We start from the raw sequence: 72,089 nt of genomic DNA, 5'->3' as shown, positions 1-72,089 counted from the left end.
ACAGAACACACCATGACTAGCAAGGGGCTAGAGAATATTCCAGCTCAGCCACGCTGAGATCCTAAGTGATTATGCTTTGATCACCAATGCTGCTGTTTTTCTTGCTTTATTTCCATATATATATATATATATATATATATATATTTTTTTTTTTTTTTTTTGGTCTTTTTGCCTTTTCTAGGGCTGCTCCTGCAGCATATGGAGGTTCCCAGGCTAGGGGTCCAATCGGAGCTGTAGCCACCTGCCTACACCACAGCCACAGCCACGCGGGATCCGAGCTGCGTTTGCGACCTACACCACAGCTCATGGCAACGCCAGACCCTTAACCCACTGAGCGAGGCCAGGGATGGAACCCACAACCACATGGTTCCTAGTCGGAATCGTTAACCACTGCCCCATGATGGGAACTCCTATTTCCTTTTTTTTTGTTGTTTGTTTTTTTTTGTTTGTTTGTTTCTTCTCTCTCACTCACCTCCTGCCACTAGAACATAAGCTCCTTGAGAGAAGGGACTTTGTTGCTTTGTTTGCCACGGTTGTGTTACACGTGTTACAGTCTTGCAAATGGCAGGTGTTCAGGAAATATTTGTTGAAGGAACCAATGCCCAAGGTGGTACCTGGTTGGCCTCCCTTATTGCTCATCCCCGCTGGGACTTTGTTGCTCTATCACCACCTAGTGGGCACTTTTGTGTACTGCGGGGAGGGGGAGGAAAAGGCTCAGTAAGTTTGACTCTGCCCCAGGCAGAAGAGGGTAGAGAAGCGCCCCTTCTGGTGGCCCTGTTATCTGTGTTCTTATCTGCTGGTACGCAGAACTTCTTGGAGGAGAGCCTTCCTCGAGGAGGCGGCATTTGAGCTGAAAGCAATAAGATGTGGAGTGGTGGGCATGAGAGGGAGGAAAGGCATTTCTGGAAGAAGACACAGCATGAGCAAAAGCCTGGGGGCTGGAACGCATGGGCATGCGCCAAAGGGAAGAGAAGTAGAAGCGGCTCCGACACAGTGGAAGGTGAGGCCAGATAATGACACAGGACAAGGGGAAGAGGCCTCAAGGAAAGGGAACCTGCACTTGGGGAGGGTTTGATCCATACCAGGCCCTTCGCATACACGAAAAGCCCAGTGAGGTCAGTTTTAGGACCTCCATTTTACAGATGAGGAAACTGAGGCACAGATCGTAGAAGTGACTTGCTCAAGGTCACACAGCTGGTAAAGGGCAGAGCTGGATTTGAACTGAGATCATCTGATTCTCTCCTCCCTGCAGGGAGCGTCGGCCCCTAGGTTGTGCTTGGAGGGGGTGCATGTTGGTGGGACATCTGCAGGAAGCTAGGAGCTGGGGTTCAAGGCCCCCAGAGACCTGAGCACTTGGCTCCTCTGCACTGTCTCAGGGCCTGACAGGGACAGAGTGACACCTCAGCATTTGACAACACCCAGGCCTCAGTCTGATCCCGAGGGGCGGGACTCTGGAGTATAAGTTACATCTCAGGGGTGTCAAAGCTCCAGGCAAGAGAGCTGGGCTTCCACATTCCCTGTATCCATCAGTCAGCACCATCCAAGGAGATCTGGGCTGGGTGCAGCTTCCTGGAGGAGGAAGCAGGCCCTGCCTTGTGAAGTGAAGCAGGACATGCAGGCTCTGCTGAGGAAAAGGGCTCCGGCAGGACCTGAGGGGGCGCTCAGGCACGTTGCTGGAAGGCCAAGGTGACCATGTTTTCGTGGGTGAGACCAAAGCCCATCCCCAACTTAGGACAGGCCAAGGAGAGGCGTGGAGGTCGGTGGTGGTGTGGGGAGGGGGGATAGTATGGCTCAGCGCCCTGCAGGCTGCAGGTGAAATGCATTCAACTGTTTCAGCAAAAGTCCCATAAACCACCTCCGGAAATCCCTCTCTTACTTGCCCCTGTTTGGGGCCAAAACCCTGACCTGTGACAAGGAGGGACAGATAGCTTAGGTGAGAGGTAGAACTGTCTCACTGAGCCAAAACCCTTCTGAAATGAGTCACTGGCCTGACCCGGGCCCCAAGAGGCTGCGCCAACAACAGCTCGGAGTCCCAGGTGAGGTGGACCTCAGGCCTGGGCCCACAGGGCAGAGCCACAGTTGACTAGGGGCAGCCCAGGGTGGAGGATTTGTATTAGTGGGAATTCCGGTCCCTTCACTAGACCCCACTTCCCTTCTCTCCATCCGTCCAGAGAGGCCCCACCTGGACCTCCTGGCCTCCAGCCTCCCCTCCTCTAATCCAGTCTCCTGGATTTGCCAAAGTGTCCCCGCTAAAAAGCAAATCTGGTCCTGTCCCTTCCCTGCCTGCCACCTTCCATGGCTCCCTTGTGCCCTCAGGAGAAAGATCAAAGCCCCAGGGTTCCCCCAAGTCCTCTCGCCAGGATGGTGATGCTTAGCCCACAGGGGTGGAGAGCAGCAAACTTCAGGCAGAAGTCACATGTCCCCGCAGCTTCCCAGAGCCCACAGGCCAGGGCAGGGCAGGCAGCAGCGGGCTGTCCGGGAAGAGGGTTGAGCAGCCCCAGGACCGCCCCAGGGCCTCCTTCTCCAGCTTTGCCTCTGTAATTAATTTATGGAAAGCATCTAAATTGGGAGTCAACACAGACCTGCAAATCTCATCTAATCCCTGCCTCCACTTGGAGGGAGCAGCGCCCTGGGGGTGGAGCTTTGCTTACAGTGATTACATTTGGTTTTATTTCTGGGAAAAAAAAATGAAAATGAAACATTTAAGGTCTAATTTCCCCAATCACCTGCAAAATGAGGAGGCTCCCAGTGGTTTGTTCAAGCCACCAGGAGCCTTGCCATCCTGCAACCCCAGGAGAGCCTTGGTGGGCTGTCTAGCTCATCAGAAATTCCTCATGGTTCTACCTTTGAGCACAACCAGGATCCGACTCTTCTCTCCCTCAGTTTCCCTCCAGCCTGGCCTAAGCCATGGCCACCGCTGCAATGGCCCCTTGGCCATCTCCCTGTCTCTGCTTTGCCTGCTCCAGTCTCTGCTCACAGGCAGCCAGAGCCAAGTCACTCTTCTAAGAGGCTCTCCAGGGGCTCCCTGTCCCTCGCTGCCCTCAAGATGCCCTCCGACCTCACTCCTTCCCTTTGCCTGCATCCCTGGGATCCTTGGTGTCAGATACTCTGCCTGCTGAGCTGGAGCCCCTGGGGCTCCTGCACCTGCTGTTCTGCCTGCCTGGAACATTCTGCACCCTCATATGCTCCAGATTGCACTCAAAAGTCCACCCTGCACAGCTTCCCTGATGTAACCCAAGCCTCATTCATTTCCTCTTCCTTCACCCTGCTCTATTTATCCCTTTACCGTTCGCCGCCAGGCAAAAATATCCTTATTTTTTGGCTTATTGTCTAGTTTCCCTCTCTTCTCCCCCAGAATATCAGCTCTGAGAGCAAGGGATTTGCTCTGACATCTTTCCAGTACCAAGAACAGTGCCTGGCACATGGCAGATGCTCAATAAATATTTATCAAAGAAATGAATGAAACACATCTGCCCTTTGACAGAGGGAGTGGGCCGAGTCCCCCAGAGGTTCTGGGGGCATCCTCTCTGGGTGCGTGGAGTCGGCCTAACTGGACCTCCTGCAGGACGTCTTCTGTCCAGGTTCTAAATGGAAATTCTGGCTGCAGGTGGCAACTCTGATCACTCAATAGGACTGATTTTCCTTTGGTGCAAACAGCACCTCTTCCAGGGAACTCTCCCAGAACCCTTCTCAACCCTCAAGGAAAGTCTGTCCTACCCCCTCCTGGCCTGACACTTTCTCCCCTGTGGTCTGCTTTGGGTGTCAGTGTCAGGCTGAGGTCCCTGGAGGGCACCTGAGTCATATCCAGAGAACACCTGGAGGACCCGCTTCAGCTCACGCTTTACAGGTCCTCTCGGGGGGCCTCAGTCACGCCTTCTTACTCAAGCCTCACAACAACCCTCAGAGGTCATCATTACTATTCCCATGTTACAGATGAGGAAACTGCGGTCAGAGGCCACAGAAGTGACTTACCCATGTGCCACAGCTGGTGTCACAAGGTGGAGTGTAGCCGGGCTCCTTGGCCCCGAGGCCAGACCCGTTGAGTTCAGCGCGGTGCTCAGAAAAGTGTTTGGGGAATGAAGGGGAGGGCAAGCCTGCGATCTGGGGCTCCTGAGTGAGTGATGAAGACGCTGTAAACACAGCATGCAGCAAACTTTCCTTTGGTGCAAACAACACCTCTTCCAGGGAACTCTCCCAGAACCCTTCTCAACCCTCAAGGAAAGTCTGTCCTACCCTCTCCTGGCCTGACACTTTCTCCTTCTGTGGTCTGCTTTGGGTGTAGCAACCTGCTGCTCGGCTGGTCCCTGTGGCCCCGAGATGGAGACCCTTCTGGAGATCTGTGCAAAAAAAGAAAAGGCAGTAACTCTTCCAGAGGACTAGGGGGCTCCACCTGGCAGGTGGAAAGAAGTTGCATAACTGCCCATCCTGGTCCTCGGCCTCTCCCTGGGCAACGACAAGGCCCAGAAGGGTTGACTGATAAGCCAGTAATTAGGGACACAGCCTGGACTCTTGGCGTCAGTTCGATCTTGTTCTCAGATCCTACCTGCTACGTCTGTAATACCCACATCCCAGAACCTGCACCTCAGTTTTCTCGTTTGTAAAGTGGGAAAATTGGACCCATCTCATAGGATCAAAGATCGAATGAGAGAACATAGCCAAGTGCCTGGCACAGTGCCTGGCAGAAGGCAAATTCTTTTTTTAAATTAAAAAAATTTTAACTTTGCTTTTTAGGGCCACATGGGCAGCATATGGGAGGTCCCAGGCTAAGGGGTGGAATTGGAGCTATAGCTGCAGGCCTACACCACAGCCACAGCAACTTGGGATCCAAGCCGAATCTGCGACCTACACCACAGCTCACAGCAACGCCAGATCCTTAACCTACTGAGCGAGGCCAGGGATCGAACCTGCATCCCCATGGATCGTTAACTGCTGAGCCACGAAGGGAACTTCCTATTTTTTTTTTTTAATTGGAGCTGCAGCTGCTGGCCTACGCCACAGCCACAGCCACAGCAGCACCAGATCTGAGCCACATCTATGACCTACATCGCAGCTTGCAGCTACACAAGATCCTTAACCCACTGAGCAAGGCCAAGGACTGAACCCAAATCCTCATGGATACTAGTTGGGTTCATAACCTGCTGAGCCACAACAGGAACTCCCAGAAAGGAAATTCTTAACGATCAGATCATATAGTTATTAGGTGGTTCCAAGATGCCCAAATGGCACTGCCTCCTCCTTCCCCATCTTACAAATGGCTCTCACAGGCCTGCAGCTGCAAGCTTGGCAGTTGGAAAAAGATCTATTTGTTTAAGGAAAAACAAAAACAATTAAAATAATAGTGCTCCATGGTGGAGATGATATGGCAAAACTAACACAGCCCAGCAGCATTTTGTGAGCATTTTAAATATGCAAGGTAAACATTTTATGAATGTTAAATATTAATAAAGTCTCATTTTGTCTGAATTCTCCCACCTTTTAAAATGTATGTCAAGGGGAGTTCCCGTCATGGCTCCGCGGAAACAAATCTGACTAGCATCCATGAGGACATAGGTTCAATCCCTGGCTTCGCTCAGTGGGTTAAGGATCCGGTGTTGCCATGAGCTGTGGGGTAGGTCACAGACGTAGCTCGGACTATCTGCCTTCGTCTCTTGTCTGGATAGTCTCAAATTCAGGGAATTTTGAATGTTGCGCAGCAGGACCAAAGCCTTCCTAGAACAGGATACAGCAGTGCTACCCACACCAGGACCAACCACTTGGAAAGGGCACTTTGAAAGAGCCCATTGAGGCCCATTTGACTGGTTATTTACTCTGGAATTTATCCTAGTGAAATAATTCCCCAAAAGCAAAGCAAAAACTTAAGCATATATAAATGTTAACTACAATGCAGTTTATAGTTGAGGAAAATGGTAAGCACATTCAATCAACAACACTTAGAATTACTTAGCAATTTATACTTGAGCCCTTGATGGCTCTTTGGCCAATAAAAATGACCATTTTGAAGATGACGTAATGATATGGATGAGGTTTGTGTTCAAAGGTTTCATATCCAAAAGAAAATGCAGGAGTTCCCGTCGTGGCGCAGTGGTTAACGAATCTGACTAGGAACCATGAGGTTGCAGGTTCGGTCCCTGGCCTTGCTCAGTGGGTTAACGATCCGGCGTTGCCGTGACCTGTGGTGTAGGTTGCAGACGCGGCTCGGATCCTGTGTTGCTGTGGCTCTGGCGTAGGCCGGTGGCTACAGCTCCGATTCGACCCCTAGCCTGGGAACCTCCATATGCCGCAGGAGCGGCCCAAGAAATAGCAAAAAGACAAAAAAAAAAGTAAAATAAAATAAATAAACTTAAAAAAAAAAAAAGAAAAGAAAATGCAAAACTGCATTGAGACTCGGGTCTCTGTTGTCAGGCCAATTTTCTTTCCTTGCTGTCAGGTCCTCAAAACAGCCTTCTGAGGGAGACAAAACAGGGTGCTGAGGTATTCTCCCCTTATCTAGGGGAGGAAAGAGAGATCACAGGGACTCCGATTCTCAACTGGGACAGCTCCTAATGCACAACCCAGGGCTGCCTCAAAGGAGCGCATCCCTGACTGGGGGGGCCCTGCAGCAAAAACCCCCATTCCCGAGTCTGAGTCCATACAACGCAAGACGAAGCCCAGTTCTCATGCACCCTCCCATCTTGGCCAGGAGGGGTGGCCCTGCGCTGCTTCTTCCTCCTTCTCAGATTGGGACGTCCCCCCTTGGGAGGTTTGGAAGAACCCCAGTCCTCGTAGCCATCTAGCCCTAAGCGGGGCTTAGAGGAAGCCCCTTCTGCAGCACATTTGACCCATGAGATCATATGGGAAAAACCTTAGAAACTCTACTATGTGCTGCAGGTGCTGTTGTTCCTATTAGCAGAAAAAAGTTGTGAGTTTTTTCCATCATGCAAACATAGTTGGTAATACAACAAACACTGCCCTCTCCATTGCTACCTTAGGCAATAAAACCGTACAGGCACATCTGAGGCTCCTGGGTACCCCTTCCTGATCCCACCCTCCATCTCTGTCACAAAGGTAACCCAAGCTCAAAAGGGGTATTTATCTATAAATGTTAAGTAGTATTGTTTTGCATGCTTTTAAACTTCCAATACATGGTTTCATTCTGCCTTGTACTCATTCATCAAATTCACCGGACAAATACTTATTGAGCGCCTATTGTGTATGAGGCACCCCTTTAAACCCTGGGAACACTGGTGAACAAAACAGACCACCTCAGAGTTCCCACTGTGGCTCTGGGGGTTAGGAACCCAACTAGTATCCATGAGGATGCGGGTTTGATCCCTGGCCTCTCTCAGTGGGTTAAGGATCTGGTGTTGCTACAAGCTGTACCAAAGGGTGCAGATGTGGCTCAGATCCGGTGTTGCTGTGGCTGTCATGTAGGCCAGCCGCTGCAGCTCCAATTCGACCCCTAGCCTGGGAACTTCCATATGCTGCAGCTGTGGCCCTAAAAAGACAAAAACAAAACCAACAAGCTCACTCTTCTTGTGGTGTATACATTCCCGTGGGGTGAGCCAAACGATAAGTAAAATTTATGAACTGTAGATAAGTTATATAACATGTTAGAATGTGAGAGATGCAAGGGGGAAAAATAAAGTCAGAGAGGCAGGGTAAAATCCTGCAGTTTTAAGTAGGATCCTATCCTTACATATCTTGCTTATTTACTCAATATTATTTTTTGCTTTTTTATGAATGTACCATCTTTATTCATTTTTCTTGTCAAGGAACATTCAAGATTTCTTTCTTCCTTTCTTTCTTTTTTTTTTTTTTTGTCTTATAAACAATACTGCCATAAGCATTCTTGTAAATAGTTCTCTGTGCATATTCAGAAGAAATTTTCACATGTACTCTAGTATAGATTTTTTTTTTTCTTTTTTTGTCTTTTGTCTTTTTAGGGCCACACCAGCAGCATATGGAGGTTCCCAGGCTAGGGGTCGAATCAGAGATGTGGCTGCGGGCCTACACCACAGCCACAGCAATGTAGGATCCGAGCCTCATCTTCGACCTACACCACAGGTCATGGCAATGCCGCATCCTTAGCCCACAGAGCAAGGCCAGGGATCAAACCTGAAACCTCATGGTTCCTAGTCGGATTCATTAACCACTGAGCCACTACGGGAACTCCTCTAGTATAGATTTGCTTGGTCTAGGGCATGTTCAACTTAACCTAGTCAGATGGCTCCCCAAGGTAGTTGTAGTAATGATCCCACAAGCAGCATATGGGGGTGGGGGGGACGGTCCAGTCACTACCTCTTCTCCCACACTTGGTGGGTAGATTTTTTTTTTTAATACCTGCAAATCTGACAAGTATAAGATACTCTATCTTTGTTTAACTCTGAATTTCCCAGATAACTACAAAGATTAAGCATATTTACATAAACTTACTCATTTGAGTTTTTTCCTTAATGAGTAGTAATTTCAGTGACTGATGCTAATTGATTTTATACCCAGTCATCTTGCTAATAATTGGTCTATAGGTTCCTTTGGGTTTTCTAAACAATCCTATCATCTGCAAATAATGATAGTATACCTCTTTCTTTTCAAATGTATGCCATTGTGTTTATTTTCTTTAATTAATTTAAAAAACATCTGCCACTAAATGTATTATTTCAGAAAAATAAATCCAGGAGTTTCTGCTGTGGCACAACAGGATCAGCAGTGTCTCTGCAGCACCAGGACGCAGGTTCCATCCCCGGCCCGGCACAGTGGGTTAAAGCATCTGGCGTTACTGCACCTGTGGTATGGGTCACAGCTTCGGATCGGATCTGATCCCCGGCCTGGGAACTTCATATGCCAAGAGGCAGCCAAAAAAGAAAAGAAAAAAAAATTCAAAAGTACAATGCTGAACAAAAAAATGTCATAGTGGGCATCCTTATCTTTCCCTGATTTTAAAGGAAATGTTTCTATTGCTTACACAAGGAATGTTTCTCTTACATGTTTTATAGATATTACTTATCAGGTTAAGGAAATTCCATTTTATGTCCAATCTGCTCAGGGGATTATCATCAGTCTATACTTTTATCAAATACCTTTTGCATCTACTTAGATGATCCTATGTTTGTTTTTTTTTGTCTATTAACATGGTAAATTACCTTTATAGATTTTCTAATATTAAGCCATCTTTGTATTCTTGGGATAAACCCAACATGGTTATGGTACACTATCTTTTTTGTACACAATTGAGTATTTAAATGATACATTACTTAGGATTATTACATCTAAATGTGTGAGTGAAATGGGCCTGCAATTTGCTTTCTCATGCTATATGTCTTTAATTTTGGTATTAAGATTATATTGGCCTCAAAAAATGAACTTGGGACTACTTATTTTTCTATTCCTGGAAGAATTCATACAAAATTGGGATTATCTGTTCTTAAAATGTTGGTAGAATTCACCTATAAAACCATTTGGGCCTTCAGTTTTCTTTGTGGGAATGTTTTCAATTATTGCTTCAAATTCTTTAATAGTTTTAGGACTATTTAGGACTATTTTTTTTTTTCAGTTTAAATCTATCTATTTCTATGAAGACTTCAAATTTGTTGGCAAAAAGTTGTTAGCAGCATTCTCCTATATTTTTTTCTCAGTAATCTTTTTTTTTTTTTTTTTTTTTTTTTTTTTTTTGCTTTTTAGGGCCACACCTGGCTAGGTGTCTAATTGGAGCTACAGCTGCTGGCCTACACCACAGCCATGGCAATGCTGGATCCTTAACCCACTGAGGGAGGCCAGGGATCAAAACTGCAACCTCATGGTTCCTGGTCTGATTCATTTCCGCTGGGAACACCTTTCTCAGTAATCTTTTACTTGCAAATACAGCCACATGAAAAGATAAAAATCTCTAGACAGTTGGCTCTCTTTATCTCATCTTTTAAACCTCCATTTTAACTACAGTCATGTTACTCTTTTCATATATAATATCATTTATTTGTATATTTTCTTTTTTTTCTTTGATCAATCTTCCCAGAGATTTTTCTATGTTCTTTTTTTCAAAGAATCAACTTTTAGTTTTATTGGTCTTCATCACAGCATTTTTGCTTTCCATTTCATTGATTTCCATTTTTTAAAATCTCTTTCCTTATATTACTTTGGGGTTTATTATATATTTTTAAAACTTCTTACATTGGACACCAAGGTCATTTATTTGCTGGGAGGGTGTCTGCCCCCCCCTGCCCCCCCCCCCCCCCCCGCCCCCGAGCTGAACTGAGCGGAACGAAAGCTGCTTTGAGAGAACTGCAGGATGAGGGGATAAATGTGGAAGCCCAGGACCCAGTGCAGGGAGAAAGAATCTAATAGACACCCTCCACAGGAAGCAGGACTCCAGACCTAACCTTGGTGCAATGCTGCTTTCTCTCCAAACCGCAGTAAACTAAAAAAGAAAAAATGCACAGGATGGAGAATGATGGAGGAGCCATCAGCATTTTGGAAGTTGGAAAGTAGGTGGATTTAACAAGGCCAAGAAAGCCAGATCCCAAAGTGGAAAAAGAAGGCTGATTTATACTTATACTGCAGAACCATGAAGAGGTCCCAACCCGGACTCACCAAGTATCTCAGGACGGGAGTTAATATGGGGTGGTGTGTTCAGAGAAAAGATCCTACAAGGTTGCAGAGAAAAAGTGGGTTTATACAAAGGATTATGGCTCAGAACGGCACTGATTTTTAAACAGCATCGGTAGAAGCCAGAACACAATGGAGTAACAAGTTCAAAATTCTGAGAGTTTGTGGTTAAATTGATGATAAAAATGAGCAAACTGAGCCAATGATGAAACAAGTCAAATATTCATTTCAGGGAAAAAAGTTTTGTACAGGAAAAAAAAATGAGAGTATTATACGTAGCTCATTTGACAGCAGATCTGCAGTCGGAATAAGGCAAAAAATGAATATTGATCTAATAAGAATGATAAATAACTATACTGGAAAGCTGATGACCAGGGGTGTGTGGGGGTGTGTGGGTGGGTGGAATGTGTGTATGTGTTTGGTGGGGAGCAGGTTGGTGAGCGTTAAATCCTCTTTCTATATGAGAAATTATTAGATAATGCGCAAACCGGAACATTCAAAAGTAACAATATAAGCATGGTATTTAGATAAAAATATGGCCCTTGCTCAGTGGGTTAACAATCCGGTGTTGCTGTGAGCTGTGGTGTAGGTTGCAGACTCGGCTCAGATCCCACGTTGCTGTGGCTCTGGCGTAGGCCGGTGGCTACAGCTCCAATTCGACCCCTAGCCTGGGACCCTCCATATGCCGTGGGAGCGGCCCAAAGAAATAGCAAAAAAAGACAAAAAAAAAAAAAAGATTGGACTCTGCATCTCTGGAACTGAGGAAGAAGGGTAGGGTGGGTGGGTAGGGGAGAGGGAGGGGCTTCAGGGAATTTCTGCTTTCCATAAGAAACCGTGGAAATTTTGCAACTTTTAAAAGTATACATGTACGTTTAAATTTGATAAAAGTAAAAAATCTAAATTTAAAAAATTTCAGAAGTGGGATTGCTGGGTCAGTGGGCACGCATGTTTTTAAGAGCTTAACCACAGGGCTGAATAATAATAATAATAATAATAAATAACCCATTTTACCCTCTTCCAGAAATGAAATAGTCTCTAATTTCCAGTTCTTGCAAACACCATTATCAATTTTCAGATCTCTGCCAGTTTGATGATGCAAAAAAAAAAAAAAAAAAGGTATCCTATTGTGGTTTTAATTTGCATTTCTTTGACTACCAAATAGTTTTACGTAGTTCATATATTTAACCATTTTTAGTTCTTTTTTGATTCATTTCCTGTTACGGGTCTTTGTCCATTTTTATCTTGGAGTCTTCATTTTTTTCACTGATGATTTGTAAGAGGTTTTAAAATAGCCTACTGATTCTTGATCTATCACAGATGTTACAAATATTTCCACTAGCCATGGGTCCTTCTGCTTTTAATTTTCTTTTTTGATGTGAGTGATTTTTCTTTTCCTTTTTTTTTTTCCTCATTTGTATGTAGCTAAGTCTATCTTATATGCTTTTTGCCTTGGGATCATGCCTGGAAAGACTTTGCTCATCCTTGGGCTTTTACAAATAGAGCATTTCTTATCATTTCGATGCAGTATTTCATTGAATCTAAGTTTTTCACAGTTTAAATCTCTGAAATTGAGATGTGTGTATAATCACTGTCCCACATCAAAACGTGCAGAAAGTGAAATAACAGTGGAACACACCCTTGAAGGAATGTTACATCATCACCTGTCTCCTTTCTCCTGGACACAAAGCTGGATGGCCCCTTTGCAGTTCTGTGTGGCCCTATGGACTGGCCTTTGGATGGTGTGTGGAAATGATATAAGCGATTTTCCTGCTGGGCCCCTGAACCTCCCCTACCACCCTTCCCTCTCTTTCTCTGTCTGCTGTCAAAGGCTCTAGCAGAGGTTCTAGGTGATGGCAGAACCAGAAGGCAGGAGTTTAGGTCCATGAAAGACTTAATTGGAAATGCTTGCTGATCAGGGTTGCTCATTGTTCTTATGTGAATAAGGAATAAACTGTTATTGTGTTAAGCTATGGAGATGCGGGATTTTGTTTGTTATAGCAACTAGCTTTGCTGATACCCGATGCTCTCGTCGATATAAATCTCTCTAGGCTAGAATTGAAAGTTTTATCACTGAGTGTGATGTTGGCTCCTGATTTTAGATAAATGCGCTTTTAAAGACATATCAGATCTTGGTACTGGAGTTCTTTTAAGTACTAGAAATTTAAAAACTTTCCCCTAAGCTCTGGAAAAAGTTAAATAGCATAGAAATTAATTGTTATGTGAAACATTGACAAGGTTCACCCTGATAACTGCCTATATCGTTTTGCAACAGTAGGGTTGGAACAAGTTTTAGTTTCTTTTTCTTCTTCACATTAACTTTCTAAAGGCTTATTTTTTTAGAGCGATTTTAAGTTTTCAACAAAGTTGAGAGGAAGGTACAGAGATGTCCCATATACCCCTTGCCCCCGCATACGCACAGCCTCCTCCATCAACAGCATCCCCACCAGTATGGTATAGTTTCAACCAAAGATGAACCTACATTGACATATCATTGTCACTCCAAGTCCATAATAAAGCTTAGGGTTCATCTTGGCGTTGTATATTCTGTGGGTTTGGACAAATGCACAATGACATGTATCCATCATTACATTATCATACCATATCATACCAATGATATCCATGCATATCATTCCCTGCTCTAAAAATCCTCTGTGCTCTACCTATTTATCTTTCTACCACCTCTGACCCCTGCCAGCCACTGATCTTTTTCTGTCTCCATTGTTTTGCCTTTTCCAGAATGTCTTATAAGTTGGAATCATACAAGATATAGCCTTCTCAAATTGGCTTTTTTCCCTTAGTAATATTCATTTAAGATTCCTTCATGTCTTTTCATGGCTTGATAACGCTTTTGTAAAACAATTTTTAAAATTTACTTTAAGGCTGCACCTGCGGCATATGGAAGTTCCCAGGCCAGGGACTGAATTGGAGTCACAGCTGCGACCTACCCGTGGATGTGGCAACACTGGATCCTTTTACCCTACTGCCTTGGGCCAGGAGATCAAACCCACTCCTCTACAGTGACCTGAATTGCTGCAGTCGGATTCTTAACCCACTGTGCCAGGGTGGGAACTCTTTTTTTTTTTTTTTTTTTTTTTTTTAAGTGCTGAAATATATTCCATTGTCTTGGATGTACCACAAACTACTAATCCATTCATCTACCAAAGGACATCTTGGTTGCTTCCAAGTTTTGGCAATTATGAATAAAGCTGCTCCAAATGTCTGTGTGTAGGTTTTTGTATGGATTAAGTTTTCAACTCCGTTGGGTAAATAACAAGGTGCACAATTGCTAGATCCTGTTCTGAGAGTATGTTTAGTTTTCTAAGAAGCCACAACACTGGTGAACTTCCAAAATATTTGCACCATTTTGCATTCCCATCAGCAATGTATGAGAGCCCCGTGCTCCACACCCTTCCCAGCATTTGGTGTTTTTCATTGTTCTGAATTTTGGCCATTCTAATAGGTGTGTAGTTGTATATTATGGTTGCTTTAACTTTCAATTATCTTGATGACATGACATGGGCATCTTTTCACATACTATTTGACAATTGTTTACTTTCTCTGGTGAGGTTAAAGAACTGTTAAGATCTTTGGCCCGTTTTTTTTTTTTTGTTGTTGTTGTTGTTGTTGTTTTTTTTTTGCTATTTCTTGGGCCGCTCCCGCGGCATATGGAGGTTCCCAGGCTAGGGGTCTAATCGGAGCTGTAGCCGCCAGCCTACGCCAGAGCCACAGAAACGCGGGATCCGAGCCGTGTCTGCAACCTACAAATACCACAGCTCACGGCAACGCCGGATCCTCAACCCACTGAGCAATGGCAGGGACCGAACCCGCAACCTCATGGTTCCTTGTCGGATTCGTTAACCACTGTGCCACGGCGGGAACTCCCTGGCCCGTTTTTTTAACCAGATAGTTTGTTTTCTTATTGTTGTGTTTTAAGAGTTCTTTGTGTTTTGGATACGAGACCTTTACCAGGTGTATCGTTTGCAAATATTTTCTCCCAGTTGGTGGTTTGTCATCTGACTCTTTAGATATTGTGTTTTGCAGAGCAGAAGTCTTTAATTTTAATGAAATCCAGCTTATTTCCAGTTATTTCTCTCTGGATTGTGCCTTTGGTGTTTTATCTAAAAAGGCCTCACCACATCCAAGGTGATCTAGGTTTCTCTTCAAATTAATTTTTTTCTTAGTGTCACATATAAATAATAGAAAAAAGAACGTCACCCATAATTCTGCTTCCCAGGGATAAATATCAAGAGGCGTTTGGTATATATCCTTTCAAATTAACACTCACATTCACATACCAACTTACATAAATGGGGTTGTTCTTTATATACACTGATTTGCAATCTGGTTTCTTGCATTTAACCACAGAGCACACATATTTTTCCACAATAATATGTCTATTTAATTTTATGTATTTATTTTTCAGATTCCAAAAGTAACATATGTTCATTTATAGTTCAAATATTACAGACATATACAATGCAGGAAGTGAAAGCTTTCCAATTTCTTGTCACCTCTTTTTTAATTGACTTTGTAAATGCTTATTTTCATGTAAAATTATCCATTTGTGCACTTTTCAAACTTACTAATCTAACCAGTCTAGAGTCTTAAAAAAAAAATCTCTTCTGCATTTAAGGCCTATCGCCTTTCTTTGTCTCCATCCAGATAGAACCATTCAAGGAGTTTTTCACACAAGGAAACTTCCAGCTTCATACGACAGAATCGGTTTCCCCTGGTCCCTGCCCCTACACATGTCTTCCTGCAGCACGAGGTTTGTACCTCTGCACACTGCACTTAAATGCCACTAGGAGCAGTTTGAGGTTGTGGAAAGAACACAGACAGAGCTGGGCTTGAGTCTGAGTCCTGCCACATCCTAGCTGGGACACTGGACCACTCATTGAACCTCTCTGAGCATCAGTATGCTCATCTGTAAAATGGGATAATGACCACACCTACCTCCCAGGTCCCAGACATGTATCATCTATTTGATGTGCCAGTGTGTCCTTTGCTGGCTCCCAATAGCAAGGTCCAGAGCCAGGGTCTCAGGAGATCCCAGTCAACACTGACTTGAAATCCCCAGAGGGAGCCCTGAGAGGCCACATGCAGAACCTGCTGGGTGGACGCAGATCATCCCACAGCTGGTTTTCCCTTCCATGGGAGACACCCTAAGGAGCCCAGTAGGCTGGGGAACCTCCAGGGTGGGCTGCTTTCTCACACTTCCCTGTGCTTACTGCCTGGCTTGGCCTCTGAGCTGTGGAAGAAGGCCAGAGCAGTGGTAAGTCAAAGCTGTTTCTGCTCAAAAAATTAAAAACAGAATTACCATCTGATCCAGCAATCCTACTTCTTGAGTATATACCCAAGAGTTGAAAGCAGGGACTTGGAGAGAGTTTTCTGTTCACAGCAGCAGTATCCACAATAGCCGAAATACGGAAGCAACCCAAGTATCCCTCAGTGGATGAACGGATAAACAAAATGTGGTGTATACATACAATACAGTATTATTCAGCGTTAAAAAGGAAGGAGGAATTCCCGTTGTGGCACGTTGGAAGTGGATGTGACTAGTATCCATGAGGATGTGGGTTCTATCCCTGGCCTTGCTCAGCGCATTGGGGATCTGGCATTGCTGTGAGCTGTGGTGTAGGTCACAGATGCAGCTTGTGTCTGGCATGGCTGTGGCTGTGGCATAGGCTGGCAGCTGTAGCTCTGATTGGACCCCTAGCCTGGGAGCCTCCATATGCTGTGGGTACAGCCCTAAAAAAAAAGGAAGGAAATTCTGACACTTGCTGTAACATGGATGAACCTTGAGGACATTATGCTATGTGAAATAAGCCAGTCACATAAAGTATATGATTATACTTGGTAGTCAGATTCATAGAGATAGAAAGTAGAATAGTAGTTCCCAGGGGCTGGGGAGAGGGGGGAAGGGGGAGTTACTGCTTAATGTGTAAGACTTCAGTTTTGCAAGATGAAAAGAGTTCTAGAGGAGTTCCCGTTGTGACTCAGTGAGTCACGAACCCAGCTAGTATCTATGAGGATGCAGGTTTGATCTCTGGCCTTAATCAGTGGGTTAAGGATCAGGCGTGGCCATGAGCTGTAGAAGGTCACAGATGTGGCTAGGATCCTGTGTGGGCTGTAGCTCTGGCGTAGGCCGGCCACTGCAGCTCTGATTTGACCTCTAGGAACTTCCATATGCCAAGGGGATGGCCCTAAAAAAAAAAAAAAAAAAAAAAAAAAAAAAAAAAAAAAAAAAAAAGAGTTCTGGGGCTGGATAGTGGTAATGGTTGCATTACAATGTGATTGGTGAATGGGCTTAATGCCACTGAACTGCACAGTTAAAATGGTTAAGATAGTAATTTTTTTTTTTTTTTTTGTCTTTTTAGGGCTGTACCTGCAGCATATGGAGGTTCCTAGACTAGGGGTCAAATTGGAGCTGTAGCTGTCAGCCTACACCACAGCCACATAGGATCTGAGCTGCATCTGTGACACACCCCAGCTCATGGCAATGTCGGATCCTTAACCCACTGAGGGGGGCCAGGGATCGAACCCTCATCCTCATGGGTACTAGTCAGGTTCATTAATCCCTGAGCCACAACGGGAACTCCAAGATGGTAAATTTTATGTTACGTGTCTTTTACCACAATTAAAAAGAATGCTTTGAGGGCTTTGTAGTTGCCCAGGCGGGGGATTTCCAAGCCAACATCAGTGCCCAGAGAACAGTGCCCAGTGGGTGGCACAGAGCCCTCACCTTGAAGCCCTAGCAGAATTTTCCCAGTGATTTTCCCAGCAGATGCCAAGCAGGAGATGGGAGCGCGTGATGTCCCAGCTCCCTCCCAGCTCTGATGAGCTGAGCATTAGACAGGATGGAAACGTGGCCTTTTAAAAAGTAGATAGAGAATTAAAAATACAATTGAAACTCACGCTCACTATTCCAAGATTAAGAGCATTCTTTAGAAACTGGGCTTTATTAGAGGACATGCTTCCTGAGTTGTGGGGGAGGGAGGGAGCCAGGTCACCGGTGCTCTCTGTAGGGGGCAAGCAGGTGAAATGATTATGAAATATGTCAAATAAATGGTCCTTTTTTCTCCCCATGAGATAAGGAAAGGTAATTTGGTCTGTCAGTCGCACACACAGAAGACGTCATGGTCAACTGCATTAATACTGAATACTTTGTCCAGAGTCACAGAGCTAAAAGAAATTACAGAATCTTTCTCCTGTGAATTCTGGCATGACTCTCAGCAGACCTTTCCTCACCTGAATTCACAAGAGAGATGAATAATAAAAGGCAGGGTCTACAGTGGGACGCAGAGTTTGCTGGGCTGTCCCAGGCACGGTGGCCAGAGCCCGAGCTTTCCTTGCATGCCCGCGACCACTTGTCCCAGCCCTTCCTGGGTCCTGTTTCAGCCAGAAAAAGTCCTAGCTGTTTCCTGTGCATCCTCTGCCCCTTCCTGCCTGGGGCCGTAGCTGGCGTATCTCCCCATCTGCACAGTCAAAGCCTATCCATCCTGGCTGCTGCCAGGTCACCTTCCCCTGCTCTGACCGCTCTCCCACCCCAGCCCACCTGCACCCCCACCTCTTTGTGTGGTTTTTTATGGGACTTTTGCACCCATGTCTTCTTCCCTGAACACCCCAGACCTCCCAGATGAGAGACTCAGCCATGCAGCCTCCTCTGCCACGTCCAGTTCAGGGACTGGCACGTATTGGTGGGAGGGATGAGTTCACGAGGTCTCTGCAAGATTTGTCTTTTATAATCTAACCAAAGGCTGTGAATAGTGGATTTCGTTTCCTTTTCTTTCTTTCCTTTTTGGAATTGGTGGTGGTGGAGGGGTGCTGTCAGGGCTGGGGTGGACATTGGGATGCTCTCTAAATCCACTGTCAGGTTGCTGAGTTGCAAGGGGCAAGTTTTACCTTCCCCCACTCCAGCAGGGGGGCCAGGGAGCCCCGCATCCTGAGCCCTGATCCAATGGCTGGACCAAGCCTTTTCCCTTTTCTGCTTTTGGGGACTTTTTTGGTCTCCGGAACAATTAAACCTCTTTCAATGCAGTTATATTCCCTCATGTAATAAGTGCTACATTATTTTTAGGCTGTTTTACTCACTTAATTTTATTATCAGTTAATTATGTATTAACAGTTTAAGAAAATGAATATTTGCTCAGTTCCTTAAACTAAATCATTAAATATGTATTTATTCCTTTTTTTAAATGCTTGTCTGTTATCTCCTGCAGATGGAGAAAACACGTTCGGAGCCATCTGGGCCTCTGAAATAGACCTCTGTACAAAGGTGCCTTCTTGGTTCTATGGGCTGGGCTCACTGGGGGCTGGGAGGGACCTGGCATGTGAGGCCCACAGCATCTGGGCAGAGACCTGGGTCTCACAGGGGAGGGCGGAGGGCCACTGTCAGACTGTCACGACTTGACAGCATTTGGGGTGAGGGGAGATGGGTGCAGCTGAGAGCCAAGCACATGAGGGTACGTAAAGGTGAAACCAGCACCCAGAGGGTCGTGGCGAAAGGAAGACACCTCCTCTTGTCACTTCTGGGTGGTTTGATGAAAGCCTCCCTGATGACAGCACACCCGGTCCCATGGGACCAAGATGCACCAAGGTGTGTGACCTTGGGCCAGTCTGCAGGTTTACGTGGCCTCGGCTCCCTGGGTCTATAGTAAATGCATCTGTGCTGTGCCCTTCTCGCTCTGACACACTGTGAGCCTGTGGCTCACCCGGGGTTGCCCCAGACCTCAGATTCACAAAGTGAGGGCAGGTGAAGGCCGAGGCTCTGTACCAGATGATAGACCTTATAGCTCTGAGCCCCAAGTCAGAGGAGAGATGCAGCTTCCACCCAGTGTTGCTTGTAGAGGCGGGGGTCTGGTGGCATTCTACACCAGGAGGTGGCAAGCTGAGGCCTGTGGGCCATCTCCTGCCAGCTGCCTATTTTTGTACGACTTGAGAGCTCAGAATGATTTTTACTTTTGGAAACAGTTGGAAAAAAACAAAAGAAGAATATTTTGGCATATGAACATTATGTGAAATTACAGTGTCTATAGATACAGTTTTATTGGAACACAGCTGGCTTCATTTGCTTATATGTTGTGGTGCTTTTGCGCTACAACAGCAGAAATGAAAGTCATGACAGAGATGATGTGGCCTGCTAAGCCTAAAATATTTACTCTCTGGCTCTTTAGAGAAAAAAAGCTGGTTGACTCCTGATCTATAGTGCTCTTCTGAGGCATTACAAGGGAAATAAACTATATGGGATATTCCAATTGTTTGTTGTAGTAAGATTTGATGATAATTCACTTAATAAACATTGAAACACATTCTTGGTTGGGTCACTGAGGAGATAAGAGATAAATCAGATCTAATCCCTACCAGGAACCTCCCAGTCTGATGGGGAGACAGGCAAGTGTGTATGCATGTAAATTGCAAGATAGAGGATTAGATCCACATTATAGTTTTTTTTTTTTTTTTTTTGGTCTTTTTGCCTTTTCTAGGGCTGCTTCCCGCGGCATATGGAGCTTTCCAGGCTAGGGGTCTAATCGGAGCTGTAGCCGCTGACCTATGCCAGAGCCACAGCAACGCAGGATCCGAGCTGTGTCTGTGACCCACACCACAGATCACGGCAATGCCAGATCCTTAACCCACTGAGCAAGGCCAGGGATGGAACCCGCAACCTCATGGTTCCTAGTCGGATTCGTTAACCACTGTGCCACGACGGGAACTCCCACATTATAAATTTTCGACAAGATACTTGGAAGCATATAGGAGGGAGTGACTGATTCTGCCTGGGGAAATCAAGGAGGGCTTCTGAGAGGAGGTGATGATTGCGCACCATACTACTTCAAGCTGAGCAGAATGTGTATTATATAAATCTGGAGTGCCCCCTATGGTTACATAGTGCCTACCTGCAAAACTGTACGGGGTAGCCCTGTTAAGTGGGTCTTGAAGAACTCTTGGTTGTGAGAGGTACTTAACTTGCTTGAACCTTGGTAATCAAGGAATTCATTGGCTCCTAAAAGGTAGAAGTCTGGGTGCAACCAGGCATGGTTTATGTGGGAGCTCAGGCAGTGCTGTCAGGGTCTTGTCTCTTTCCTCCCATCTCTTGGTTCTGCTTGGCTTTCTTCTTTCCGTGAGTTAGGCAAGGTGGTGAAGGGCAGCCCAGATAGACAACCTCCCAGCAACACAAAGCTATCCAGAGGAGATCCCTTTTCTCCCAGGAACTATACAACAATCTCAGTAAAGGATTCTGATTGGCTGCTTGAGTCATATGCCTCCTCCTAAACCAATCACTGTGCTGAGAGGTGGAGCGGAGTGGTCCTTGAGATCATCTCTCTCAGAGAGCCAGGGTGGAGGGTGGAGCCACCATAATTGACAGCCTCAAAGAGTTGGGGAGGAGTGGTTCTCCCAAGGAAACTTGCGAACAAAACAATATATCTACCACAGAGTCAAAAAGTCCTCTTCCGCAGACCAGCCAGAAAAAGTCTAATCAGGACACTGCCAATTCTATCCCCAGGGTCTCTGCAATGCATGAGGCCATCAGGAACTGTGGCCCTTGAGAAGTACCACTTGGCAGCCCTGCTCATTCTAGTCTCTGAACCCAGCTGGGAGGAAAAAGCAAGCATCCTTCTCCTTACTTCTTCTCTAGGCTTAGAGCTCAAAGCACAGTTGGAGTTCACTTATTTGATCCATGGAGCTCTTTAAAATAGTAACAAGACCAACCACTGACTGGGAGATACTATGTGCTAAATATATATTTGGTAAAAGACTGCTATCCAAAATATACAAAGAATTCTTAAAACTCAACAAGAAAACAAATGACCCAGTTGAAAAATGGACCAATGATCTTAGACACATCTCTAAAGAAGACAAACCAGCATATGAAATGAGGCTTCTTCACAACAGATGCCATCAGAGAAATGAAAATTAAAACAACAACTAGATACCACCACACACTTATTAGAATGACCAAAATCCAGAACACCAACAACATCAAATGCTGGAGAGGATGGGGAGCAGCAGGAACTCTTATTTGGTGCTGATGGGAATGCGTAATGGTATTGCCACTTTGGAAGACTGTTTGGCAGTTTCTTACAAAGCCACACATACTCTTACTATAGGATCCAGCAGTCGTGCTCCCTGGTATCAACCAAAGGAATTGAAAACTTTGGTCCATATGAAAACCTACACAGGGATGTTGATAGCAGCTGTGTTCACAGTTGCCAAAACTTGGAAGCAACCAAGATGTCCTTCAGTAGGTGGATGAATAAATAAACTGTCATACTTTCAGACAGTGGAATACTATTCAGAGCTAAAAAGAAATGAGCTATAAAGTTATAAAAAGATGTGACGGAATCTTAAATGTATATGACTAAGTGAAAGAAGACAATCTGAGAAGACTGCATACTGTATGATTCCACCTTTATGACATTCTGGAGAAGACAAAACTATGGAGACTGATATGTGGTTGCTGGAGGTAGGAGTGGGCATGTAGGAATTAATAGGCAGTGAACAGAGGGTTTTTAAATCAGAGAAGATATTCTATATGACACTATATTGACAGATACATGTCATCAAACATCTGTCCAAACCTGTAGAAGGTACACCACCAAGAGTGAGGCTAACAATGGACTTCGGGTGATTATGGTATGTCCGTGTAGGTTCATCCTTGGACCACTTGTACCAAACACATACACCCTGGTACAGGATGTTCACAAGGGAGGCTGTGCAGCTGCAGGAAGGGGTATATGAGAAATCTCTGTACCTTCCTCTCAATTTTGCTGTCAATCTAAAACTGCTTTTAAAAAAATTAAGTCTTGAAGTTCCCTTCATGGCACAGTGGTTAACGAATCCGACTAGGAACCATGAGGTTGCGGGTTCAGTCCCTGGCCTTGCTCAGTGGGTTAAGGATCTGGCGTTGCCGTGAGCTATAGTGTAGGTCGCAGATGTGGCTCGGATCCAGTGTTGCTGTGGTTCTGGCGTAGGCCAGCGGCTACAGCTCCAATTAGCCTGGGAACCTCCATATGCCGCGGGAGTGGCCCTAGAAAAGACAAAAAGATTAAATAAATAAATAAATAAACAAATAAAGTCTTTGGAGTTCCCATCGTGGCTCAGTGGTTAATGAATTCGGCTAGTATCCATGTGGACGCAGGTTTGATCCCTGGCCTCACTCAGTGGGTTAAGGATCCAGTGTTGCCATGAAGTGTGGTGTAGGTCACAGACGCGGCTGGGATCCCACGTTGCTGTGGCCGCAGCTCCTATTGGACCCCTAGGCTGGGAACCTCCATATGCTGCTGGAGCGGCCCTAAAAAAATAAAATAACATAAAATAAAGTCTTAAAAAATTATAACAAGAGCTCATGAGTTAGAGTGCACATGCCTTTTTTAAAACAGCTCCTTCATTCAGCCACCAACCGTGGGAATTAAATTTTATAGTGCATTTAACAGACAATGAACACCGAGCAAGGTCACAAATACATACTGAGATTACACGACACTGAACAGAAACCAGCACTCGTCGGCAGCCTTATGATGACTGCCTGGCCCAGATACACACATCTAACATCACCCTTGCATGTGCCATCCAGGCAAATTTCTCTCCGCCCCTTCTGCTCTATACATAGCACTGTTTCCTCAAGGTGGGTCCCTGCAGGGCAGGCAGAATGGCACAGGTATCCCCTTGTGTGTTTCATATGCATTTAAAAATACTTGTAAGAAGGATGGCCCTGGCATCTTTTTGGCTTTTACAGCTGAGTGACATCATTTGAGACACATTGTTCTAGAGCAACCCCTAAAAGAAAAATTTTCAAAAGATTAGATGTGATCTATCCCCACTTAATGGTACATTTATGAAAAGTGGTACATCTATGAAAAATTCTACTGCCCCCCCCAAATTACGAGTATGGCAGATGGATGGTGATAATTGCTGCTATAGTTACTGGCCTCCTCGCATCCACACCTTTAAACCTGAAATTTCTCATTCTGACTCTGGGCTGGTTTTGTGACTTGCTTTAACCTATAGAATGTGATGGAGGGGGAGAAACGTGGCAAGTCACCTCGGTTGACCAGGCAGTAGCTGGTGGTTTTAGACTCATCAGCTGACCACAGATGCATAAGCAACCTGAGTCAAGACCAGCTGAGCCTGCCCAGATCAGCAAAATGGCCCACTTGACCCACTGACTCATGAGCAAAAAGAAATCTTGTTTTAAGCCATGAAATTTGAGGTAGATTGTTATTCAGCAACAGCTGATGGATACAGAGGTGTTATTGTGGGAGAAGAAGAAGCAAGTGGAAGAATGCAGGATAAAAATGTGCATGAACAGTCTGATCCATAGCATGTAATGCAGAGAGAAGGTACCCGGCCTACCCATGTTCATGGAAAACGCTGGGTGGAAACCCACCCAGTATCTCAGCGGTGGTATTAAGAGATGACTGGGGCTAATTTCATTTTTCCTCTTTTCCAAATTTCCTGTGATGGTTTTATGTCACTGTTATTAAAATGTCTTTTTATAAAATACAGTACAGGCTAGTCCCCCTGGGGACTCTCATTTGGAGGATTCCAGCCACTCATCCATGCCGCCATCAGAACAAGCCCCTGTTGTGGCCAGAGACCAACTACTGTCACAGGCAAAAAAAAAAAAAAAAAAAAAAAAATTTCTTTATTCACACTTTGACCCTACAAATGATCGAACCCCCTAGTCCTTTCTCCTCTGCTCCACAGTACTGGGGCACCAAGAAACCCACTTTGTTTTGCCACCTGCACTTCCGTCTGGACCACTTTGCTGGCCTGGCCGAGCCTCCCGCCCATCCTCCTCGGCCATCTCGACACACACACACACATCCCCTGAATGCTGCAGGCTCAGCTTTAGTCCTGCTTCCCTGGGAAGCAGCTCTGGTCTCCCCGCAGGACTCTCCATTCTGAGCTCCCAGAACACTTCCCTGGGCTACACTCAAGTCTCCTGTGTAGCATTCATGCCCACATTTCATCTCTGAGTTTAGTGAGGATAGAAGCTCTGTTCATCTTGGTTTCCCCATTCTCACCCCAGGGGCTGCAACAAGGCCAGGAATAAAGGAGAAATCACACACAGAGAGAACTTTGGACGAGATCTGTTCTAACTCTCTTGGTTTTTAAATGGGGAGAGTCGAGGTGTGTCTGGTCCACATTAGATGGCAGAGAGAACTCGCATCCCGTATTCCTCCTACTGGGCGCCCAGCCTCTGACAAGGTTGAGGACCAGGCTGGGCCAGGGTGCAGCAAGCCCACTCCCTCCCCAGCAGAGCCTGCGCTCCCGTGGCCCTGACCCCGTGGCCCTCCAAGTCCTCATTGGCCCTCCTGGGCCCGGCCTGCTGCAGGCTGAGCCCCCCAAGTGTCCTGTGACAGCTGTGCTGCTCTGGGTCTGGACTGGCTTCACCACGCAGCAGCAGAAGCACCACCATGGCACCCTTCCCGTGGGTGTCAAAAGGGCACTGAGCCAGAACACATGTGGGTTCAACGTTTGGGGCAGCTATCTTGAGAGCTGTGGTCACTACCCACCCCCACGGAAGTGTGATCTGGGTTTAGTCGTTGTTGTCCCCGACATCGTGACTCCTCTCACCGCACGCGCACGCACGCGAACACTGTCCCACTGGCTGGACTTAATACAGGTGAAAATGTCCCAGGACAGGGAAATTGGGAGTCTTTAGGAATGGCTGGGGAAGAGAAAGTCTTCATTCCTTCAGGATTGGAGGCTTAATATTTTACAGATTTTTGAATATCAAAGGAAATTTCAGTCTCATCCAGGAAACAGAGCAGAGTAAAATTTACAATTCAAACCTATGTTTCTACTTGAAATGTGTAAAATGCCTTCAGAATTTCCCAGGAGGATGCATTTGTACTTCTGTTTAAACATTTTTGTTTTGTTAGCAGGGGTAATGAACTTAGGAGAATCACAAAAACAGGGAGAGGCCAGGTTACAGTAGTAAGAGTAGGACTCCAGGGGAGACCTCAGGGGGAGGGTCCCGGTCCCAGGCCCTCAACTCCCAGGCCAGGAGTAGCGAGCAGGGGAGACAGTGGTTCCTGGCATTCATACAGCTGCCACTGAGCGTCTCCTCTGTGCTAGGCATCTTCCAGGCACCAGGTCAGAGCAGAGAATGAGTGGAGGTCAGCCCCGTGGGCTTACCTTCTGGAGGACAGCGGTGAGTGTGGTGGAGGAAGTCAAGCCTGGGAGGTGACAGAGAGGATGCTGGTGGGGACTTCATTCCAGGTGGCCAGTGAAGGTCTCCTTGAGGGGGTGACTCTTGAGCTGAGACCTGAATGGTAAGAATGAGGGGGACTTTGAGTTGGGGAGCAGGCAGATGGAAGGCTGGTGCAGCTGGAAGCCAGTGTGGGGAGAGAATCAGCTGGAAGGTGTGGGGTGGGCATTCCTTGTGCCATGGCCAGCTCATTCCCAACTCTGAGGTCCCCTTACCCCACAACAGGGAGTCTTGGATGCTCCCAGCCTGGGGAGTTTCTCAAAAGAAAATGGGCTCTGAGCAGGGAGCAGTAGGAGGGGAGCCGGGGGAGCCATGTATGTGGCGAGCCAACTGACGGGGGGATCATGGGACCTGGGGGAGACCTGCCCACAGCAGAGGGAGCCCAGCAGGGCCCTCAGGCTGCCATCAAGACCCAGCAGGGCCAACCCAGGGCACAGCAGGCAGATAAGGGATGTGGCCTGGAGGGCAAAGCCAAGGCCAGAGAGAGAAACCACAGGGAGGCAGGCTGAGGGCACAGAAGACAGTTTTCTCAGTCAGAGCCATTCAACAAAAATGGTGCAGGTGCTGTGGGAAATGGTATGGCGCTGCCCCCAAAACCTAAACAGAGCTACCATATGATCCAGCGATCCCACCTCTGGGTATATACTCCAAAGAATCGAAAGGACCTGAGATATTTGCACAGCAGCCTTATTCATAAGAGCCAAATGATGCATACAACCTGAGCGTCCAGCAACAGATGAGTGGATATACAAAATGCAGTATAGACACACAATGGAATATTATTCAGCCACAAAAAGGAATGAGATTCTGACAAATGCTACAACAGGATGAAATAAGCCAGCACAAAAGGACAAACACTGTATGATTCTACTTAGAGGAGATCTCTAGAGTAGCCAAATTAATTGAGACAGAAAGTAGAAGGGGGGATGCCCGGGGGGTGGGGAAGGGGAGAAGGGGAGAATTAGCGTTAATGGGTCTAGGAAGTCAGTCTGGGACGATAAAAAAGTTCTAGGGATGGATGGTGGTGATGGTTTCACAAGATTATGAATGTACTTGACTGCCACCACACTGTACACTTAGAAATGGTTAAAATGGTATATCATTCTTTTGGATGTGATGGTAAACAGGATTGCTTCCCTAATTTCCTTTTCTGGAATATTACTCAGCTATTAAAAAGAACGAAATACCAGCATTTTTTGCCACATGGATGGACCTAGAAGCTATCATGCTAAGTGAAGTCAGCCATACAATGAGACACCAACATCCAATGCTTTCACTGACATGTGGAATCTGAAAAAAGGACAGACTGAACTTCTTTGCAGAACAGATGCTGACTCACAGATATGGAAAAACTTATGGTCTCAGGAGGAGACAGTTTGGGGGGTGGGGGGATGTGCCTGGGCTGTGGGATGGAAATCCTGTGAAATCAGATTGTTATGATCATTATACAACTACAGACGTGATAAATTCATTTGAGTAATAAAAAAATTAAAAAAAAATCTGTTGACATAAAAAAAAAGGTATATCTTATGTTATATACATTTACCACAATAACCAGCAAAAAAACTGCTCACAGTGACTTGGGCTGGCTTGGTAAGCAGTGATCTGTTTGTCGGGGGAGGTGTGCAAGAGGTGGGGGAGGGAGTAGGAGGCCAAGGGATGAGAGGGCAGGTCATCCTGGGATTTGGATCAGGACAGAACACAGGAGGGCTGATGCATGTTGAGCCCTGATTGTGCACGGGCCTGAGCTTAGGCTTCATGCACATTATCTCTTTCTGCCCCCGGGGGCCCTGAGGCAGGGTCAGGATTACCCTCACTGGACAGACAGGATGCAGCTCCAGGGAGTGTCGGTCACTGCCGTGCGCCAGCCCCTCTTCTTCCATGGAGGACCAGCTGCCTGGCCGCAGCTGCAGGGACTGGCCCAGCCCAGGGTCACACTCCTCCTGGATGCCGGACCTGCGAGGGGCTACTAAGGTCTGGCCAGCTCTGCTCCCTGTAACTCCAGACACCTCTGACATTCCACTTAGCCGTCTCCCCTCCTTATGCAGCCGGCTACAGCTAGAATCTGCTCACCCCTGCCTCCTCCTTCCCCTTCCTCAGGCCTCGATCCGAGAAACCTCCTGCATAAACTTCCCGCTCGCTGAATTCTGGCAGAGTTGGCCTCAGGAACCCCACCTGCAGCAGCGTTTGTCAAGGTGATTCAGCTGCATCCTAATGTGGGGTAGGGGGGTGGCTGAGGCTCCGGAAGGATGTCCGACCTTCTTGGACAGAGGGAAGCTCTGGAGGGCAGGTCAGAGCTGCTTGGGTGACTCTGGTCCTTAGCACCCAGCCAGCCCGTGTGCCTTATGCTTCTATTATTGCCAGAGCGCCTCGCCTAATAGCAAAACCACACCACAAATGACACTGGTGCTAAATTCTAATAGCCAGCCTGGCCCGTTAATGGCCTCTTATACATTTAAATTGGGCGTGATCCCTTTGGGAACTGTAATTTTATTCATGGAGATTGCACCGCCTAATCTGAATACAGCAAACTGTACTTAAGAGATATGGTGGCTCTGGTGGTTTCTTCTCTCCCTCCTGTCCTGTCTGGTTTTGGGGCCCAGGCTTCCCGAGGGCACAGGAGGTGGCACTGCCACTTCTGTTCTTTTCATCTCCACTGAGCAGAGAAAGGAATGTGGGGGCTGAAGTCAGTTGAAACCAATGAGAAATCAGACCATGGTCTTTTTTATTTATTTTATCTTTTATTTGTCTTTTTAGGGCTGCATACGTGGCATAGGGAGGTTGCCAGGCTAGGGGTTTAATCGGAGCTGTAACCACCGGCCTATACCACAGCCACAGCAACATGGGATCCGAGCCACACCTGCGACCTACGCCACAGCTCATGGCAACGCCAGATCCTTAACCCACTGAGCAAGGCCAGGGATTGAACCTGTGTCTTCATGAATACTAGTCAGGTTCGTTAGCCACTGAGCCACAACGGGAACTCCCAGACCATGGTCTGAATGCACTCTGTGACCTGAGCAAACCACATAACCACTCTGAGCCTCAGTTTCCTTATCTGTAAGCGACTACGGCTGTAGGAGAGCCGCACACCAGGGAATACACGGGAGCCCCCAGCACAGAGCCCTGCTGCCTTTCCCAACCTGGCCAACCAATGGCAGGACTGTCTGAGCTCTGAGGAGCACTGGCCAAGGCTGGAAAAGCAGAGGACCAGCAAGGCTGGGTGAGGGGGCGGCTGGCAGAGAGCCTGGCGCCCTCCCGGTCACACTGGGAACCTTGGGGCCCCTGGCTCAGCTTCTAAGGCTGTCCCAGTGAGTCTGCCCAAACATCCCGAGCAGCTGTCTCAACCCACTGTTGCCTCCATCCAGTGGGGCACCAAGGCTGCAGGCCTCTCTGCTCTCAGACCCCTCAGCTCATGGGGGGCTATTACTGTGCCTCTCAAGGACTTGGCCCCTTCTCGGCAGCCCCAGCAGCATCACACTTCGGCCCTTCCCTTTCATTCCTCTTCCTCCTCCAGCCTGGGGGAGATTTACACAAACTTAGGGGAGAGCAGGGGTAGGAAAAGCTGGCTTTACTGATCAGTATCCTTTAGATCTACTGCTGATGGCATAAAGCTCATGCCCAAAGGCCTCAGTTTTTTGAATGGGTGGGGAATTTCATATACCTAGAGCTTAGATTTTTGAATCACAGAAAACAATCTTGGGTTTTTTTTCCTCCTTGGTTTCTTGTATCAACCTTTCCTGAAGCATCAAATATTTGAGGTACTGGGCATCGGAATTCAGATCAGTTCTTTGTTTGAACCACCTGAAGCCTCATTTCTATGTGGAGGGTGGGCAGGAGGGGGGTTTTCCTTTTTTCACCCAATTATGGGATCATATGCATTTTCATTTTCATTTTCAATTATGAAATATATACTATTTCCATATAAACAAATATTTATAAACATCTTCCTGCATAAACAAATCTTTCCACACAAACTAATATTTATAGAATAAATAATTTACATCAGTTAATATATCAAAAACATTTTCCCCTCTCTCTCCCTGCCCCATGCAAACATGAATCTTTTTTAAGGGCTGAGTGGGTTGTTTAAAAATAGTCAGCCTTGCACGTGCTGTCGTGGCTTCCTCATATTTCTCCCAAATTGTCCCCAGGCCTCCCTGAGGTCCCCTGGGGAGGGGGGTCAGGAGGCCAGCGGGGGCCCTGGGGCTCTGCCACCATCTGCACAGAGCTGGAGCTCAGCCGAACCACCTCAGTTTGGGGAAGAGGTTTCTGGGCTGTGTGTTTTATTGTTCTTGATAAATCTAATCAAGTTCAAGTTCGATAAGAAATGTATAAACTTAAATAAGAGTCTTTCTCAGCACGCAACTATAAATGCATCTACCTTTAGACTTGTAATGAAAATGTAGCCTCAGGAAGAAGGAAAAGACCTCAGTGGGAGATGTTCCCAGCAGCTGAATCGATGGGGAGGAGCTTTACCCAGATTCGAAACAGAAGCGACAGCTGTAAAGGGAAGTTTTATGACATCGCCATAAAGTGATGAGAAGCATGTGGCTCTAAGAAGAGCTGTACAAGATACACCACAGAGCAATGAGTGTGAAAATGGACTTGAAATAACCTGCACACACTGACCATCATGCTCTCTAGTGGGTGTGGTGGCAGATGGGTCTGGCTGGGTGTGCAGCCTATACAGCTAAGTGAACAGCGTCATGGCTTCTATAAACCTGTATCAAGGCCTGACTGGGCACTGGCTGAGGTCGTCAGGGTGGGTAGACTGGACAGACTGCTCAGGGCACATGAGTCCTGGGAGGGTGGGAGGGCCTGCAGACAGGTTTCCCACAAGGGCTGCTGTGGCAAAGGGCCTCCTGGGGAGGAAGTGAGTGCTCTGTTGCTACAGGTGTGGGAGCACATGACCAACGATGACACCTTAGGATGTTTCCCATCTCTGTGACGTTTTGGCATTCAGTGCTCCAGCTCCCAAAGCCCCTGGCTGGAGCCATCTACTCCTGGACACATAAGCAGGATTGAACAAGCTCCTCCTGAATGAGGCTTCAGAACTCACTCCCTTCTCCCTCAGCCTGGTAGAGATGAATCTCCACCTCAGCAGCACACAGAAGAGCCAGGAAGTGGGACTTGGCTGCTGAGCTGGTTCCTCTATAGAAAACCTGGCTTCTCTAGACTTAGGCTGCTCTGGGTAATTGGGACAGAATCGCAGACCGTCTGAGCTGGAGCAGTCCCGTATATCTAACCTCAATGTTCCCCATACAGAGGATTCTGAGGCCCAGAGCGGGGATGACTTGCCTGGGGCCACACAGTAAGTCGGGAACCCAGGTCTCCTGGCTCTGTTCTGGGCTCCTCTGCCTCAGCTGCCTTTTCTAGCACTTGGCCATTGTTAGGAGGTGTTTCCTTATTAGTTCAAAGAAGAAAAAAGCGGCTGCAGTGCAGGGGCTCCGAGGGCAGACCAGACCAATGGTTCTACTTCGCCCACAGGGTCAGAGGTGCACCACAAGGGACTCGGCTGGGCATCCCTCCACTGCACAGAGAGCACGCTGACAGGCCTCCCTCTGTCACTGCCTCCTTGTTTCTTGGATGGGATAAACTGTTTGGCCTTTGGACAAGATTATTTTTGTACAAAACAGGATTGTTATCACTTAATTGAAAATAATTATCCAATGCAAATTGAGTTCAGCTTGTCTAGCTGGAAATAAAGAAGTGAATATTTTGGGCGGTTTCGCTGCTGCAAAGGCAGGTATTTTAAGTAAATGAAAGTAATAATAATAGGTGGCCGTTTCTGCAGGAAGCCCTGGGAAATCTCAGGGCCTCTCTCTTGAGTGGTTCCCTGGGTAGGAAGTCTCACCCACCACCTTATCCAAATCAGGACTTGTCCAAATCAGTCTGTAAAGGAGATATTCTGACAGAGACGGAGGCCAATGGGTCACTGAGGATGGCAGGGCTGCACATAATCCCGCTCAGTGGTTTGGCCCCTGGGGGGGTGTATCCTGGCAAATACAAGCCTTGGTTTCGTCTCAAAGCAAAGAGAAGGAGAGGGTCAGGGGCAAGGAGAGGGAGATACTGACATAAGTTATATTAGTGGGAGGTCACTTCCTGTCCTTCTTCCCTGGGCTCCTCATCCCAGGCACTACATCTCAATCACCGGGAAACCTGAGGCCCAAGCCCTCCAAGAGTCTCACCCACAAGCCCAGCTGACCACCAGCTTCATCTGCTTTCCTATGTACTCCTTGGCTTTGTTCACTTCCTCCCAGTTTCACTGTATCAGTTAGCTGGTGCTGCAGCGATGCTGCCTAACAAACATCCACACATCTCAGTGGGCTACAATAACAGGCAGTTCTTTCTCAAAGCTCTGCAGGTTTACTGACCTCAGCTGGGCTGGCTCGAGAGTCTGCAAGCAGGAAGGGTGGGTCTGCTCTACCTGTCTCTCATCTGCCAGCATCAGTGGGCCAGCCAGGCACATCCTTCTCTTGGTGATGGCAGATGCACAACAGGGCAGGCAGAAATATGTGAGGCTTCTTAGGGTCCGGTCTCAGAGTTCCATGGTGGCCTAATGGTTAAAGATTTGGCATCGTCACTGCTATGGTTCAGGTTCAATTCCTGGCCCTGGGGAATTTCCACATGCTGCAGGCATGGCCAAAAAGAGAAAAAAAAGCCTAGTCTCAGAACCCGTATCCAGTTACTTCGGCCCCATTCCATTGATCAACATAAGTCCTGAGACCAAGCTCAAAGTCCAGGGCTAGGAGATTACATTCCTCCCACCATGAGGCTGTGGCAAGAGTGTGGATGAGGGAGGGGGAAGGCTACTGTCCAGTTCTGACCTTCCTGCTAGAATCCCCACCTCCGGCCTCACCTTCTCTCGTCTACTTTCCACAGAGAGGTTTGCTCCTTCTACAGCGCAAATATGATCATGTCACTTTCCAGTTCAAAATCCTGAAAATCCTTCTTTCCCCTTTTCTGAGAATAAATGAAATTCACTTGAAAAAGTTTAGCACTATCCTAAGGGCCCTATGAAATAAATATGTCAACAGCACAACCATCACGGGGGCCCTGTGGGTTGGGTTGCCCTGGCTCTCCTCCCTTCCAGGGGCAGGCCTGGCTGTTCACGCTTGTGCGTGACAGTGCACAGAAGTCCTACAACCTGTGTGTACCAGTGTACCCTGCAGGAAGATGGTTCAAACCCCCAAGAGCTTGGGAGCAAGCAGGATGACAGTTGCGGGATTGGATGCCCTTTGTGTATGGTTGCATGGGAAGGCCATAGCTCAGTGCCAGGCTCAGATTGTTATTCTCTTCCAAAACCCAACCACTCACTAATCCATTCCAAGGTACACCTTTCCACCAAAACCAATTGTTCTTAGTGAAGCTCTATAGACAAGTACTTCTTAGAATGTAACCTGCAGACAACACTGGCCTGGAAATTCTTGGTTAGATGTCCATGAAGGAAAAAGGTGTTTGCACCAGAATGTACATTGCTGTGTCACTAAGCTCACTGTTTCATTCAGCTGACTTTTCTTCACAGCAGGACTTTCTCAGTGAAGGAGGCAGTGATGAACTCTCTGGAGTAAGCTCTTAATCATGTGTGGACTGGTAAACTAATAATTTGTGGCTCAGCCTCTTTGAGACTACTCAGCTCTCTTCTGATTCTGGGGACACAGACCTGAGGTGTCCAAGCATTTCTGAATGGCACCCTAGAGTAAAATGATAAGACACTGGGCAAAAGCAAGTAATTAAAAAATTAATACATTGTCGTGATAGAGAAAAGAAGCTTCTTCAATATAACAACAGATGGCTGGCTCAATAAATTATATATGCTTTCTCAGTGGAGTCAACTGCACTCATAAAAGAAGAGTTTGGGGACTTTCTAACAAGAAGAAAAAGGCTTAGGACAGACCAGGAGTTTTTTTAAAAAGCACGATACGGAATGGTGCAAGCAGCCCACTATGTAATGTGTAGATTCAGTAAAAGCGCACACATTCACGCAGTTTGCCTGAAAATACAGAGTGTCTATATTAGTGTGGTGTGATTATACCCTTTCCTTCTTTATTTTTCAAACTTCTGGAGTATAGTTGTGTTACTTTATAATGAAAAGAAATGTATAGCTATTGATAATTAAGACCCATTCAGTTGATGTCTTCTATTTCATTGTCTCTTTGGTTCCCAACATTAAACATCAAAAAAAAAAAAAGCCATTAATTCAAGCACAAGAATTCAGAATTTATGATTACTCAGACTCTGGAGTTCCCGCTGTGGCGCAGTGGAAATGAATCTGACTAGGAACCATGAGGTTGTGGGTTCAATCCCTGGCCTCGCTTAGTGGGGATCCAGTGTTGCCCTGAGCTGTGGTGTAGGTTGCAGATGTGGCCCGGATCTGGTGTTGCTGTGACTCCAGTGTAGGCCAGCAGCAACAGCTCCTATTAGACCCCTAGCCTGGGAACCTCCATATGCCACTGGCACAGCCCTAAAAGGACAAAAGACATAAAAAAAAAAAGAATTTAATATTACTCAGACTGGATTCTCTTTCACGTGTTTGTTCATTCATTCAGTCATTCACTCAGTTAACAAACACTTCCTGAGGCCTCACAAATGCCCTTCCAGCACTGCAATTCGAGAGCATCAAGTCCCTGCCTCACAAAGGGCTGGCCAGGGCTCACCCTTGCATTCTCTATGATTCACTTAGCAAACATTCAGCCCACTTTGTGCTGTGCCGTGGCTTGGACCAGCACTGGGGGACAGAGGCAGGTCCAGCAAGGGGAGAAAACAGCTCAAACCCAGGAAACTCTTTCAGAAATGTAAGATTAAAAACCTAATACATGCTCATAATACATTCAAACAATACTTTGTATGAAACCAAACCCACTACCTAGAGATAATAAGCAAGAGGAAGAGTTTGGTAGTATCATTCAGATTTCTTTCTATGAATATACAGACATATTTCTTTTCTTTTCTTTTTATGTCTGCACCTGGGGCATATGGAAGTTCCCAGGCCAGGGATTGAATCTGCCAACATTGGATCCTTTACCACTGTACCAGGCTGGGGATGGAACCCACCCCTCACAGAGACCTGAGCCACTGAAGTCAGATTCCTAACCCACTGTGCCATGGTGACAACTCCACAGACATATTTCTTTATATATACTCACACATTCCCAAACATCCATATTCATGTTTACATAAACAGTAGTTTTATTTTCATTTTTAAAAAAATGGCTCAGCAGAAACGAATCTGACTAATATCCGGCCTTGCTCAGTGGGTCGGGGATACGGCATTGCTATGAGCTGTGCTATAGGTTTCAGATGCGGCTTGGATCCCATGTTGCTGTGGCCGTGGTGTAGGCCAGCATCTGTAGCTCTGATTGGACCCCTAGACCTGGCACTTCCATGTGCCATGGGCATGGCCTTAAAAATCAAAACAAATAAACAAAAAAGGATCTAGAATATTTCAGATCTGCAACTTTAATGCTTATTTTTCTGAAACAAAGCATAGCAAATATGCAAAGTACTGGGAGGACCTAGAAGACAAGTGACTGGTGCCAGAATGAGGTGGCCCTGGAGTTCCCATCATGGCTCAGTGGTTAATGAATCCGACTAGGAACCACGAGGTTGCGGGTTCGATCCCTGGCCTTGCTCAGTGGGCTAAGGATCTGGCATTGCTGTGAGCTGTGATGTATGTTGCAGACGAGGTTTGGATCCCGTGTTGCTATGGCTGTGGTGTAGGCCAGCAGCAACAGCTCCAATTAGACCCCTAGCCAGGGAACCTCCATATGCCACGGATGCTGCCCTAAAAAACACAAAAAGACCAAAAAAAAAAAAAAAAAAAAAGAATGAGGTGGCCCTGATGGTCGCTGTGAGTGGGAGGACACCCACAGCAATCCTGAAAGGCCTGTCCGCCCTGATGTATGAGCTCCCTACTTCCCACACTCTCAGCCAGGCTTCACTGAGCCAGCCGCTGCACATGGTAGGATTTTGTTGGACAGAGAGATCGGCAGGAGGGATGCCAAGGGAAGGAATGGCAGAGGTAAAGGCCTACGGGTGGCTGATGAGGTGGCCCCTCAACAGTGCAGACCCTCGGCAAAGAATTACAGGCAGATGCATAGACCCACATCTTTATTCACAGCACATGTCTTTGTTTTCTTGCCAAAGCCCCTTCAGTCCCTCCAACATGAGAAACCAGGGGGTGGCTTGTTGGGAGAAGAGGGCTGGTTGGCACTTCAAAGTAGTTATTGGGGTCTCAGCTCATTCCAAGAGCAAATGTACTTAAGGGAGTTCCTGTTGTGGCTCAGTGGTAACGAGCCTAACTAGTATGCATGAGGACGAGGGTTTGATCCCTGGCCTCGTTCAGTGGGTCAAGGATCTGGCGTGGCCGGGACCCCTATCCTGGGAACTTCCACATGCTGCTGGTACGGCCCTAAAAAATATGTTGTACTTAAGCATTAAGGAGAGAGTTGCATTTACAAAACCTGTGTCGTTGACACAGTGAGGAGAAATACATTCGTAATCAAGTAGAGAGTCCCCTGCCCACTAAACAGTGGCTGGTGGGCGAGCCCAGCATGTGCTCACTTCCACTCTGACAGCTGGTCAAACAAAATGGGGACCCTTTAATCATCGGAATTCACCTAATGCTAATCTAGATAATTAAAAAAAAAAAAAAAAAACCCAAGCAAAATACCCACAGAAATTCAGAAGGAACTGCTGCTAATATGTGTACATACACCAGGTGCATTTCCCTATCACATTTGGGTCACACTCCTGAAATGATTGGCTCAGGGCCTTTCTGGGTGACAAGGGGCAGGGTCTCTTGTGAGGTCCCCCTGGCCTAGGCTGCTCTGAAGTGAGTCTGAGTGGGCCGGCCGGCCCCAGGCCAAGCCCAGGACACCTGCCAGGTCCCTTACGTGCTTGGTTCACATTGTTTAACCCACCCATGTTCCCCTTCCTTCTCAACTCTCTACCCATCTCTGGGCCTTAGTGTTGTCCTCTTTAAATTGAGATGGGGGTGGGCAGTAAAAGGTCACTACAAAGTAAAATGAAATGAGGAGGAGAATCGCCAAGAATCCTTTCAATTTGATCTTATAAAAACAAATAAGGGAGAAAACAGATCACCCGGGAACTCCTGAGCCAGTTTGGGTTCAAGGCCACAACCCAAGACCTTGTCCTGAGATCTTGTCATCCCATCCCACTGTGCCTATGGTCTTTGGCCTCCAAAGTTTAAGTTCTCTATCAGTTCCCCCCACCCTCCACACACACACAGACTCACCGAGCCTAGCCCTGTACCTGGCCCACTCATCTGCATCCCAAAGCACAGTGACTTGGGACCTCAGATGCAGCTTGGATCCTGGGTGGCAGTGGCTGCGGTGTAGGCCCATGGCTACCGCTCTGATTGGACCCCTAGCCTGAGAACTTCCATATGCCGTGGGTGTGGCCCTAAAAAACAAAAAAACAAACAAAAACCCCAAAAAACAAAAAAACTTAATAACCTGGTGGCTTCTTCTTGTCAACTGTATGATTGCTCTCATTTATTTTTCCATTCTCCCACTTTTAACATTTCCAGTAGCCACAACTATAAAGAATATCCTGTGGACACCTTAGCAGAGACTTCTTTAAGGACATTTCTGGTTAATTTATAGGGTAGAGTCCCAGAAGCAGAGATATGGGGCCAGAAAATAACTCTCATAAGATTCTTCACACATATGGCCAAAGAGCTGACATGGAATGCATTAATCTGTTTGGGCTGCCATAATAAAATGCCACAGACTGGGTAGCTTAAACAACAGAAATGTATTTTCTCACAGTTCTGGCAGTTAGAAGTCCAAGAGCAAGGTCTTGGCAGGTTTGGATTCCTCTGAGGCCTCTTTGCTTGGCTTGCAGATGGTGGCCCTCTTGTTGCCTCTTCACAGGGTCATCCCTCTGTGCATGCCCTCTGGTGTTCTGTCCATCCTAATTTCCTCTTTTTTTTTTTTTTAATAAGGACATCAGTCATATTGGATTAAGTTTCATGCTAATGGATTAAGGCTTCATTGTAACTTAAAGGTGGTATCAGCAGATACAATCACATTCTGAGGTACTGGGGGTTGGGGCTTCAACATTTTTGGGGAAACACAGTTCATCCCATAACAAAACTCTTCCTTAAAGGTTGGAAATGTTCCTTGGTGTCACCTGACTGGGTGGTGGCCCCTTTGCTACCTTCTAAAGCTGAGTTGCCTTTTGCTGTGAAGTCTTCTCCATGTCTCTCAGCCTGTTTCCCTTTCTTCTCATCTCTCAGCTCATCACTGTTGACAGCTGTCAATCAGTCTTAAGTAGAGATTCTCAATCTCTGATGCACATTAGAATCTGAGAGCTTAAAAAATAATTCTGGTGTCTGGGTCCCAACTCAGCCGATTCCAGTGTCATTTGTCTGGGGGTACAGCCTGGCTGTGGGGAACTTTAAAGCTCTTTGGGTGGCTCCAGTGTTTTGCCAAGGTGAGAACTTCCAGTCTCTGGTCTCTTCTTTGCTTTTGCAAAACATGAGACCGGGCACAAGGGCTGTTTAATTACCATCTTCCAAAGTTAATTAAAACTCTGTATTATAAAGCCTGTTTTTAACTCCCCTAAACAAGTTCCTTTTAAAGCATGGTGGTAATTTGGCTCTTTTGTTAAAATTAAGTTCTTAAAGTAAAAATTAAAAGACAAAATGGAAAACCACTGGGCATAGAAAATCCATCCTGGATTTAATAGAGTCTCTTAAGTCGTGGACTGGAGTGAGACTCTTGTTGCTCAATGTGGGTCAGGGAGCTCGAGATACATCATGGTCCTTGAGGCTTATGTTCTGTGTAAGCTTTTAAAGGAAGAGGATAAAAGCTAATTTTCATGAGAGCCCTGCTTCTGTGGTGGGGTGATTAGAGAACTGTTGTGTTAAGTTTGGGCTCCTCTGAGTTTTGCACCCCAATGCTCGATGTTTGAAACAAAGTTCTAAAAGATTCTACTATCCAGAGGTAAAGCTCACAGACTCAGTGGCTAAAGAAGCCAGAGATTCAAGAGTCCACATTGGATGATGCCATTTAGACGAGGTTCAAGTAGAGGTGAAACTCATCGACAGTGACAGCAATCAGACATGACTGTGTTTTTGTTGGAGGAGAGTCAGATCCTGAAAAGACACTTTTCCGAGGCCTTGGTGACGGAGAGAAGGGCGCAGAGCTCCAGTGGTTGGGGCGAAGATGCCTGTGACACTGGCTCCCCTTCAAACCATGACTTTCGAAAGTGGCTGGGGATCCCATCACTGGCAGGATGGAGTCATGGTCCCAGCCCCAGGCCCGGGTGCACTGTGGCCTCAGCTGGTTTGCGCTGCTTCTCCACGAGAACCCTCAGCTCCACTCCCACACGGGTGCCACTGTCCATGTTCCCTCCTGCCCCCTTGTGCATGCTGTCCCTCCTGCCTGACAAGCCCCTTCCAATCTCATTCACCTGGACTTTGGTCATCTTTCCTATCACAGCAGGGAAGTCATCCCTCCGCCTCCAGGGATGGCATTAACCATGCCCTCCACTTGTCACTGTTTGTTTTTGCTGACAGACTGGGTGCCATTTGGGAGCAGTGCTGTCTCTATTTGCCGTGCTGGGCACAGTGCCCAGCACCAAGTAGGGGCTTAAAAATGGTGCTTGTCATTGAATTGTGTTAGTTTAGAATGGGAAGTGGAGCACTGCAGACAAACGTTTTTTGTCAAAACCATCCATTTACTCATAACAATATTTGAAACTGGGTAGAGAAAAACGTGTGATTCAAGTGACTCTGGGAAAGACTCTACGTGGAGGGTTGTGACCTTCGGGCACAAGTATGGACTGTCCCCGGCCCCACAGAGGGCAGCAGAATGGCTCTGCAAAACAGAGGAACAAAACTTTGACACTGGGGTGGGGCGGTGCTGGAGGAATGCCAGGGAAGAGACTGAGAGAGGACGGAGTGGGTGGAAGGAAAAGCAAGGACAGTGGGGAGTTCCCATCATGGCTCAATGGTTAGCGAATCCAACTAGAACCATGAGGTTGAGGGTTCGATCCCTGGCCTCGCTCAGTGGGTTAAGGATCGGGCATTGCCGTGAGCTGTGGTGTAGGTTGCAGACGCAGCTCGGATCCCTCGTTGCTGTGGTTCTGGCATAGGCCGGTGGCTACAGCTCCGATTAGACCCCTAGCCTGGGAATCTCCATATGCCACAGGAGCGGCCCTAGAAAAGACAAAAAAAAAAAAAAAAAAAAAAAAAAAAGCAAGGACAGTGGGAAGGTCTGCATTGTGTCATATGACACCTCCCTGCAGCCCTGAAATCTTCACTGAAGTTCCCCAAACTCTTAGGATGTTTAATGGGTGTGTATTTGTGAGTCTGTGATTGTGCACATGTGATACAAGCGTGTACCTGTGTGGCTATGTGTGACTGGGTGTGCTAGTGTGTGCATGTGTGTGTATGTATGTGAGCATGTGTGGATGTGGGCATGAATGAGTAGTAACACGTGTGTTAGTGGGTGTGTGTGGGTGAGTGTGAACACGTGGGAATGTATATGTGGGCAAGTATGTGCATGTGTAGGTGCGTGTGTGCACTGAGAAAGGTTGTGGGTTTCCTTCCTGGATTGTCTTAGGAGTGAGGCTGTGGCAGCATGAGGACAGCATGAGGAAGGCAGCAGTCATGGCAAGCACAGACCATGTGCTGCAGCCAAAGCTGTGAGGGGCCAGTAGCCCCCAGCTGAAACCTAAGTCACACGTTTAATGAATCACTTGTTTCATCAAGAAAGCCAATCTGGGAGTTCCCATTGTGGCTCAGTGGAAATGAATCTGACTAGTATTCATGAGGACACAGGTTCGATCCCTGGGCTTGCTCAGTGGGTTAAGGATCTGGCATTGCCATGAGCTGTGGTGTAGGCTGCCAGCTACAGCTCCAATTTGACCCCTAGCCTGGGATCCTCCATATGCTTGGGGTATGGCCCTAAAAAGACCAAAAAAAAAAAAAAAGCCAATCTTAGTTGCTGGGCAGTGCCTACATGGAACCCTATGTTGAAGAGTGAAGTCTTTTGAGTCTCCAAGGGAAGGGTGTTCGTGATTGATTAGCAATGTCTGTCCTGCTTCCAAGAGGGATGGTGGCAGCATGTTTGCCATACCTGGCCTCTAAAGGGCACCAAGCAAAGTGCTTGGCCTTTGGGATACAAAGATGAACCTCACACAGTACCTGCCCTTGAGGGGCTCGCAATCTACTGTGGGAGATTGAGAGTGTAAACAGACAAGTGAAAGTTGACGGGGGCCAGATGAGGGGGGTGGGAGGCACAGCTGAGAGACACATCGATGGTGCCTGGAGCAGAGGAGGGTTTCCTCATGGACTTTCTGACCAGGCTGAGGTGAGAAAGCAAGGAAGGCATCCCGCCGTGGCACAGCAGAAATGAATCTGACTAGGAACCATGAGGAGGCAGGTTTGATCCCTGACTCGCTCAGTGGGGTAAGGATACAGCATTGCCATGAGGTGTGGTGTAGGTCAAAGATGCGGCTTGGATCTCGCGTCGCTGTGACTGTAGCTCTGATTCAATCCCTAGCCTGGGAACCTCCATGTACCACAGGGGTGGGCTTAATAAGCAAAAAAAAAAAAAGGTGAGCAAATTTCCACAGGAGTGCAAATGTCAGGGTATCTGGGAGCAGAACAAAAGGAGACTGGCGGGAGACGAGCTAGGTAGGAAAATAAGCTGATGGGCAGCGGGGCGGCGCAGGCGGGGGGGGGGGGGTCCCTGAGTGCTGTCGCTAAGAGGTAGTCCCTAACAGGGTTGCCTCAGCCACCCACACATGCGGCCTGGGCATCCCAGCACATCTGCTCCCGTTCTCCTGTGTTGCAGACTGTGGGAACCAAGCCCCAGCAATCCTGGTGCTGTATATGCTGTGAGCCGCTGCAGGTGCGGGACAAAAAGCCACAGATACTTTGCATGGGATGGAGAGCACATTTTCAGTTTCCATCTCTCACAAATTGCAAATTTCACTTTCACAGCCCTTCTTTCCCCATCACAACCACACCGGTTTCTCCACAGGACCTCAGGAGTCTGTTGTCACAGACACCCCAGCTTTTCTTTGTGGTGTTTCTGCCTCACCAAGCGCCAGGGCTCCGAAAAGCCCAATGCCCCGTCTTTGACATCCCCTGATTTGAGCCTCCTCCAAACCTTGGCCCCGTGGCCCTTTCTGCTTCATGGAACAGTCTCACATTAGAAGGCAGGGGCCTGGGCTCCAGTCCTGGCTCTTCCCCTAACTCAGTGCAGGATATGGGCCTCAGTTTACCCATAAGTACCACAGAGGGTTCTAGACTTGATAATTTCTGAAGGTCCTCTAAATTGGAGAATGGTAATTTTTTTTTTTGCTATTTCTTGGGCCGCTCCCGCGGCATATGGAGGTTCCCAGGCTAGGGGTCTAATCGGAGCCATAGCCACCAGCCTACGCCAGAGCCACAGCAACGCGGGATCCGAGCCGCGTCTGCAACCTACACCACAGCTCACGGCAACGCCGGATGGTTAACCCACTGAGCAAGGGCAGGGACCGAACCAGCAACCTCATGGTTCCTAGTCGGATTCGTTAACCACTGCGCCACTACGGGAACTCCGAGAATGGTAATTTTCTGATCTTGATAGTCTCTCTTTTATTGGACCCCCAAGACGATCTCTTCTAAGCCAAGGGTTGGGACTTGTGTTAGCCACTGATGGTTTGGGAACTTGCGATCTTTCAGGATCTGTTCCCAGGATCTGCTGCTGCTTCCCTCTTGCTTTCTAACTTTCTCCTGTCCTTTGGTCTGGTTCCCATATCTTCCTGTTCCTTTGTTCCCTGGCTCCTGGTGATGACACTGTGGGAGGTGTGACTGAGACGGTGCATCAGGGCACTCTGCTGAAAGGCTCCTGGCTGGAAGGAAGGTCTCTTCTCTCCCCTGCCCCCTGGCTCCATCCATGCCACAGCCCAGTGCTTCTTGCAGACAGCTGTTGTCTGAGCAGAGGGTGCCTGGAAGGAACTAGGCTTTGAGACTCAATATTTAAGCACTGAAGACCTTTTCCCTCACTCCTAACATGTTGACAATTTCAGAGGTGCTTTCTGTTTTCTGTTGACAAAGGCTGGCAGAGGGAACTAAGAGGGAGGGCCCCAAACCTTAGGCCTGGCTCTTGCTCTGACTTGAGGTATGATCATGGGCAAGGCTTTTCTTTGTTCTGGCCTCAGTTTCCTCACCTGTAAGGTGAGGGTGAAGTCTTGTGGGCCAGAGTGAACCAGACAATCTTTTAGGCCTTTGCAGCTCTGACATCCACAAGAATGGATTTAAGAATTTAAGGATACTGATTGGACCCCTAGACTGGGAACCTCCATATGCCGCAGGTACAGCCCTAAAAAGCAAATATGTGTGTGTGTGTGCATTACAATGGCTAAGATCTCCCCATACCTTGCAAGATGGTGCTACATGTATAGCCTGGCTTGCTGATGGTAAAGGAAGACAAGGACCCCCTGGAGCATAGAAAGGCAGGCTTCTGAGGACAGGTCTGTGGTGGGTCGGCAGGGGAATCCAGAGTGACCCAGGAGGCCAATGTTAATTGAGGCGATGAAACCAGAAAACTCCCCTGAGTAGCTAAGCGCGAGAGGGTTGCCATGCAAATCACCAGGAAGAGATGATTAACTGGGTGTAGGCACAGAAGAGAGGTGGTTGTTGACCCATGACTTTTCCAGGACGATGGTGGATCCCCTGGGCCCCCCAAGGCTCCACTGGGGGTAGGCGTGGAGGATGAGGTGGGGTGTGAAAGGAGGCTGAGGCAGAGGGGTGTGTGACAAGCTCCCCTCCCAGAAAAACTAACCAGGCGAAGCTGGCTGGGGACAGGGGCCTGGTGGAGGAAGGGTGAGAAAGCCACGCAGATGGTTTCCATTTGGGGAGGTTCCGTGTTCTGCCCCAACTTCTGACGCCTCACTTGTGGGTATGGGAAGGGTGTGGGGAGGCAGGGACTTTTCTGAGCATAATTTCTAGTACCGAGGGTTATCAGAATTCATAGACCCTCCGCAGGGGCTTCCTCCCAGGGCCCAGTTCCACGCTCAGGAGATGTTTGAATCTCTCCCGGTTGCTCACCTCCAGGGACCACGAGCCCACTGCATCCCATGTGGTCTGTCCCACTGTTGACAACTCCAGTCAGGAAGGGCTTCTTGGCATCAAGTCCAAGTCTGCATCTCTAGCGGCATCGGCATTTGGCACAATACATCCCATAGATGTTCAGCTTGGTTCTGGTCTGTGGAGAGTTTTATATAGGATGCAGGAATAAACGATGTACAATTATTATCAAGGTAGGGAAGTTAGCTGGCAGGCCTGGTATCATGTTCTAGGGATTAGGGTTTTGTCAAGTTTCTGCCTCAGTTTCCCTATTGGAGATAAAGACCACTGTGCTGGTTAATTCTCTACGTCCACTTAGCTGGGCAATGGGGCCCAGTTGTTTGGTCAAATACTAGTCAAGATGCTGCTGGGAAGGTGTTCTGTAGGTGTGACTAAGATCTACAACAAACTGACTTTCACAATGTGGGGAGGCCTCATCTAGTTAGCTGAAGACCTTATGGGCAGAAACTGAGGTTTTCTCAAGAAGAAATTCTGCTTCAAAACTCTAGAAGACTGAAATCCTGCCTGAGTTTCCAGCCTACTGGCCTGTCCTATGGATTTTGGACTTGCTCACCTCAACACCTGCGTGGGCTTAAATAAATCTTTCTCTGGATTCATATCCTATTGGTTTCTTTTTTCTGGAGAATCCTGACGGTTGGAATCATCTACCTTCTCTCTGTGCAAAGGCAGATAAAGAACACTGAATTCCTTAGACGAGGAGCAATGTATAAAAGGATTAATATTAGAAAAGTGCTAATTCGTGTGGTGCTGTGTTAATCTGAATCCAGCTCTGAGGGTGCCATCCGCCTGCCTACTCAAAATCCGTCATGGTTTCCTATGGCTCCACTGCCACAGTGTTAGCTACTCTTTATGGAGCTTTTCTATCTATCAGACTCTCTAAGAAAGTGGTATACACAATTCATAACTATTAGATATTTTAACTCTTGGGGGAGAGAGGGTGTTATCTCCATTTTACAGATGAGAAAAATAAAACACAGAGGACCACAGTCCTTGGCCTGAAATTTGAAGTCTTTAGTGATCTTCTCCAATTTATCTCCCTCTGACGCTTTCATGTCATCCACAGCCAAGGCAAATGGACTAGACCATCTTATTTAAGTGTGCTCTAGATTTCCCATGGCCAAGCTATGGCCTGTGCCTGGGTTTCTTCTGAAATATATTTCATCTTATCCTACACATCAGAGTCTTCACTCAGCTCTAAGGACCAATTTCAAGGTCATGTCGTCTGTGAAGTTTTCCTAGGTCTCCACCATCTCTGACCCTGGAAGAGTCTGTACAGTCTCATATCTTTCTAACTTGAGTTACTGCCTTCTGTCTCAGGGCTTCTCTCTCCTCCAATTAAGATGGAATCTCTCTGAGGGCAGGAAGCATGTCTGATGGATTATGACAGACAGGGTTTTTTTTTGGGTTTTGGGGGTTTTTTTTGTTTGTTTTTCTAAAATAGGGAACTTCGATTAGAAAAAAATCAGTCCTCCTGGACTAAACTTCTCTAAGGAAGCGTCTCTGTGATTGTTTTTTGAAAGATCAGGGCTATTTCTGCTCCAGCATCATGTTAGTAGACTTGTATTTTCTTTGTTCTTATCTTCCACTTGAATGATAGACTTCACATTAATATGTAGAAAGCTTTGTCTTGTTTAATCTGCCTGAGGCTTGACAGCATCACCAGCAAGCTCTGTAACCCTCAAACCCTTGAGCCCCACATTCACCCTCTCCAGCCTTTAGCCACCTTCCTGAAGGAACCACTGTGCATCTTTCCATTTGGAAGGACAACCTCCCAGTCCAGTGGACTAGGGTTTTAGTCATCCCTATGTTGGTAATATCAGGCACAGAACAGTATTGGGGACCAGTCAGTTGACTTCATTGACTGAAGCCTGTGTCAGGCCCCATTCTGGACCCTGTGAGAAAGGAGAAAGATGACATGGCCTTTATCTCTTTATTCTGTCAACATATATTGGAGCCCCCACTCTACACCAGGAACCACGCACTTCACAGCACTTGACTCACTTGTGCGAAGTCTATTTTCTCTGTGGGCGACAAGCCCAGAGAGGGCATGGATCTTATTTGTCTGGCTCATCACTCTGCCTTAACTGAAGTGCGGTGCCTGGCGCATAATAACTATCCTATAAATACCTGTTGTAGGACTGAATGGGGTTTGCATTTGTCTCACCCGCTAGAGGAAATGAGAGCTGCTCAAGGATAGAGGCGCCCTCCATGTCAGCACAGGACTTGGCTAAGGTGAGATACTCAAAAGTGTTGATTGAGTTGGTTGGATGTCCCTGTGAGGAGGTCCAGTGTGGGCCACACCTGCCTAGGGCATGGGTTGGAGTGTGAATTCTGGGTTCTTTATGGGTCCCCACCTGCCATGCTATGGGAATTGTAGCTCTTACTCTCTTACGTGTTCTCTGCTCCTTTCTTGCAGCTTTAGGAATTGTACTATTAATTATAGGGACGTTAAAGTGCCCCCATTCCAGTGCCCTCCAGAGATTTTCCTTTTCCTATTTCCTTTGGTGGTCCTTCCATAGCTCCCCTCAACTCTAGTCCTCTATTCTCAGAAAAAGCTTCTCCATCAGAAGGGAGGCTCTGTAGATACCATTTCCTGTCTCTATGAGGCTGCCATAGAAGAGCCAGTCCTAAAAACTTAACACTAGTTGTGTGCTCAAAAAGATGCTGTGAGGGGACAGGACCCACATTGAAACTGGGCTTCCCATTGAAATCATTTCAAATGGAGGGATTATGTTCATTATCAAGGGACTGATACCCAATTTTTCCTAAAAAAGGACCACAAGTGTGATGTTTAATCAACTTTCATGGCATACTTATATAAAGTTCCTAGGCTGTTCACAAGTCATGTCTAAGTGATTGGTTGGTGAGGCATGATGTGGGATTGTGGGGCCCCAAGGAATCAGTTGCAAGACTCTCCTGGGGGAGAGGCTGGGCTCAACATGAGCAGCTGGAAAAATGGATGGGGAAGGGGAGTGTGTAGAGTAAGAAGGTTCTCAGAAGCTGGGTCATGGAAAGACAGCCAGGTGATGCTTCTTGTAATGGCTATGAGTTGCTACTGTGAATACAATGACAGAGCTGGGCAGTCTGGGGATTTGCTGGTTGCTGATAGACAGAGGGCTGCCCACGGAGAGGCTGTGCTGCACACTGGTTGTCAGGATTGCTCTTGAGTGAAGCCAGTGATGACTGTTATTTCACAGTAATATGTAGAAATCTTTACCTAAAACTTTAAGATTTAAGCCCAGGGCTTCCAGCGACCACTAGGCCACAGAAGAGCAGAGCTGGGAGTGACTAAGAACTCATCCAGGATGATCCCACTGCTTCCAATGTTATGATGAAACTGGGGTTCAGAGAGGAGGTCACAAGTAATCAGGGCTCAAAAAGGCACACGTCCTTGTGATAGCATCTGATTAGCAACATTTTACATGTTTAAAAGACTAAATTATGTTTGGTGGACATACTTAGAGGGACGGATGTGGAAATTTGTAAGGACTAGTCGATGGTGTGTACAGGGCTGAGCTCTTTGACATGAAGCAGGTAACTCAGAGGGAAGGAAGTGATGGTCTGGTTTTTCCACAGGAAATCCTGCCTTTGCACGTGTACCCGCATCGTCCCTTCACTCAGGCAGCCATGGGGCATTTCCAGAGAGGACAATCCCTCAAGTGAATGAGAGACAGGAAAGTCCTCATCTTTGACCTGCCCTGGGTCCTCAGCACCATTCCAGTGGCCCCCCCCCCGCCGAGACTTTCCTTTTCCTCTTTCCTTTGGTGGTCCTTCTATAGTTCCCCTTTTCCCTCAACACTATTCCTCTATTCTTAGAAAAAGCTTCTCCATCAGAAGGGGGGCTCTTTGGATACCATTTCCTCACTTTGCTCACCTGTGTGCACACTGCCCTCAACTCCTTTTGGGCATCCCTCTGGATCCATTCCTTCTCTCCTCCTTGAGTGACATCAATTGAGTTTTCTTCTGCTCTCCAACATCCCCTTCCCTCTCAGCACCTTCCTGTCAATGGCAACTGGACTTCAGCCAGAGTCCACTGTCCTGTCACATTTTCAGAGCCAAGGGTCTACAAAGAGACAAACATTTTCTTTTCTTCCCAGCTGTTCATTTTCTCCTCAATGCACTGCAATCTGGCTTCTTCTTGGCTTACTATGTTTTGGAGTTCCTTTGGTAAAGGCATACCCCCAAATCTGACAGATGCTTTTCAGTTCCAATGTTTATTTGCTTAACATATATTTCACAAAGGAATTGAGATATACAGATAAATGCAAGATGAGAAATTCTGAATAATTAGTCTTAAGAAAAGTAAAAATCAGAATGGAGGTGCAAACAGAAAAATAACAGGTAACCTATGAAATACGGCACTCTTCTACAAAAGCTTAGGGAATAAAAACCAAGTGCAACATGGTAGAAACAATTCCTCTAACAGTTCTAGGGCGTATGTAGTGAGTTGGAGAGTGTTATCCTAAAAGATGTATATGAATGTGAATTTATCTGGAAATACGGTCTTTGCAGACATAATTAAGGATCGTGAATCCTTAGAGATCCTTGAGACCCTCCTGGGTTTAAAGCAGTCCCTAAAGTCAAGACACACAGAACACAGAGGAGGAGATGGAGGCAGAGATTATAGTTACATGTCAAAATGTCAAGGACTGCCACAAGCCACCACAATCTAGGAGAGAGGGATGGAACAGATTCTCTCTTGAAGCATCAAGAAGGAACAAACCTGAAGAACAGAGCTGAAGGTATCACTCTTCTTGACGTCAGACTATACTAAAAAGCTGTGGTAACCAAAACAGTATGGTACTGGTACAAAAACAGACACATAGATCAATGGAACAGAATAGAGAGCCCAGAAATAAATTCATGTACATAAGGTCAGTTAATCTACAACAAAGGAGGCATGAATATACAATGGAGAAAAGACAGTCTTTTCAATAAATGGTGCGTGGAAAACAGAGCAGCTATATGTAAAAGAATGAAATTAGAATGTTTTCTCACACCATATACAAAGATAAACTCAAAATAGATTAAAGACTTAAATGTAAGACCAGAAACCATAAAACTCTTAGGACTTAGGCATGAATTTTAGCAATATTTTTTATTTGAATCTGTCCCTGAAGGAAAAGGAAATGAAAGCAAAAAATAAGCAAATGGTACCTAGTTAAACTTAAAGGCTTTTGCACAGTAAAGGAAACTCATCAACAAAGTGAAAAGACAACCTATGGAATGGGAGAAAAGACTTGCAGATGGTATGACTGATAAGGGGATTATATCCAAGATATATCAACAGCCTATACAATGCAATATAAAAAATCAGATTAAAAAATGGGCAGACGACTTGAATAGGCATGTTTCCAAAGAAAACATACAGATAGCCAACAGGCACATGAAAAGATGTTCAACATCACTAGTCATCATAGAAAAGCAAATTAAAAAACTGCAATGAGATATCACTTTACAGTTGTCAGGCTATCATCAAAAAAGGCCACAAACAACAAATATTGGCAAGGATGTGGAGAAAAGCAAACCCACGTATACTGGGAACGTAAATTGATGAACCCATCATGGAAACTGTATAAAAGTTACTCGAAAAACTAAAAATATTACTACCCTATGATCCAGCAATGCTATGCCTGGGTAAATATCCAAAGAAAACAAAAACACTAATTCAAAAAGATGCATGTGCCCTGATGTTCATAGCAGCATTATTCACAACAGCCAAGTTTCAGAATCAACTTAAGTATCCATCAACAGATGAATAGATAAAGAAGATGTAGTATATATATGCAACTGAATACTACTCAGCCATAAAAAAGAATGAAATTTTGCCATCTGCAACAACACGAGTGGATGTGGAAGGCATTATGCTTAAAGAAATAAATCACAGAGAGACAAATACTGTATGTTATCACCTACATAGGTGAACTCTTAAAAAACAAACAAACAAATGAAACATGAATGAATATAACAAAACAGAAACAGACTCAGAGATCCAGAGAACAAACTAGTGATTACCAGTGGGGAGAGGGAAGGGGGGAGGAGCAAAATAGGGGTTGATGATTAAGAGGTACCTACTCTGGGAGCTCCCAACGTGGCTCAGCAGTAATGAATGCGGCTAGTATCCATGAGGATGTGGGTCCAATCCCTGGCCTTGCTCAGTGGGTTAAGGATCTGGTGTTTTCTGGAGCTGTGCTATAGGTCACAGACATGGCTTGGATCCCACATTGCTGTGGCTATAGTGTAGGCCAGAAGCTACAGCTCTGATTCAACCATAGTCTGGGAACTTCCTTAGGCTGCAGGTGTGGTCCTAAGAAGATAAAAAAAAAGACAGAGGAATCTACTCGGTACAAAATACGCTACAAGGCTATATCATATAGCACAGGGAATATAGCCAATATTTCACAATAACTAAAAAATTTTTGAACCAGGAAGTTCCCGGTGTGGCTCAGAGGGTTAAGAACTAACATAGTGCATGTGGGGATATGGGTTCAACCCCTGGCCTTGCTCACTGGTTTAAGGATCTGGCATTACTGCAAGATGTGAGGAAGGTTACAGATGCAGCTCGGATCTGGCATTGCTGTGGCTGAGGCAAAGGGTGTCAGCTGCAGCTCCGATTCAACCTCTAGCCTGGGAAATTCCATATGCTGCAAGTGCCGCCCTAAAAAGAAAAAAAAGTGTAAAAATAATTTGGGGGAGTTTCCATTGTGGCTCAGTGGTAATGAATCCGACTAGTATCCACAAGGATGCGGGTTCAATCCCTGGCCCTGCTTGGTGGGTTAAGGATCTGATGTTGCCATGAGCTGTGGTATAGGTCACAAACATGGCTTGGATCCCGTATTGCTGTGGCTGTGGTGTAGGCTGGCAGCTCTGATTCAAACCCTAGCCTGGGGAACTTCCATATACTTGAGGGTGTGGCCCAAAAAAAGCAAAAAAGAAAAAAAATTGGACCAGTATAAAAATTTTGAATTATTGTGTTTTATACCAGAAACTAATGCTGTATTGATAATCAACTACACCTCAATTAAAAAAAAAAAAAAAAAGGAATCAGTTCTGCTGCCATCTTGGTGTTGGACTTCCAACCTCTAGAACTGTGAGAGAACAAATTCTGTTGTTTTAAATCATCTGGTTTGTGCCCCCTGGAAATGAGGATGGGCTGCATCCTTGCTGGTTCACATCTCCATGCCCTTACTGACAAGACTCCTTCTCCTTAAAGGAATCTCCTGGAGTTTTTTACTCAATGGTTACGAAGACCCATTGGAAGTCCTGGGCAGAAGTCCCACCCAGTCTTCTTGACTCTCCTTGACAGGATGATCCATTTCCATACCTTTACTCCTCAGCTGTATGACAGTTATTTTTGTGTTTGTCTCTTATTGTTAGTCCCCGAGGCTTGAGATTTCTTAGTTAAGTCCACCTTCATCAATAATACTACCTGGCACAAAAAAGTTCATGGCAAATATTTGCTGACTAAATAACACAAAAGGCAACAGGAATACCAAAGAGGAAAGGATTAATGTCATAAAAGGATATTCTGGAAGGAGGCAAGAGCATGACCTGAGGAGGGACTAGTCATTTATCTAATGGGTCTGGAAGAGTGAAGAAGGTAGAGGAGCAAGAGCAGGAGTGAAGAACAGAAGACGAGCTGGGCGGGTTTTGAATGTTAGGCCAGGAAGCTAGCCATCAGCCCGTGGGCCATGGTCCCCGAGTGCTGTGTAGGAAGCTTTCACCAGCATGCTTCTGAGATACATTTCCTTAGGCCCAAGACGTTTACCCGTGAGAGGTCAGCTACTGTCCTCCCCCAGGCCCCAAGTGTTGGACACTTGCCTTGTGATCAGTCTTCTTTTGGCCCCACATAAGCAAAGCAAGAAATAAAACTGAGGATGGCCTGAGAACTACTGACCCTTGGCCTTGCCTATTTTTTTTTCCCAAAAGAGACCCAATTCAGTGAAAAAAACATTAAAATGTTTCCAGGAGATTATGAATGAAACCAGACTTTGTTTTGACATATGTGCACACCTGTGAAACCATCACCACAATCAAGATAATGAAAGTGTTCACCTCCCCCAAGTTTCCTTGTGCCCCTCTGTAATCTTTCTGCTGTCTCCAACCAACCCCACCCCCAGGCAACCATGGATCTGCTGTTACTCTAGATTCACCTGCATTTCTTGGTAATATTTCATTGCGAATTTGATCTTATTGGATGCTGCATATTTTTGTATTCCTACAAATATTATTGAGCTTTCTAAATGGAATTGGATATTTGGAAATACCTTGACTCTTTCAGGTCTTGCTTTAAAGCTGGTTAGGCAGAACCAGAGAAGAGTTTAGACCAGGGCTCAATTTTCCCCATTACCGGGGCAAAAACTCTTCTAAGTACCGTAGTCAGTGCTGCATGAACAATGAGGGTTTCCACTCTAACTGGTGAGAACAGAAACTGTTCTTCACCCTGTGTGAGTTAGATATAGTTCCCTCTAATTCTCTCAAGTGGTTTCCTCACACACATGCACTGACGGGACTTAGGTGGGGAACCCTCTGCAGATCTCTGGGGTCTCTCCCCACACAGCTCTCTCCTTTTTGGTATTATGACCAGCAAACTGTAGCCAGTCTGGCTTCTCCAGCTTCCAGCCCTGTTTCCTCATTGAGGCCCTTCCTGGGTTTGCCCTCCTTGCTCCACAACTGGGAAACCCTCCAAGCAGTAGCTGAGGCAATCTGAAGGCCATGGCTCAAAATTCACTGTCCTTCCTTGTCTATGGTTCAAGGTCTTAAAAACTGCTTTACGTATGTTATATGTATGTGTGTGTGTGTGTATATATATATATATACATATATAAATGTATATATGTATATATATATTTTTTTACATTGTTTCAGGATGGAGCATAAATCTAGTCCCTGTTACTCCAGTCTTGGATGGAAGTAGAAAATCCTGAAGCTACTTCTGATAAAGACTATGGTCTATGCTGCAAAAAATTTGACATTCTGGACTCTTTTCATGTTGCCCTATCACAAGCTGATCAACTCTTATTGAGAAAATGAGTATATATAATACATCAAAACAAAGTTGTATTTTCTGCATTCAAAAACTATTTAAAAAATTTTGGTGTTATGAATGCCAAGTATTTTTTTTTGTGGGACGGACCGTTCTGAGTTTATGGTTGTAGCAGATGCTGTGTTTCATTCATATCCCTGTCTCTGTCGGGGTGGGGGTGGGGGGCTGCCTTCTCACTACCCAAACTCACTTTGCCTGGGTGCACAGAGAGCCGGAGATGATTGGGAAAGGCTCTTGGAGCAGCTCTTAAGCAATGACTAACTTAAAACAAAACAAAAAAATGATAAACAGACACATGCGTCTTTACCCATCATCAGGGCATCTTTGAGGTGTGGCCCATGATGTCTCTAGCGCTCTTTGGGGGAGTCTGAAAGCTACCCTCTGAGGGACCTTGACTTGATAAGGCATCCAGTTTGATTCTCTTTTCTTCCCTGTCCTACCTCCCCACCCCCTTACTGGGTTTTATCAGAACACTTCCTAGTAAATCACTTTAAAAACTGATTTATTTCACAATTGTTAGGATGGGTATATACCATGTCCATTATATAGATTAAATATACATTAAATGCACCAGAAATTTGTTTTCTCTGCATAGAGCAACTCTGAAACAGTTTCATCATATAAAGTGATCTTTCCATGGCTGGTACTTCTTTGAAATGTTAAGTCCAAACCCTGGTGATGACTTGGGTCCTGGTGGTGACTTCTACAACCTACTGACATTCTTAACTAACCAAATGTCCCACTAGACAGTCTCCAACCCTCTCCACCACCTCAGCTGACCCCCTTTGCTCTCACACCATGATTCTCTGTCTCAACAGAGCTAACACGTCAGCCTGGTGCTCTAGCATTTGTATCCATGCTTCCTAGTTATACTCATAGGTAATTCCCCCAGCTGGGAGTTGTCAGTAGCCTTGTCCCTCCACAAAGGGCTTCAAATGGTCTCCAGATCTTCATGCCATGGAGCTAGTGGCCTTATTTCAGACGAATGGGACACATCCTACCAAATTCTCAAACACAAGAACAGTCTAATGAAAGCCCCATAGGGTATTTTCTGTCAGATGTGGATGGCAACCTGGACGAGAAATCCTTTGTCAAAGGGGTTAGGGTTTCAATTAGGTTTTCTCAACCTCAGCATTACTGACATTTTGGGATGGAATAAAAGCTCTATTATTTGCATGTAATCTTTTGTTGGCAGAAGAATTTTCAATTGTTTACTATAAGCAACTTCTTTCCATATATTGTATTAACACATTGATAAATTGTTAATCCTGTCTCTCCTTACACAAACACAGCCCATATCAATTTTTTTCACTGCAGCACTAACAAATAATGTTTCTTTGCCCATCAGAGTGCAAACAGAAAAAGCGATGAAAATATACCATGTTACTGTAGGAGTGTGGAGATGAACACTCTCATACACTGCCAGGAATGCAATGTGCAATATGCACTAAAACTTGCATGAAAGATATGCATGTTTTTTGACTCATACTTTTTTTTTTTTTTTTTCCTTTTTAGGGCCGTACCTGTGGCACATGGAAGTTCCCTGGCTAGGGGTCGAACTGGAGCTGCAGCTGCTGACCTACTCTACAGCCACAGCAATGTCAGATCTGAGCCACATCTGTGACCTACGTTACAACTCATGGCAATGCCACATCTTTAACCCACTGAACAAGGCCAGGGATTGAACCCTCATCCTCATGGATACGAGTTGGATTCATTACCACTGAGCCACAATGGGAACTCCCATAAATTCTGTTTTATATAGAATAAATGCAGAAGATATGATGTGTGTAGAGGGATTTTTTAAAATAATGAAAATCAGAAGCAACCAAAAAGTTCAACAACAGAGAGCTGATTAAAAAAACTACAGTATAACTACATAACAGGACATCATGTCGATGTGCTAAAAATGATGTCGATATATGTTTGACTGAAGAGATTTTCATTATTGGTGTTCCTGTTGTGGCTCAGTGGGTTAAGAAACCAACAGTGTCCATGAGAATGCAGGTTCAATTCCTGGCCTCTCTCGGTGGGTTAAGGATCCGGCATTGCTGCAAGCTATGCCATAGATTGCAGATGTGGCTTGGATTTGGTGTTGCTGTGGCTATGGAGTACGCCAGCAGCTGCAGCCCCAACTGGACCCCTAGCCAGGGAACTTCCATGTGCCACAGATTTGGCCCTAAAAAGAAAAAAAAAAAAGATTTTCATTATTAAGTAGAAAAACAGGTTATGAAACAATATAATCAGGAGTTCTCTAGTGGCGCAGTGTGCTAAGGATCTGGCATTGTCACTGCAGTGGCTCAGGTTGCTGCTGTGGCATAGGTTTGATCCCTGGCCCAAGAACTTCCACATTCCACAGATGCAGCCAAAAAAATTATAAAAAAATTTATGTACAGAAATAAATCTGGAAGGATAAACAGTAAGAAATTTCAACCATATCTTTGGGTAGAAGAATCAGGTATGATTTTTATGTTAAATTTTTTTTCCCCCGTTAGGTAGCAATACTTATATTGGACAAAATAGACTTTAAAACAAAGACTGTAATAAGAGACAAAGAAGGACACTACATAGTAATAGAGTGATCTACCCAACAAAAAGATACACAATTGCAAATATATATATGCACCCAAGCTAGGGACACCAAAATACATAAAGCAAATATTAACAAACACAAAAGGAGAATACGAAAATAATACACTGAAAGTAGGGGACTTCAACACCCTACTTATGTCAGTGGAGGGATCATCCAAAGAGAAAATGAGTAAGGAAACACTGGCCTTAAATGACACAATAGACCAGATCCATCCATCCATCCATCCATTAATCAATCAATCTATCTGTCTACCTACCTACCTAGTATTCCATCCAAAAGCAGCAAAATACATATTCTTTTAAAACACACATGAGAAAAAAACCCAGCAAAGTACACAGGGAACAGTCTCTAGGATAAATCACATGCTAGGCCATGAAACAAGTCTTAATAAATTTAAGAAAACTGAGGTCATATCAAGCATCTTTTCCCATCACAATGGTATGAGACTATAAATAAACTATAAGAAAAAAACTGCAAACCCCACAAACATGTGGAAGCTAAAGAATATGCTACTAAATAACTAATGGATCACTGAAGAAGTCAGAGGCAATTTTAAAAATACCTGGAGATAAACGAAGATGGGAACAAAATGATAACCAAATCTATTAGATGCAGCAAAAGCAGTTCTAAGAGGGAGGCCAACAGTGATATGAGCCTACGTCAGGAAATAAGAAAAATCTCAAATAAACAACCTAACTTTATATGTAAAGGAACTAGAATAAGAAGAAACAAAACTCAACGTTAGTAGAATGAAAGAAATAATAAAGATCAGAGCAGAAATAGATGATACAGAGACCCCTTCTGCACCCCCCCAAATAAAAAGATCAACGAAACTAAGAGCTGGTTCTTTGAAGAGATAAGTAAAATTAATAAACTTTAGCTGAATTCTTCAAGAAAAAGGATAGGGCTCAAATAAATAAAATCAGGGAAATTACAACCATCATCACTGAAACACAAAGGATGATAACAGATTACCAAAATTATACGCCAATGGACAACCTAGAAGAAATGAATAAACTGCTAGAAATGTGTAATCTCCAAGACCAAATCAGTAATAAAAACATAAGCAAAACAAAACAAACCTCCCAAACAAAGCAAAGTCCAGGACCAGATAGCTTTATAGGTAAATTCTGCCAAACATTTAAAGAAGTGTTAACACCAATGCTTCTCAAACTATTCCAAAAAACTGAAAAGGAAGGAATGCTTCTCAACACATTCTATGAGCCCAGCATTATCCTGATATCAAAACCAGACAAAGACACCACAATAAAAAGAAAATTACAGGTCAATATCCCTAATGAACACAGATGCAAAAATCCTCAGTAAAATATTAGCAAACAGAATTTGACAATACTTAAATAGACTCATACATCTTGATCAAGTAGGATTTATCCCAGGGATGCAAGGATGGTTCAACATCTACAAATTAATCAATGTGATAAAATCACATTAACAAACTGAAGAGTAAAAACCACATAGTCAGAAAAAGCTTTTGACTAAATTCCATCTATTTATGATAAAAATTCTCCACAATGTGGGTATTGGGAACACACCTCAATATAATACAGGCAACATATGACAAGCCCAGAGCTAACATCATACTCAACAGTGAAATGCTAAAAGCATTTCCTCTAAAATTAGGAAAAAGACAAGGATGCCCACTATTGCCACTTTTATTCAACATAATACTGGAAATCCTAGCCATAGCCATCAGACAAGAAAAAGAAATAAAAGGAATTGAAATTGGAAAGGAAGAAGTAAAACTTGTTACTATTTACAGATGACATGATAATATATATAGAAAAATCATAAAGATGTCACCAAAAAAACTATTAGAGCTAATAAATGAATTCAGTAAAGTTGAAAAATACAGAATTAATATGTGAAAATCTCATGTTTCTATACACTAACAAAAAGTATCAGAAAGAGAAATTAAAACAATGCCATTAACAACTACATCAAAAAGAATAAAATACCTAGGAATATCTAGCCAAGGAGGTAAAAGACCTATACTTGGAAAACTCCAAGATACTGATGAAGAAAACTGAAGATGACACAAACAAATGGAGATACACTGTGCTCATGGATTGGAAGAATTAAAATTATTAAAAATGACCATACCGGAGTTCCCGTCGTGGCACAGTGGTTAACGAATCCGACTAGGAACCATGAGGTTGCGGGTTCGGTCCCTGCCCTTGCTCAGTGGGTTAACGATCCGGCGTTGCCGTGAGCTGTGGTGTAGGTTGCAGACGCGGCTCGGATGCCGTGTTGCTGTGGCTCTGGCGTAGGCCGGTGGCTACAGCTCCGATTCAACCCCTAGCCTGGGAACCTCCATATGCCGTGGGAGCGGCCCAAGAACCAAGAAATAGCAACAACAACAACAAGACAAAAAAAAAAAAAAAAATGACCATACCATTTTTATTATGATGTGTCTTGGTGGTTAAAACCAATCAATCAATGGAAAAATGGGCAAAAGACCTGAATAGACATTTCTCCAAAGAAGATATACAGATGGCCAACAAACACATGAAAAAATGCTCAACATCGCTGATTATAAGAGAAATGCAAATCAAAACTACCATGAGATACCACCTCACGCCAGTCAGAATGGCCATCATTAATAAATCCACAAATAACAAGTGCTGGAGGGGCTGTGGAGAAAAGGGAACCCTCCTGCACTGCTGGTGGGAATGTCAACTGGTACAGCCACTATGGAGAACAGTTTGGAGATACCTTAGAAATCTATACATAGAACTTCCATATGACCCTGCAATCCCACTCTTGGGCATCTATCCGGACAAAGCTCTACTCAAAAGAGACACATGCACCCGCATGTTCATTGCAGCACTCTTCACAATAGCCAGGACATGGAAACAATCCAAATGTCCATCGACAGAGGATTGGATTCGGAAGATGTGGTATATATACACAATGGAATACTACTCAGCCATAAAAAAGGATGACATCATGCCATTTGCAGCAACATGGATGGAACTAGAGAATCTCATACTGAGTGAAATGAGCCAGAAAGACAAAGACAAATACCATATGATATCACTTATAACTGGAATCTAATATCCAGCACAAATGAACATCTCCTCAGAAAAGAAAATCATGGACTTGGAGATGAGACTTGTGGTTGCCTGATGGGAGGGGGAGGGAGTGGGAGGGATCTCGGGAGCTTGGGCTTATCAGACACAACCTAGAATAGATTTACAAGGAGATCCTGCTGAATAGCATTGAGAACTATGTCTAGATACTCATGTCGCAACAGAAGAAAGGGTGGGGAAAAAAACTGTAACTGCAATGTATACATCTAAGGATAACCTGACCCCCTTGCTGTACAGTGGGAAAAAAAAAAAAAATGACCATACCACTTAAGACAATCTACAAATTCAATGTAATCCCTATGAAAATACCAAAAGTGGAATTCCCATCGTGCCTCAGTGGAAACGAATCTGACTAGTATCCATGAGGACGCAGGTTCTATCCCTGGCCTCATTCAGTGGGTCAAGGATCCAGCGTTGCCGTGAGCTGTGGTGTAGGTTGCAGATGCAGCTTGGATCTGGCATTGTTATGGCTGAAGCATAGGCCAGTGGCTACAGCTCCAATTTGACCCCTAGCCTGGGAACCTCCATATGCCACAGGTGCGGCCCTAAAAAGACAAAAAATACCAACAGCATTTTTCATGGAACAAGAACAAACACTTCTAAAACTTGTACAGAAACACAAAGACTCTTGAGCCAAACAATCTAGAGAAAGAACAGAGCTGAAGGCATCATGCTGACTTGTTTTAAACTATTCCACAAAGCCACAGTAATCAAAAGAGTATGAATACAGTGTTCAGTAATGACCCCACATTTACATGGTCAATTAATTGAAGGTAAAGAATGCAAGAATATAGAATGGGGAAGTGACAGCCTCTTCAATAAATGGTGCTGGGAAATCTGAACAGCTATATGCAAAAGAATCAAGCTAGACTACTTTCTCATACCATATGCAAAAATAAGTTCAAATTGGATTAAATACTTAAATAAAAGACCTGAAACCATAACATTTCTAGAAGAAACTATAACATTTCTAGAGGAAAACTTCTGGAATGTCACTGGGTTTAGCAATATTTTTTTGGATATGTTTCTATAGGTAATGGAAATAAAAGCAAAGATAAACAAGTGGGACTGAATGCATCAGACTAAAAAGCTTTTGCACAGCAAAGGAAGCTATAAACAAAAATGTGGAGTTCTCTTGCCGTATAGCAGATTAAGGATCTGGCATTGTCACTGCAGCGGCTCCAGTTGCTGCTGCCGCATGGGTTTGATCCCTGGCCTGGGAACTTCCACATGTTTTGGCCACCCCCCAAAACACAAACAAACAAAACCCCCAAGAAACACACAAAAAAGCCACCTACTGAATGGCAGAAGTATTTGCAAATGATTTATTTGATAAAGGGTTAATATCTACAATAATAAAGAACTCACACAACTCAATATTAAAAAAAAAACTCAATTAAAAAATGGGCAGAGGACCTGAATAGACATTTTCCCAAAGAAGACCTACAGATGGCCAACAGACACAAGAAAAGATGCTCAGTGTCACTCACCATCAAAGAAATGCAAATCAAGACACAATGAGACAGTACCTCATACCTGTCACAATAGCTATGACCAAAAAGAAGTAAGTCTTGACAAAGATGTGGCGAAAAAGAGACCCCCCTCATGCACAGTTGGTGGGAATGTAAATTGGTATAGACGTATGGAAGAGTATGGAGCTTCCTCCAAAAATTAATAGAACTACCATACAATCCAGCCAACTCCAGGTCTGGGAATTTCTCCAAAGAAACAAAAACACTAATCTGAAGAGGTATATGTACCTCTATGTTCAATGCTGCATTATTGTGGCAACCTAAGTATCCATCAATAGGTGAACAGATTTTTAAAAATATTTTCCCCTCAAAATGAGTATGTACTCCTTGTCTAATATAAAAATAATAAAGGGCTTGTAGTAAGTACTGTTAATAGCATGGTTCTGAAACAATAGGCACTGCTAGTAACATGGTCCACGAAAGCCAAGGCTTTCCACTGAGAATGGGAGATGGCTTCTCTGTGCTCTATTCTAAGAATGCCAAATGTGACTCAAGCAAGAACCCAGGAAAGGTGCCACTCAGGCAGTTTCTAATCAAAGTGGGACCAAAGGCAAAAGATGTTTAGTCTTCTCAACCTTAGCAACTATGTGAATCCTTACGGTCTGGGACATTACCTTTTTCTTTTAATCATATTTACCCATTTAAAGTCTTTTTGACAAATAGATCGTCAAATCTCTAAATATTTTATCCTTTCTTTTCTTTCTTTCTTTTTTTTTTAAGGGCTACACCTGTAGCATATGGAAGTTCCCAGGCTAAGCGTCAAATTGGAGCTGCAGTTACTGGCCTATGTCACAGCCACAGCCACACCAGAGCTGAGCCGTATCTGTGACCTATGCTGCAGCTTGCAGCAATGCCAGATCCTTAATCCACTGAGTGAGGCTAGTGCTCAAACCCACATCCTCATGGATACTAGTTGGGTTCTTTAGGGCTGAGCTAAAACGGGAATTCCAAATCTCTAAATATTTTAAGTTCTCCATTCTTGTATGGAAAGTTAACATGTAAGTAGCCTGGTTAACATTAGCTGAACACTTGGTAGAGCCAGCTGCCAAGGGCAATGAAGAGGAAATGGAACAGAAGATCCTCTTGTGCTTCTGTCTTCTTTACCATCCTAATGCCCCAAAATGAAGCAGCTCAGCCATTTATCCTATCTGCATGTAAATGCATGGACCTGAAGGGTAAATTACATCCCAAAACAAAATGCCTGTCTAATAAAAAAATAAAACTTGGGAGGAAAAATAAGATAATGTGTAGAAACAAAGAGAAAAAGAGCTTTTTTCCCTCCTCCGAACTATTTTCTAAGTATGGAAGGCCCTAAAAAATGGCAATCCTATTCCTGCCCTGAAAGCACAGGTCCTTGGAGCTGATGGAATGCCAGTCACACCATTAATAATAAGCCAACTTGTTCCAGGCCTGCTGGGAAGTCACGCCATTTATCTCAAAGCTTACCACTCTCCGAAGCTGTTTTTCATGGCTGTCACTTTTAGCAGGGTATTAAAGACTCTGCCCACTTACCTTAGGGCCACAACAATGCTAGCTGATGTTAGGACGCCAAGGACCAACAGAATAAATATGGACACTTGGCTGAAAGCTGGGCAGCTACAGGGAAGGTGGTAGACTAAAGATGGGAAGGCTGATTCCAGAGCAGAGATTCTCCCTTGTCCTCCAAAAGAAAAGAGAGCTGACCTTACCACATACACAGTGGATTGTTTATTTCACAAAGAGTAAAACACAAATTTAAGATTCCAACATTACCGAAGAACATGGAGAAACATCTTGTTTCTCCATCTCATTTTATTTGGCATAGAGCATGTGCTTGGGCAATAAGAGATTTGACCCCAGTTTATAGAGATTTTATAACTTTAGTTACTTTGCCAACCCAAGTACACCCTTTGTCACTCAAACTCTCATTGTCTTTTTACATAACAGACACATTTATTTACTCTATTTCAGACACTTTATTTTCTTAGTCTAACATTAAGCTTTGATAAGTACAAAAGGTTCACAAGTACAAAAATTTCTGTATAACTCTGTGGTGGTTAAAAACTCAGGAGAACAAAACAATTTTTTAATTAGGGAAATATTCATCTTAAATATCTGAGGGAGAGCCTTCTTCAAGTGTGGTTGTAAAAAATGGTTAAAACCATTTCCTTGTGATTATGTTAAAATTTTTGATGACTCTTTTTCACTTGTTTCAGGAAATCTGTCTCTTGACATACACTCTGGATGGCTTCCTTACTGATATTTTGCTGTAAAACTCAACTCCCTGCCTCTTTAGTGCTTTAATGTTGATAGCTTCATTTGTGGCCTGTGATGGTCTGACCAAAGGAAGAACCTTACACCAGCTTCAGAAGCAAGGAAAGCCAGATTTAGATTTACAGTTATCCTTTTTGATGTTAAAAAAAAAATGCTGAATTTTTCATATTAGCATTAATTTCTCTTCCTGCAAGGATTTAATTTTCATACACTGCAGATGAATCACTTTTGATGAACTTTTATTTTTTTCAAAGCATTAAAAAAAGTTCACGAAAAGATGAATTCTTCCTATCCTTAGGGTACTGTATAAAAATGACATCCTGGAAAAGGGGAAGGCAGTTTATCTTTTTGTTTTCTTACCTAATAACCTGTTGGACACACAGAACTGAGATCTCCAAAGACTCTGCTCAGCAGCTCTAAATATAGCTGAGATTAAAAAAAAAAAACCCAAAAAACTCATTTTATTTAATCACAGATAATAAAAAATATTGCCAGGATGTTGTAGACATGAAAACCAGACAAACACTGGGAAGCCAAATCAGAAGCTGACTCACAGCTTAGACTTTTTTTTCCTCTGCTTAATGAAAAATAAATTATCATAGCTATCATCCTCCAAGCAGCTCTCCTTTTTCTTGTGCTTGCCCCGCTTGCCCTCTTTGGGCAGCTTGTCTTCTCTTGGCTTGTGGTAATGAGATGTGTGGTGAAAGGGCTTGTGAGGCTTCTGGGTTTTGCCAGAAGAAGAGTGGACTCTGGGGCCCCTGGGGAAGTCCTCATCCACTTCATGACGCCTGTCAGCCTTCTTGTGCTTCTCACGCTCTCGGCTGCTCCTGCTCATGGTTTCCTTTTGGGTTTCTTTCTTTTCTTGAGGCCACCTGTTGCTTCTCCATGAGGCATAGCTCTTCCTCATACCACGGTGGGACCTCTTATCTGCTGCTTCCATATGAGGCCTCTTGAACTGTCTTGGAAAGTCCCCATTTTTCTGGAGTTCTGGAAAATATAAAAGTATTTTTGCATATTCAGCAGCTGGACAGTCCACGCAGAGCTCTCACAGGTCTGTAAATAACTTAACACAGAGGGAAGCCAGACATTAAATGCATCAATGACATGACATTCTAAAGAGCCCTTACTAAGGTAAAAATCACTCAGTAAAAATTGAGTGGTTATAATGACATATTTCCAAACATGGAAACATCCAGAAAGCCAATGATATTTATTCTGTTCAACTGCAGTTTGATCGGTTAAACAACGGAGACAAGGACCAGTGAGGACAGTAATCATCTTAGCTTTGTGAAGAAAAGTCATGTCTGACCAATTCAAGTTCCTGCAGTGATAAGAGACAGTCCTTGATGGTAAGGTGAAGCAAGACATATAAAACAGCCTGTTGACAGTCTCATATGACATTTCAATTATCCTCTGAAGATAAAGTCTGGCCAGAGTACTTATAGGTGGATGCCATCCGGGACAGATTATTTCTCCAGAGGAGAGATCACTGGTTTGGAGAGTGAGTGTGCACATGTGCATGCATGTTTGTATCTGAGAGGTTTAAGTGCCAGATTTGGTGTTAGATTTTGTCAGGAATTGGCACTCTTTACTATCGGCGTCTGATGGCAGTGATTCTGATGGGATAAGTGGGAGATGAGGTTATGGTGAGGGACAAAAACTAACATATCAACAGACTCTTGAAAGATTAAGGAAGTCACCAATAAAAAAATGGAATGGAGTGCAAAGTAGTATTTTACGGGACAAAGATGAATTCTAGAATACAGAGTGAACATAAGTAATTACTTATAGACTTCAGCATAAAATACAAATTCCAATGGATCATAGTGAGCCTCAAAGTGGATCTGTGCCCGAGTTGTGAATGTAACTAGTTAACAAGGAGAACAAATGGTATTTCTGATTAAAAAATTTATAATCATTGAAGAAAGGTTGGGAAATACCAAAAATATAAAGAAAATAAAAGAGAAAGCAACCACTATATTTTAATCCAGTGATGACATTCTAGTGCATTTCTTTGTGAGCTTTTAAAAAATTTAGTTGACTAATTATATAGCACATTATCTTCATGTACTATAACTTATCTCTATATAACTGCAATAAAACTTTATATAAAATACAATATGCAAAATATGGAGGAGTTGATACATAATTCCTCTGCTTCCTCCAGAAGTAGTAGCTTCACTTTGAAAGGACTGAATTAAAGAGCGTGGAAGAGAATGATGAAAAGGTCAAAAGTCAACAAACTATCAATAGAGTCAACAACTGTTTGAGTTACCTTGAAAAACACAGAACTATTTTATTCTGAAAGAAAAAAAAGTAACTTTGTAAACCATCTTAAAGTACACAGCAAGAAAGAAGTAGAGAAAACAGGTTCACATTATAAAATAATTTGGTGAGAAAGACTGTTGTGTTAGCAACGGCAAAAAAAGAAATCATGTGGACCTGGAGCTCTGCTCATAATGGTGGCTGATTAAAAAAAAAAATGACTTCTTTTGGGGGATGCTCCAGGAATCATAAGGAATCACCTAGGAGGGAAAGCTTTTCTTTGTGTGAAAAATACTAGAGTCATAAAAAGGGAAAAAAATAATTGTTGAATAGAAAAATCTCAAAGACGCCTTTAAAAACGCTACCTGCCTACATGGATAGAAATACTTTCTAGACACTTTCTAAAGTGATCATTATGTGAGAAAAACTGTCATTATGAATAGATTACAACACAGGATTTTTGAAGTGGGTGCTTGATTTGTGGAGATTAACATAGTTCTGGTTTTCACAGTAATTGTTAAAGACATTTTCTGTCCTAACCAAAGACCCACAAAGCAGGCAAAGAAAGTACACAAAAAGGAATTTAGGAACTATTGCAAAGATGATCTAGCAAGAAGTCGAGTAACATACCTTTCACTTTTCGTTTTATTCTCTGATCTCTCTCCCGGATTTCATATTTGTCATCATAGTAGTAGATGAATGGAGACGTTGGAAAGGTCTGGTTAAACATTCGTCTTTCTGTACATTCCTGCAAATTGTATTTGAAATTCTGACATCACGGGGTCACACTGGTCAGATAACCTTTTTTTGCAAGACTATGGACCCACCGTAATCAGAGATGAGTCCCGCATCACTCATGTTCACTCATGTGGCTGCAGGATGTGGTCTTGCTGGGACACTGGGAGGATCGGCCAGCCCGATATTCAATCATGCTTACATGCTATTCTTTCAGGCTTGGATTTTTTTCCTTTACTTCTTTACCTCTGAAATTCTTATCTTTTTTTAATTCTCCTTGCCAATCCTCTCCTATAGCAACGTCCTGTTCCTTTGTTAGGGGGTTTATTTTATTTGGAATTATGTTGTATTTCCCCTTGGCTCGTCTGTCTCTTCTAACAGCCTTCCACCAGGTAAGCCTCCTTTTCTTCTCCCTTCATATTTATACTCTAAATGTGAGGCGTAAGTTCTTAGCCCTTTCCTCTTTTTCCTCCACACAAGTGGTTTTTGCAAGCTTATTTTAATTCAGTCACTCAAGTGCAGGGATTCTTATGGAGGGAAGCAGGGTGGTGGCAGGCTGTGCCCAGCTTGAAAGTGCTCCTAGGTAATTTTCAAGGAAACCTCTCTTTTCTTTGCTCCCCTACTCAAGAAGAGATCACTCTTTTCATTCACACCAGGACAGCCCCCCACTTTCAGAACTCTGGCCTTCCTGTGGCTGCTAGTTCCCAAATCCACATCTGTGGCCTTAGCTATGCCCCCTGTAGCAGGCTTTCATTATGCTGATCTGTAACACATATCCATTCAGTTTGTCTGAAACCAAATCTTTTTTATTTTTACTCTTTTATTTTATTTTTTTTAAAAGGCTGCATCTGCTGCACATGGAAGTTCCTGGGCTGGGGATCAAACTCGCACCTCTGCAGTGACCCAAGCCACCACGGTCGGATTCCTAACCCATTGCACCCTGGCAGAACCTCCTCAAATAATGTCTTTAATTTGAAAGAAACTTCCCTTTGGAACTTTCGCACTTCTGTCTTCTGCCATCTGGCCTAAAATTTATTACAAGCGTTCAATACTTCAATACTTCTTAGCTAGCTATTGAAGAAAAATTAAAACACAGGTATCTCTTTGCTTTTCAAAAGTGTGCTTTATTCTGCTCCACTTTTATGAAAGACCTATATTAGCACCTGTTTTCAGTGACAGAAAGAAATATTGAGAGAATTTTCACCTTTAAAAAAAAAGTGTGGAGTTCCCATTGAGGCTCAGTGGGTTAAGGACCTGACAATGTCTCTATGAGGATGTGGGTTTGATCTCTGGCCTCGCTCAGTGGGTGACGGACCCTGCATTGGCACCAGCTGCGGGGTAGATCGCAGATATGGCTTGGATCTGGTGTTGCTGTGGCATAGCCTAGGCTGGGGACTTTCACATGCTACAGATGCAGCTATAAAAATAAAATAAATAAATAAAAATTTAAAAAGATGAAAATAGTGTTTAGTGTTTTCTTTGCAGCAACCATCACAGAGGCAGTGAACACCACGGAGCAACAACAGTGGCGCCACCAAGCTCTTTCCCTAGGAACTACACTCAGATCTCAGCAAGATGTGGCCATTGCTTTGAACTGTGCTTTATCTCCATTTATTTTGTGCACTCTTTAGAAAGATGTGTCCTAAAGTAACTGCTTCGTTGTTTTATGGCTACTTTGGCTTAGGAAAGGTTTCATAGGAATATTCCTTTCAGATAGCAAGGGAAATCTATACCTCTCAGGAAAAAAGTATGTGAAATAGAATTTAGCTGACTTATCATTATGTAATCGACTTGTAATTCTGAGATATCTGACCATGCTGGTAGCCATACACTTAGAAACATAACTTGTAGATTTAAAAAACTAGGGATCATTCTAAGCATACACTTAAGAAGAGAAAATACAGTAACAGAAATTTGTACCTACCATTTAGCTTTATCATATTATAACACGTACCCTTAATTTACTTCAGTTTCCCCCAAGCATTAATGATATAATTGAGATGCTTTGTATAACTCTCCTTCCCACTTTTCATTCATCTCCTTCTCTTTCCAGAAACTGCCATGGTCTTAAAGTTGGTGCCTGCCATTCTTATGTGTTTTAATACTCTTACTACTAATGAATATTCCAACAAGCAACAGAGTAAGTTTGAAGCATTCAGATTTCATAAAAATGATACCATTCTGTAAATATCTTGAAATGGCTTCATATTATAAAAGCTTCACAGAATAAGCTGAGCGATATTCTTCTGGATTATCTACCTGAATGAAGGTTTGATAAAACCTGACTACTTAACTACCTGGGTTTGATGTATTTTGGTGGGGAGAATTTTGATGACCAATTCAGTCTCTTTACTGGTATTGGTTCATGTAGGTTTGTTCTTCAATCATTTTGATTAATTTGTATTTTTCCAAAGAATTATTTACCTGCCTTTTCATTTTTCTTCTTTTTTTTTTTTTGGGGTCTGTCTTTTTCTTTTTTATATTTCTGTCTTTTTTTCTAGTGCCACATCAGCAGCATGTGGAGGTTCCCAGGCTAGGGATCTAATTGGAGCTGTAGCCACCGGCCTACGTGAGAGCCGCAGCAATGCCAGATCCGAGCCTCATCTGCAACTTACACCACAACTCACAGCAACGCTGGATCCTTAACCCACTGAGCAAGGCCAGTGATAGAACCCGCAACCTCATGGTTCCTAGTCGGATTCGTTAACCACTGAGCCATGACAGGAACTCCTGAATTTTCAAATTTAACACTGAACTTTATGAATTTTATATAGTATTCTCTTATAATTAAAAAAGTATTCTGTACTTTAATCTATTTACACTTTTCACTTATTTTTATCTGTCTCTTTTCCTTTTGAAAAGAAAATGTTTTCAAAGAACCAACTTTTGATTTTGATGATGAAAACATGATTAATCATACTTTCTATTTCGGTAATTTTGGTTCTTATCTTTGTCATTTCCTTCTTCCAACTATCTTTAGATTTACCCTGTTGTTGACTTTCTTAATCTTTCTGGACTTTTTGCGTATTGAAAATTATAAGGCAGACCCGGCCGCTACCATAAAGAATTGCTTTTACAAACCACTATCCATGGTGGCTCCAAGTTTCCAGAAAAAAGGATACCCATGAAAGATGTGGAATTAAGATTTTGCTACAGCCTGAAATCTGAACCCTAAGGTGATGGTATTAGGAGGTGGACCATTTGGGAGGTGATTAGATCACGAGAGTGGAACTGTTATAAAAGAGACCTCACGAAGCTATCTCCTTCCACTACATGAGGACACAGCAAAAAATCGCCATCTATGAGGAAACAGACCCTCACCAGACACAGATTTGGGCAGCACCATGATTTTGGGCTTCCCAGCTTCTAGAATTGTGAGAAATAATTCCTGGTGTTTATAAGCCACTCAGTCTATGGTAGTTTGTTGATAGCTGCCTGAATGCATTAAGATGGATTCTACCTATAAAGCATTAAGCGCAAATTACAATTACAAAAAGGTACTATAGCTCTTGAATATTCCCAGCACTCCTGTCACCCTGCAGGAATCTCTTTATACACTGACCACTGTTGCCTATCGCAGTCTGCCTCAAATGGAGCTGCTCATGACCTCAACTACAGAGTGAGTGAAATTAGGGAAGAGCTATGCCACAATTCACCTCAGAACATCTTTCACATGAAGAAGCCATTTATTAACATGTATAGAGCTGAATTTCTGAAACTGAAGGGGAGGGCTTGTCAGCTATCTGTAACCACCTGCACAGCCTCCTATTTGGATTCTGTACAGTCTAGACTGAGGTGGCTGTACAGAGCCATACAGTATATAAATGTTTTCCAAAGCTAAATGTAAATTATATTTTGATTATCCACATCGCTGGTCCCCTCCATTAGCACAGACAATTGATAGTTGGCTATATAATTTATCTACTATTCTGGATTAGCCACACCACTGATCTTCTTCATTAGTGTGGATAATCTAGAGTTCTTCATCTATGGCGGTGATGAGACTGCCAAATTTGCTTTATTGTAAATTAAAAATTATCTAAATCTAGATTTCAGGGATAAATTCCAAATGCTTTTAAATATTTCCTATCTATATTAACAGGAGTGGCTAGTAAGCAGTATGTGTCCAACTATAATTGTTTTTCCTTAATTGAACAAACATAAATGCCAAAATTATAACCCTTTGCTTTAAAGAGGTGAGCAAGCATAAATTGTACATTTATGTGATTTGTGTAGCAGTGGATTGCTTATATGAATATGTTTGCTACACAGTGTTGGCAACATGTGGATTTTGGCAACAAGGAGGAATGCACAGAGCAGTAAAAGCTCTAGAGATGATAATTACACAAAATAAATAAATAAATAAATGAATGAAGAGTATTCTCTAACTAGGTTTTCAGTGAGTTCTACAGAAATAAAATAATTACACTGCAGGGTTCCTCCATCTGTATTCTCATACTATGGATCCAATCATACTGGAAATACCAAATCATTGCTGAGAGATCTCCTTGAACAACTTCTTTGCTTTGGAGATACAGAAACTCCAGGAATCTCTTTATACACAGACCAGAGAGAAAAGGTGGGTTGTTTTAGTTACAAAGATAAGTTAGCAGTAGAGGAAAAATTAGAATGGAGCATCAGAATTCCATCCTAGGAACTCCTGCTGTGGTGAAATGGAATTGGTGGCATCTCCAGAGCACTGGAACCCAGGTTTTAACCCTGGCCCGGTACAGTGGGTTAAGGATCTGGTGTTGCCACAGCTGTGGTGTAGGCTGCAACTGCGGCTCAGATCTGATCCCTGGCCCAGGAACTCCATATGCTACATGGTGGCCAAAAAGAATTCTACCCCAGCTTTCATATTCTACCCCTTCACGCCACGGTCCTGACGCCCCAATGTGGAAGAAAAACTCCACTCGTTGATGGACTCTGTCCAGCACTTTTTCTTCTCCAAACTTCTTCATCTCTCCCCATATTGTTGAGCTCTAACCCCAAGGTCTGCATTGAAGAAGTGCTACGATCAGAATTCAAGATGTGACCTGCAATACTACTCCAACCTACTGCTCACATCTCTATCCATTTTGAGGACCTTCTACCCCTGTATGCTTTCTGCCTCCTGTCATCAGATCTGATATTAGTTTATTTTGGTTTTTAGGCTGTTGGAACCCTATCCAGAAACTGGGAATGTATTTCTCCATACAGTTTTTCCACTTCTTGTGCCACTGTCTTTCCTCCTCTGCCTTGAGATTGCCAGAATGTATGGGCTCTGAGTCTGTTCTCAGTGCATCCCGTCTCTGGGATAAGCTGCTGCTATTTCATACTTAATAACTGGCTAGGAGATTCACTCCCAGTTCACTGCAACAAGTTTCTGCTTTGACCCCTCAGCATCTAGAATACACAAAGTCTGGCCCTTTCTGTTAGAGTGAGGAAGCATGCAGGCTGGATAGGGAACTGGGGTATTTGTAGGGTACACAGGCTAGCTGATGATGCAGCTCCTGTCTGCCCACTAGCGAGTGCCAAGGTTTCCATGTGAGTGGTAAAGACTGACCTGAACAGCAGAGATACTGGAGAATTAAAGCAGATACTCTAAAACTATAATTTGTCTGGATCAAAGTATTAGTAATCCTAAGAACTCATGAGAACTGTAGTCATCTACTGACTACCATTATTTGTCTAACTGATTTTTTTGAGCTGTATTTGTTTTAGCCTAACCTGTTCATGTATAATTAAAACAATTAAGAGGAATGTGCTCTGACAGATCTGTTACTCTGGTAGGGATGAGAGAAGTAAACCATTTGAAAATATAGTAAATCTTACTTTAAGATGTTAGTTTATAGGAGTTCCCGCCATGGCTTGGCAGTAACGAACCTGACTAGTATCCACGAGAACTTGGGTTTGATCCCTGGCCTCGCTCAGTGGCTTAAGGATCTGGCATTGCCGTGAGCTGTGGTGTAATTTGCAGATGTGGCTTGGATCCCCCAGTTGATGTGGCTGTGGTGTAGGCTGGCAGCTGTAGCTCTGATTCGACCCCTAGCCTGGGAACTTCCATATGCCGCAGATGCAGCCCTAAAAAGACAAAATAAATAAATAAAAAAAAAGATATTAGTTTATAAAAAAATAAGCATTCTGAGTTATTTTTCCGAGTTCATTTTCAGCAATCACTCCTGCACAAAAGAAGGCTTTATGCCCAAATACCACTTAAACTTACGTGTCCATAATGGCCTTCTTGCCCACAGTTGTAGCAATACACTAAGGTTGATTGTCCAGAAGGGGTCTTTGGCTTTTTGGGTGGTCCAGGTTTGGTCTGCAACATGAATATTTGTGAAGATTTAGTAGATGTCAGAAGAAAAATTAAAAATAAAATAAAAACTTCATTCTTTCCAAAAGAACTTCTTTTAGGTAAGAGATTTCTAGGAAATACTGCTTCCTACAGTTTGGACCCCATATTCAGATGGTTCTATGTATTACGGTAACAAGATAACAATTCTTTTATTCTTAACATCGATGTGTACTTTCTTCCCCTTCCTCACTTCTCATTCCATTCAGCATTGTGCCCAATACTGTGTTAGGTATTAGGCATCTCAGATAAAGAAAAATAAAAGCCTAGTGGAACATGAGAGACATGTAGATAGACAGTGACAAACAATGTAA

General features: G+C 44.4%; 1 protein-coding gene and 1 long non-coding RNA gene across 15 annotated transcripts in view; both read right to left on the bottom strand.

Moving 5' to 3' along the window:
- Positions 1–25,448: 25,448 nt before the first annotated feature.
- On the bottom strand, positions 25,449–47,970 carry LOC146407097 (uncharacterized). The gene is made up of 3 exons (XR_014824211.1): positions 47,782–47,970; positions 43,869–44,025; positions 25,449–25,849 (listed from the first exon to the last, which is right to left on the bottom strand). It is a non-coding gene; the product is annotated as an uncharacterized LOC146407097 (long non-coding RNA).
- Positions 47,971–62,119: 14,149 nt separating this feature from the next.
- ZCCHC7 (zinc finger CCHC-type containing 7) overlaps positions 62,120–72,089 on the bottom strand; it is a 247,523-nt gene continuing 237,553 nt past the window's right edge. For 13 of the 14 annotated variants that reach the window (XR_014824110.1, XR_014824113.1, XR_014824109.1 and 10 more), the window contains 3 exons: positions 71,647–71,742; positions 65,337–65,454; positions 62,120–63,428 (listed from right to left, as the gene is read on the bottom strand). Coding sequence is in view for 6 of the 14 variants with exons in the window: in XM_084990012.1 (XP_084846138.1) it covers positions 62,992–63,428; positions 65,337–65,454; positions 71,647–71,742 (651 nt within the window). In the remaining 8 variants the exon portion in view is untranslated. Of the gene's footprint in view, positions 63,429–65,336; positions 65,455–67,844; positions 67,975–71,491; positions 71,743–72,089 lie in introns of those variants that run through there. The other variant, XR_014824106.1, reaches the window with a different exon arrangement.

Source organism: Sus scrofa, chromosome 1, assembly GCF_054392235.1.
Source record: "Sus scrofa isolate SSC_HxYL_T2T_F1_AM1 chromosome 1, Sscrofa_HxYL_maternal_Yorkshire_Landrace_v2.0, whole genome shotgun sequence".
Classification (NCBI taxonomy): Eukaryota; Metazoa; Chordata; class Mammalia; order Artiodactyla; family Suidae; genus Sus; species Sus scrofa.
The sequence above is the reverse complement of the archived record's forward strand: the minus strand, read 5'-3'. Positions and strand labels throughout refer to the sequence as shown.